This window comes from Gossypium hirsutum, chromosome A06 (genome assembly GCF_007990345.1).
Source record: "Gossypium hirsutum isolate 1008001.06 chromosome A06, Gossypium_hirsutum_v2.1, whole genome shotgun sequence".
Classification (NCBI taxonomy): domain Eukaryota; kingdom Viridiplantae; phylum Streptophyta; class Magnoliopsida; order Malvales; family Malvaceae; genus Gossypium; species Gossypium hirsutum.
The window spans coordinates 79,720,152-79,792,240 of NC_053429.1; the positions used below are offsets into that span (position 1 = coordinate 79,720,152).

The following is a 72,089-nucleotide window of genomic DNA, read 5'->3' on the forward strand; positions in this document are numbered from 1 at the left end:
ACATACCGGAATAAAATGAGCCGATTTAGTCAGTTTGTCAACTATTACCCAGATGGCATCTTTCTTCTCTGAAGTTAACGACAACCCGGATACAAAATCTATAGTAATCTGATCCCATTTCCATTCAAGAACTATGATAGGCTGGAGTAGTCCCGAAGGTACTTGGTGCTTAGCTTTCACTTGTTGACAAATTAAGCACTTTGATACAAACTCAGAGATATCACTTTTTATTCCACTCCACCAATACCTTTTCTTCAAGTCATTATACATTTTCGTACTGCCCGGGTGAACCGCCAAACACCCATTATGTGCGTCATGCAAAATCTTTTGAATCAACTCATCATTTTTTGGTACACAAATTCGGTTTTTAAACATCAAGCAACCATCAGAACCAATTCTGAAATCTGACCTCGTATCAACCTCACATTGTTTTCTTTTGGCTTACAAATCTTCATCGCTTTTTTGAGCTTCACAAATCTCTTGTAAAAACATCAGTCTTGCTCTTAACTCTGCTAAAATCGAACCATCATCTGATACCTTTAACTGAGTATTCATAGCTCTCAAAGCAACTAGCAACTTTCTGCTCAAAGCATCGGCAACCACATTCGCTTTTCCCGGATGATAGTCAATAACAAGCTCGTAATCTTTCAATAACTCCAACCATCTTCGCTGTCTCAAATTCAAGTCTTTTTGTGACATCAAGTACTTAAGACTTTTGTGGTTGGTATATACTCGGCACTTTTCGCCATACAGATAATGTCACCAAATCTCAAAGCAAACACTATAGGAGCCAATTCCAAATCATGAGTCGGATAATTCCTTTCGTGAGATTTTAACTGCCTCAAAGCATAAGCCACCACTTTTCCTTCTTGTATAAGTACACATCCTAAGCCATTTCAAGAAGCATCACTATACACCACAAATTCTTTACCTAATTCGGGTTGTACCAACACTGGTGCTTCAGTTAATAACTTTTTCAATTCTTCAAAACTCTGTTGGCATTCTTCCGTCCACTGAAATTTAACATCCTTTCAGAGTAGTCTATTCATAGGAGCAGCAATTATAGAAAATCCATTTACAAACCGCTGATAATACCCAGCTAGCCCCAAGAAACTTCTAACTTAGGTTACATTTTTCGGTGGTTTCCAATCAACAATGGCCGAAATTTTACTAGGATCAACCCGTATACCATCACCTAAAACAATGTGACCCAAAAATCTAACTTCTCAAAGCCAAAATTCACTTTTGCTAAACTTGGCATATAACTGCTTATTTCTCAAAGTTTGCAAAACTATCTTCAAGTTCTCGACATGCACTGTCTCATCTTTCAAATAAATTAAGATGTCATCTATAAATACCACAACAAATTTATCCAAGTATGGTCGAAATATGCAATTCATCAAATCCATAAACACAGCAGGAGCATTTGTTAACCCGAATGGCATAACTAAAAATTCATAATGACTGTACCTTGTTCTAAAATTAGTTTTAGGCACATCCGACTCTTTTACTCGCAACTGGTAGTACCCAGATCTCAAGTCAATCTTTGAAAACCATGCCGCTCCTTTCAGCTGATCAAACAAATCTTTTACTCGCAGCTGATCTCAAGTCAAAGTGAGTATATTGCTATACATGCCACACTCAAAATATACAAGCCATTTTACCAATTTAGGTCTTTGGATAGTGTGAATGAGCCTTCGACCTATCCCGATTCTCAAGCCGGCTTTTCAAAACTACAATGAATGAAAAGGAAAGAGTAAGCATAAATGCTTAGTAAGTTCACATGCAAATAACAAGTAACATGATCATGCAATCCAACATAAACATCATTAAGACACTCATATCATAAGAATACTTACTATCTTACCACAATTTTGTCTTACCAAGTTCTCAACCAAGGATTAAACTCATACCTATTCATCTTCACTTCTTCAACACATTCATCATCAAATCACTTTCGTTTTAAGTATTCTCCATATTCTCTTAGGATCCTCCCGTTGAACACATCGGAATATAATTTCAGATACGCGGATAGTGTGCACGTAAGTGCTATACTCATAACTAAACAAGTTCAATAGCTTTTGAAATCTATATAGCCAAGCTACCATGTAACCCGCCCATAAACAAACTCGGACTCAACTCAACGAGCTCGGGCGTTCGCATCCATAAGTGAACTCGGGCCCAACTCAACGAGCTCAGATGCCTAGTTACATCTCACGAACTCGAACTCAACTCAACGAGTTCGGAACTCAACCATCCTAGTGACATGTCACTTGTAACCTAATATATTCCCAAGGTTCAAACCGGATTCTTCTCAGTTTTACATTTTGATCACCTTCTTCAAAATGTAAAAACCGATACTTGCTAACATCTCATACTTATCAAGTTGTTCACATAATTTACATATTACCAAATAATAATTCACAAAGCACAATATTTCATGATAATAAATATCATATCATACAAATATCATTAAATCACTTAAAATAAAATTATGTTACCTTATTTACACATGAACTTACCTCGATACAAAATATTAGCAATCGAGCCTATTCCTCGTAAACTTTATTTTTCCCTCGATCACGACTTGAATCTTGTTTCTCTTGATCTATAATACCAAATTAATTTATTTAATACATACATTCATCAAAACAGCCCCTAGTACATACTTTGGAAAAATTACCATTTCGCCCCTAAACTTTTGCATATTTACACTTTTGCCCCTAGGCTCGGGAATTAAACTTCATCTCTTATTCTTATGTTTTATGACATTTTGATCATTTTTCCCTTCTATGGCAACATCAAATTCACACTCTAACACGTACTTATGAATATTAGGTACTTTTACCAATTAAGCCCTTTTACTCATTTTTACTTAAAACCGAGTAGCACAAGTTGTCTAGCATAATTTAAAACCTCATATTCTATCATAAAACACCAAAATACACAAATTTCACCTATGGGTATTTTTCCAAATATGAACCCTAGGTTGAATTATTACTAGCATAGGCTAAATCGAGCTACCGAGATTTTAAAAACATAAAAATCATTAAAAACGGGCATAGAAATCACTTACAATCAAGGCTTAAAAGTGTTGAAACCCTAGATATGGTGGAGATAAAAATTTGGCAGCAACTTATGGAGATGATGATCATTTTTGTGTTATTTTTCCCATTTTATTTCATTTAATATCCAAATGACCAAAATGCCCTTCCTTACTAAACTTTCAAAAATTCCATCCATGTCCAATTTTTGTCCATAAACTTAGAAATTGGTCAAATTTCTATTTAAGACCTCCTCATTAATATTCCAAATCAATTTCATACTAAAAACTTCTAGAATGCAAGTTTTGCAAATTATTCGATTTAGTCCCTAATTTCAACTTAAGCACTTTATGCATAGAATTTCGTCACGAAATTTTCACACAATCATTCAATCATATCGTAAACCTAAAAATAATTATAAAATAATTATTTCTATCTCAGATTTGTGGTAATGAAACCACTATTCTGATTAGACCCTAATTCAGGATATTACAAATAATACCTATGATTTTGATAATGTCTCGTAACCCTAATCCGATGTCGGTTACGGGTTAGGGGTGTTACATACTCTCAATCTAGACTCTTGATTTCTATCAGCTAATGGTTTCTATTTTTAAGAAAACAAACCAGCTGTCCTCCTCGATCTCAAACTTATCGATGATTTCCTTTTCCCGTTCCAGATTATTCCATGGCTGAACTCTCAATCTACCTCTTTGACCCACCTCTGAACCTATTCCAGTGACTCCACGGCATACCCAGGCACCACTCCTACCAAGTAAAACTGATCCCCTCTTTTTAAACTTTCTTTGGCTGTATTGTGAGCCACCAAATTTGTCGATCTAGATGTATGTTTGAAGGATAGTTTGTTAAAACTCAACCAATGATGATTAATATCACTTATGTAAGCTCCAATCTTTTATTTATCTACCGCACTTGACTGATTCTTCTTTATAACTAACAGTGCATCTCCCTTAACCACCGCCAACTGTAAATCCAAATCCAACCCCAAACACAATACCTAAGCACAAGCGAGAGCTTCAATAGTGAACGGTAATGCAATATTTTAGTTCAAAACAAACGTTAAAACTAGAACCTCTCCCATGGCATCCGTTATCACCAACCCCAACCCAGAACGCTTCAAATGATTATCAAAAGTAGCGTCAAAATTGATCTTAAAGTTTTATCCTCCGAAGGACTCCATCGCACCACCATTTATCCCATTCTAGGTTTCTTAACCCCTAACCCATCCAGCTCCTTTATATAACTTAGAATTAATTCAACAATGATTGTTGCAGGTGTTCTTTTTCCCTCATACAACCCCTTATTCCTTTCAGTCCAAATTACTCACAAAGCAAAAAATAATAGAAGACACTGGATGACAAAATTATTCTTAAAAAAACCCAGTAAGCCATACCCAACTATCTAAGTTCTTCATTTGCAATAGCCAAACAACATTTAAATTCTACCAAAATTCTGTTGATATAGGATACTACTGAAAGACATGTTCCAAACTCTTCATGACACCCCTACATCTAAGAAAGATTACACTAGCCACTGTTCTCTTGTAATACAAATTACTTAGAGTAGACAAAAAGTTTAAGGAAATTTTCTAAATCTTAATTAACTGTTTAAAGGGTAGATCTAGGTTCCATATTTTTTTTACAAAAAACCTTAGATTCATCTTGGCTGTAATTAACTATTCCAAGAGATTTTTTGAAAACGGTCCTACCCATCTCCACTACATGCCACAATCGAGTTTTCCCAAAACCCATCCAACTAACACACCAAATTGTGAATAGTGTTACAAACGCAAATAAACTGTCATATAATGAAATTCGTGGACAAGCCACTAGAGTTGCAAATAAACTGCCATGTAGTCATAATTGTGAACAGTGTCACATTAACGCAGATAAACTGACTCATACTCCCACCTTTCACATATCCCGCCCCATGCATGTAATATAACCAAAACACTCAAAATCATATAGGCATGTTTAACATGCAAGTCACATATGTACTCAATGTACCAAATTTTCACATGTTATTTTCATATGAATATCATATATGTCAAATAATCACATAACATGAGAATGAGATGTATATATTTTTCATATTATTAACAAACATCAATAACACACAACATGTTTTTCAGAAGTATACAGTTTAGGAAAGATACTTACTTGATAAAAAATCCATAAGAATGGCTTATCTCACTTTATAGGTACAACGAGTATCCTCATTTAATCATAATTTAAACAATCATGATTTTAATAATATAAGTATTGATTTATTTGTTTAGGGTTATAACCCATGCCTAATTTGTATATCCGATGTGAAACACTCCTTATGAACGCTCTCATTTAGATCTAGCCTCAAAAGACTTATATAATAAAATGAAATGATGATTAAAAGTTAGGATTTATTATGAACGTCATAAAAATATAACTTAAGTCTCACCACTTTACTTACCCCACGATCTAACACTCAGACCAACGATTTCATCTTAAATGCTAGGGATTTCCTAGATTGTTGTTAGGTCCTTCAATAAACATAAGGATCAGGCGTTAATACATGAGAAAAAATAAATCTCAAAGACCACTGCACCATTCGGTTAAGAATGGAAGTAAAGGGAAGAGGATAATTTCAATATTACCAGTATACTTACACTACTTGGTTAACATAATGAGATTAATGATTCGTCTTAATGAAGAAAAGAGTCGAAGGATCTACCAAAAAATTAGTAGGCTAATGAATCTAAAAAGAAAGAAACATTGCAATAAACGATTTAAGTTTGATCAATAGAGAAAAAAGATTAAGAAGAAAAACAAAAATGAGAAATTTTAACCACCGATGGTGGAGCTACAACGGCGATGGCGGTGGCCCGACGAAAGGTGTAGGGGGAAAATAGCAAAAGGGTTCAGTCATTAACATAGGGTGGAGAATAGAAGAAAAGTGAAACTGCGGTGGCGCGTGATGGTTGTCATGGCAGTAGTGCTTGGAGAATTGTCAAAAGGAGTTGTTCTAAGTTATAAAATAACCAATGACCCAAAATAAAAGGAGTGTCCAAAGTCCACAAATAGAAACCACATAGTTTAAAAATCCATTATTAAAAATCCATAAAATAGACCATCCAAGAGGCTCCACCGAGTGCTAAATCCAAGTCCTATGTCTAAGTATTACCTGAAAGGTTATAACACTAAAGGGGTGAGCTATTAAAGCCTAGTGTGGGTCTTTTAAAAAAATAAATGTAAATAAATATATAATCATCAATCATGTAAATATTTCACTTTATGCACATGATCATGGTGATGTTGTTTTATAAAACATTTATGCAAATTTATTTAAAACATCCTACCCATCACCGTTACACACCACAATCGAGTTCCCCATAACTCATCCATCCAAACATTCCAATCTATGAACATTATCACAGAAGGGCAGATGAACTACCAATTAATAATATTATGGACAAGCCACCACTTTTCTAGATAAACTACCACTTTATAATATTGTGGACAAGCCACCACCTTTGCATATAAACTGCCATTTCTTGCTCATTTCACATATCCCACCCCATGCACGTGACATGTGTAAACTGAAAAATATATAGGATTTTTCTTATATAATTTATCACCTTTTTACTTAAATTTGTTGTTAAAACCAAGTAATTGTTTAATAAATTAATGAAATATATAAAAATATGAAATTGCGACATAGAAATTATTAAAATGTGATTTTATGCTTTATTATAAAGTTTTCATGCAGAAAATGGCTTCTTTTATATTAATTTGAGCATATTATATTTTCAAGCTATTAAGTGGGTCATGCATGATTAAATTAAATAATAAAATATAAAGTTATATTTAATAATTTGTTTTAATACATTTCATTAATAAATTGGGTTTTAATTAATTAAGTAAATTGATTAATTAATTGATTAATTAAAGTGGTTAAATTATATTCTTTGGTCCTCTAAATTATCTACAATTTTTGGACAGGTCTGAGAGCTTTGTTTTGATTACAAAACCATCCAAATGGAGGACCAAGTCAACCTAAAATTTGGCTACATGTGGATGTTCATAAATCAAATTTTGGTTTAATTACACAAGGCCCTTGAAGAGTTGAAGAAATCGGAGATTTGCAATTGACTGAGTCTTGATCCTGATGATGTTGTGGCACTTAAATCAAGCAAAAATCAGCCAAACTTCCACAAATCATGGCCGGCCACTCGTGGATGAAGTTTCAACTGGTGGACACTCCTATTTTTAGCAAACTAGCTCCATTGCCTCACTTATAAATAAGACCCCCTTTCTCACTTTTCTAATCATCCTTCACTTATTCATCATTCTCTCCTCTCTCACCTCTCTTAGATTTTTTTCTCCCTCACACCTATCATCATCTTTGCATAAGGATTTTTAGCAAATTAACCTCTTAAAGAGCCTTTGGTCAGCTACCTCGGAGAGCCATCAGCAAAGGAGAAAAGCGAAGGAACGAAGGAGCCCTCGTCAGTCAGAATCTTGGGTGACAGCTACTTTGATTTAGGTTTAATCTTTCTTTTCTTTAATTTAATTCAAGAATGTTTGCTATGTGTTCACTGTTCTTGTTTACAACAATGATAGCTTATTTTTATTTAAGTTAGGATGATTGCTTTGATTAAATAATAATTATTTGATTCATGCTTATAATGTTTGTGTCTCAATCGATCATGTTTTCAATTAAAATCAAGTCTGTATTTCGTTCATACGTGATTGAAATGCACCTAAATTAGCTAAGAGATCCTAACAAGACGATGGCTAATGGACGCATAATTGAAATGTGCATGCTCAATTTAGATCCTCACCCGATTAAATTGCAGGTTGCATAACAACCCTAATCAGGCTCTATTATCTGCATAATTTTTAGATTTGTGTGATTAAACTGTTTCAAACCTAACACGTCCCTGTTACCTCGCACGAATACTAAGAAACCCTTAGTAAATAAGGATTAGCAAAATGCTTATTTACTAAGTAAAGGATTCCGAAAGGACCTAATGTGGTTTCTAAACTCATGAAAGATTAACTTGCCATGGAATGTTTTTCCGAATATTGATAAGCATGTTGATAATAATTTGAGTTTAATTAAAGTAATTGTCCTAGCTTATTTATGTTATATTTGTTGCTTATTGTGTGAATGCTGCTAAAATCTATTTCATTCATATAGTTGCATGTTAGGATAAATCACATTAGGGATCATTGCATCTAGATTAATTTTACATAGTTTTAATCAATACTTCCAAATCAAATTGTGTTTCTATTTACCAAGTTGTTAATAATATTTTTATAATTGAGTGACTTAGCACGAATACAATCACTGTGGAGACGATAACTCGATACTTACTTATTACTTGATAATGACTGTGTACACTTGCACAAACCCGAGCGTTACAATATGGCCACAAAAATTATTTTTTCACTTTAAAAATTAATTTTTCACTTTGGCATGTGAGACATGCTCATTATATCACTTATCACTTAAAAACACATGGGCATGCTTAACATGCTAATCACATATTTACACAATATATATCAATATTTAACATTTTATAAATCATGCGAAACTCACATATGTCATAACATCACATAACATGAGAATGAGATTTTCATACATTTTATATCAATAATAATAATCAAGATCACACATCATACAAATCACAAAAAAAAAGATTTAGTTTCACTTACATGGGTATTGCAATTCGATGGGTTTTTATTCCTTTTTTCGAATACATAGAGTAGTCTTGATAAGCACCATTTAAAAATACTAATAAATTTTTCACAACATCAAACATATTTTCATATTTTTGGTGATACCAATTTGATAATACCAATTCTCAATTAGTGCAAGGCACAATTAGAATGGATCTTAAAAGTACCTTCAATAACATCAGCTGCATCACGATCCTATTTGCACCTCGCCGCGTAACCCAAGGCAGGTTGTCTAGCATTGGTGCAATTCACACCCTAACCAACTGTTCTCTACCTAACATTACCATCTCTATTATTACCACGCCCCTTTTGATTTTGATTCAGTTGGAGCTACGATCCTTGCTTCTGACCCTTTACACATGAACAATCTTTAATTTGGTGCTCTATGGATCTACATTTTAAAATAAGCTCTCATTTTCCTCCAACACTCTCCCTCATGGGATTTCACGCAGTGAGCATATTCATGAATTTGGTTTCTATTTTGCGTTTCAGTTAGATGCGGGTTAGCACTTTCTGAATCCAAGTCCCTCTTCACTAAAGTCTTAGTCTTTTCCCTTCTTTCACGTTCAGCCCCGTTTACCTCTTCAAGAATTTCACCTTCTCAACTAAGGTCTCAAAAGCTCTCTCCTGTAGCATAGTAACTTGGACCTTTAGATCATATCATAACCCATTTTCAAACCTCACACACTTATCCTACTCCGAAGTTACCATCCCTTGTGCATATCAACTCAACATCAAGAACTCAGCATCATACTCAAATACAGTTTTGTCCCCTTGTTTCAATTCGATAAACTCTAGTCTTTTGGCTTTAACATACATCGATCCCACATACTTCTTTTGGAAGGCAGTTTTGAAATAATCCCAAGTTATCCTATCAGCCTGAGTACCCTCCATAATGGATTGCCACCAATAATAGGCCTCATCTCTTAGAAGGGACACTGTACCCTTAAGTTTTTGTTCTGGGATACAGTCCAAATCATCCAAGATTCTCTCGGTATATGACATCCAATATTCACCTACCGTAAGGGTCATCCCAGCAACTCCCCTAAACACCTCGGCTCCACTAGATCGAAGCCTCTTAGTAATAGACTTGCGGCCTCCAATACTAGATTGGCCTCCAGTAACTCGTTGTAAAACCCTCAACAGTGCTTAAGATATTGCACCATCAACAGGTTCAAGATTTGCCTCCTTATCAACAAACTCCTCAAGCTCATGACTTAGGTTATCCATAACAAGTTCATCCTCGTTAACACCAAGGTCCTGTGTAGGTACTCGAGTAGTAAATAACTCTTCTTGAGCCGCACGATGACATGCACCATGAGTTCAAAAAATTTTATATCAATAATAATAATCAAGATCACATATCATACAAATCACAAAAACAACGGTTTAGGTTCACTTACTTGGATATTCCAATTCGATGGGTCTTTATTCCACGTTTCGAAAACATAGAGTATTCTTGATAAGCACCATTTAATAATACTAATAAAATTTTAACAACATAAAACATATTTTCATTTTTTTTATAAATAATGTAGAACTCACACTAGGCTTTGAAAGGTCACCCCTTTAGTGTTATAACCTTGTAGGTAATACTCGAACATAAGGCTTAGATTCAACATTCGGTGGAACCTCTCAGATGGTTTTAGTTCATGGATTTTTAGTAATGGATTTTTAAACTATGTGGTTTATGTTTGTGGACTTTGGACACTTCTTTTACTTTGGATTGTTAGTTATTTTATAACTTAAAACTGTTATTCATGCATGAAAAATTTATGCAATTTCAAGTTTTTTAAAATATGGAGTTATTTAAACTATTTACGATTTTACATGGTTTAAAACAAAATTATAATTTGTAAATTTCTAAGTAGTTTTATAGAAGTTTGTTGAGAAAGATTTTTACCCAAAACCTTTTTAATAAATAAATATAATATAAAATATTTATATTCAAATAACTTAAAATGACATTATAATATAATGTCGCACTTTACTTTCAAAAGATTATATTTTTAATAAGTACATTTTTCAAAAAAAAAAACCATTAAACATTCAAAATTTTAAGTTTTTACAAAACACCTCAACCTTAGTCAATTTCAAAAAGTAAATAATTTCAAGCATTGTTAATGTAACTTCCGAGATTCGACCATAAGATCTAGGTCAGGTTTGGGGTGTTACAGTTTCCCTCTCCAAACCAATAAATCCTCATATGCTTCCTTTGTTAAAGGAATTTGACTAATTCTGGCAGCAACGTCATCCGTAAAAGTACTCCTAACAACATCAATTTTCCGTGTTGTAGAATTGTTATCAATTAAATATGCAATCAATGCTATGGCTGAATTGTTAACATTATTTCCCACCCTATAATTGTCAGCCCCCGATACTCACGCATCTCCGAACACTAAAATACATTCACCAGTTCCAACTCTCTAATAAAGGCATCTTGTAACAGACACTTTGTGTAACACCCCGAACCCGAGACCGTCACCGGAGTCGAGCACGAGGTGTTAACAGACTTTTTTAAAATTTTCCAGACACTGCCAATCTGCGTACTAGTCGCTTTAAAAATCATATCTTGAGTTTCACAACTCGAAAATCAGTTTTGTGATTTTTCCCTGAAACTAGACTCATATGCTCATCTACATATTTTTTTCTAGAATTTTTGGTCGGGCCAATTAGTACAGTTTATTAGTCAAAGTCTCCCATGTTACAGGGATCGACTACCCTGACCTTTGCGCATTACGACTTGAATATCTCCTTGTACAGGGCTCCAATACTGATGCCGTTTGTTTCTATAGAAACTAGACTCAGAGAGGAATCTATACATATATGGTATGACTCCTAATTATCTCTGGTTAATTTACAATAAATCTCCAAAGTCGGAACAGGGAATCCAGAAACCGTTCTGGCCCTGTCTCACGAGAACCTCAATAACTCTTAACATACTGTCCATATGATCGTTACGTTACTTCCCTATGAAAATAGATTCATCAAGGTTCGTTTACATAATTTATTCATTATTTAATTCCAATCCTACTATTTTTAGTGATTTTCCAAATCTACATCACTGCTGCTGCCAACATCTGCCTTTAAGGTAGACTTTACCTATTTAATAGTTTCCATGATTCAACTAGCCCCTTTAGCATGAATAGCACAAATTATGGTAGTGATTAACCATTCCATACCAAATGATTATAACATTATGCTCAAATATATGTAAGCCATTTTCGCATGGCCATATACATTAACCAAAATATTCTTCCGCCACTAGTCTATTTTATACATGCCATAAGACAATCCAAAACATAGCAGTACCAAACCGTTGATAGTGTGACTAGTTGCTGACGATCCCCGAGCCTGTAGCTTCGCAATGAGATCTATAAAACAGAGGAAACAGAGTAAACGGAGTAAGCATTACAATGCTTAGTAAGTTTTAAGCAGTGGCAATAGATAACAATCAAATTATAACATAGTTGTTCGTATTTTTATTTCACTCTTCCTTCGGGCATACCATCCCTTTTCCGAATACGCACGTCTCATCATATACAATAGGCAGATAAACTTTCACATAAAAGTGAGCTCATGTGACATAGATATATCGTATGATTTCCCATCACCTCTCACACTGATCCGATATCACATAATCATCATAGGAGTAGTCTCATAGATTGCTCTCACATGCATCACATAACTACCTTATGATTTAGTGCAATCAAGCTCACATATAGACTTGGAGTACATACCTATTTAACCTTTCGCATTGAATATATTTATAAGCAACTCTTATTACGAAGTCTTACCCGGACATAATCTCCACACGAAGTTATCGAGTCTTACCCGGACAAAATTCCCACACGTAGTCATCGGGTCTTTAGAGCCCGGATATAATACGAGCACGAAGCTTACGGACATTAATCAGTGATAATATTCTCGCATAAAGCCTGCGTGGTTTTAACCCGGATATAGTACTGACACAAATGCCCTTCGGGACTTATCACATTTATACACTTTCACATTCATCACATCGGCCATTAGGCCTTACCTCACATACACATGCTCACATTCATCACATTGGCCACTCGGCCTTATCACACATACACCTGTTCACTTTCATCACATTGGCCATTCAGCCTTATCACACATATACATGTTCACTTTCATCACATTGGCCATTCGGCCTTATCACACATACACATGTTCACTTTCATCACATTGGCCATTCGGCCTTATCACACATACACATGTTCACTTTCATCACATTGGCCATTCGGCCTTATCACACATACACATGTTCACTTTCATCACATTGGCCATTCGGCCTTATCACACATACACATGTTCACATTCATCACATTGGCCATTCGGCCCTATCACACATATACATGTTCACTTTCATCACATTGGCCATTCGGCCTTATCACACATATACATGTTCACTTTCATCACATTGGCCATTCGGCCTTATCACACATACACATGTTCACATTCATCACATTGGCCATTCGGCCCTATCACACATATACATGTTCACTTTCATCACATTGGCCATTCGGCCTTATCACACATATACACTTTCACATTTATTCAATTAGACTTCACATACCACATATACTATCATGTACAGACTTGGGCTTGACCGAATCTACATCCATCACTTTCCAATGAATAATTCAATTTTACGCCATACTATCATTTCATATTCGAATACTCATAAGCTTACAATATCACGATTTAGAATTCAAGTATGGGTTTAATCAATAGCTTATGAGTAACTAAAACAAGTTTTATCCATGTTTACAACAAAATCACATATTCACTACGAGCTGTTTTCCTGAGCAATGGTCACTAAATTGTTTATAAATGGAGCTACAAAACTCCAAATCACTTGCCGTTAATTTTTCCTGAATATAGACTCGTATATCTTCCATCCATGAAATTTCCGGAATTTTAGGTTGGGCCAATCAACACCAGATTTTTCTTAAGGTTTCCCATGTTTCACTGTTTGACTAATCTGACCACTCTTCACTACGAATCAAATTTCTCATTATCAGAAGTTCGTTTGTTTACACGGTTTCTTTTATAAGAAACTAGACTCATTAATCTTTAATTTCATGTCTCATTCAGCTTCTAATTCAAATCCATGAATTTATGGTGATTTTCTGAATTCATGTTACTGCTGCTGTCCTGAGCAGGTTTATCACAATTTTACTCTTCTGACATATCCTTTCAGCACTTCATAATATCATCTCAATAACTTACCTATACTTCATAATAACCATTAGGCTATATGCATAAAGATTTACAATAGAGTTATGATTCTTTTAATATGTGCTTAACATATCATACTCAATCACATTATAGGCTTTAATACTTAAAACTTACCTCGATTGCTAGTGTACGTCAATTCCGACTATTCGACCAATTTCCCTTTTTCCACGATCCGACTTTGTTTCCTTGAGTTCTTGAGCTAATGAACCAAATTTAAACTTATCACATCACTATTGTGTAAAACCACATTCGATTATATTATAATTCGGTTAGCAAGAAATACACTTATTCCTTATAACATTTAGCTTCGAGATCACCACCTCAATCATCTCAAGTACCAAACATGCATTAATACTCTCTTTAGTACAATTTCCTTACTTTAACTAAATACTAAACATATCCTTTTGCTTATCTATACACATCCGCATTTTAACTCATACCAATCATAACAAATAGCATAATATTTGTTAACATATAAAATTATGGTTGACATTACATCATTTACTTCCACTAACCATTTAAGCATAACCTAAGCGCATACATTACATTGACAAACCAAACCAAAATATCCAATACATAGTCAAACATATAATTGTTTTTTCACTCCTTTTCGAACTAATTTATAAAATGCATTCTCAAAGCCATAGCATATCATACATGAAACTTACCAAAGATGAATTAATCATAAGCTATTTATAGTACCTTAACCAAACACAACAACTAACTTCACACATATTTTATCTATGCAAATACCAAAGCCGAATCAACTAAATATACTTATGAATATATATATATCATCATCGAAATCACCTAAGCTTAGACATCATTTCTTAATTCCAAGCAAGTTGCCGAATGCAACCTTACTAAATTTTCATGGATTCAAGTCATGGATTCAATATACCATTACCATGAAATCAACAACCAAAAATTCATAGACAATTTAAGAAAATCACATTACAAATCTCAAATTCAAGCAAAGACCATGGCCGATTATACTTCATCATTAACATATCTCATTTTCGAATCATATAATCAACATTTGTTCAAGACATCAAACCTCTTTAATTTCGGCTATTACTAATATAAACATTCACAAATCATATTCTTAGGAAGACCGATTTCTTTCCATAACACATTCATCATCAATACTTAGATGAAACAATCAAAATCCCTTCCTTTATACCCTAGCCGAATGCTCCAATCATCCATCAAAATTACAAATTTTAGCATGGGCTAAGTAAGAGCCATGATTATTTACCTAAAACAAGTTAAAATTTCACAATTTGACATAATATACTAACCTTTTTAATGACTCAAGTGACCAAAAATTCTTCCCCTCCTTTGTTTCTTCTATTCGGCCATGTTGAACAACAAAGAAAGGATTTTGTTTTTCCTCCCCTTTCACAAGTCACGGCAATGGGGAGTAAGGGGGAGACAACTTTGGTTTCTCCTCCCACTCACCTCATGTTTTATCATTCTTAATTCATTCTTTTATTTTCTAAACTCATAGTGCTAATAAAAGAATTCATATTATCCTCAATGACCCATCCATGGCCGGCCACTACCCATTCATAAGGGATATTTGACATGCAAACCCTTTATTCATATGACATGCACTAATTAGCCTTATAGATTAACTATCACATTTTGAAAGTGTCACACATAAGTCCCATCGACTAAATTCACATGCAATTTACTAAATCAAAGCTTAAAACTTTTACACATTCATATTCACATATAATAGTCATAAAATATGACGGCTAATTATTATTATGACTTGATTTTGTGGTCCCGAAACCACTTTTCGACTAGGGTCAAATTAGGGGTGTCACAACTCTCCCCCCCTTAAGAAATTTTCGTCCCCGAAAATTTCTACCGATGCATAGTTTAGGATAACGTCTTCTTCTTGAATTATATCCACAAAGACATTAGCTCATTGATAGCAATTGTAATTCATTATTGATTTCACATCGGTCTATAAAGTCATTTTCTTAGCTTAAAACAAATACATAAACATTTCTACAAGTATGCACATATATCTCATTTTTTTTTATTTCATAAGCAATAATCACTTAATTTAATTCATATATGCATTTCAAACACACATTAAGCACATATTAACATGTATAATTCACATCATCAACCCACATATTTGTAACCCACAATTTCATCCATGTATAAGCTGTAACCCAACCGAAAGTACACATATACTCAATATTCGACTTAACTCATTTCCAAAAGAAAAGTCAACTTCCACGTACCTGAACATTTAGTTCATTTAGCACATTCAATCATAGTTAACGTTACCCGTATACAGTCGAATAGGCATAAAGCCTAATAAAATACACTGGCATGTGATTTATTCTAGCGCATAACTCGTATATCCAAAATTATCAACATTCATCAAAAATTCTTTCAACTTTCGAATGTCGAAACTTAACCAAAATAATTTCTTGAACAAGATTAACAAAATAGTGTCCATTCAGCAATAGCACATATAGCTCTTACAATGCCATATCCTAGATATGGTCTTACATATTCTCACATATCGAGCCGATGCCATGTCCCAGACATGGTCTTACACACTATCTCAAATCAATGCCTTCGTCCCAAACGAGGTCTTACATGAATTCCACTTCACACACTTAGTGTCCACTAACCGATCTCGCACTCATAGTGCTTGGTTAAAGGAATTCGCACACACACAGTGCCTCTAATCATTCACATACATAGTGCTCTTATTCATTCGTTAATACACATTGATATGACTTAACCAAGTCTATAAACATCATGTATGTACACTTTTAAACATATCATCTCATTTAAATTTGAATTCGTATAGTAATGAATACTTAAACTTTGCTCAAATTACCGGCACGAAGCCTACTAGGCACGAAGGCCCGAATACATGTCACCAGCATGATTGCTCTTCGGGACCTAGCCCGGATATAACACCAGCACGAATGCTCTTCGAAACTTAGTCCGGATACCTCACTAGCACGAATGCTCTTCGGAATTTAGCCCGGATATAACCACAAGCTCAATTGCCTTCGGGTCTTAACCCGGGTATAGCAACTCGCACGAATGCCTTCGGGTCTTAGCCCGGATATATCAATTCGCACAAATGCCTTCGGTTCTTAACCCGGATATATCAATTCGCACAAATGCCTTCGGGTCTTAACCCGGATATATCAATTCGCACAAATGCCTTCGGGTCTTAACCCGGATATATCAATTCGCACAAATGCCTTCGGGTCTTAACCCGGATATATCAATTCGCACAAATGCCTTCGGGTCTTAACCCGGATATATCAATTCGGACACATAGTGCTTAATAATCAACCACGCACACTTAGTGCCATGTACTTTAAACTTGCACACTTAGTGCCATGCATTTCAAGCCCGCACACTTAGTGCCAATCTCACAACCGTGAATACTGATTGCTGAAAACCAACCACTCTATACGCTTCACTGCCTTTTTACATTCGACAATTTCGTCTCTACATACATATACACATATAGCAATACACATTAGTATATCATTTACATTACTTGAATACAAACACGACATGCTTATCGACCATTCAACTTCCAGTTCCATAGTCACATACAAAAATCACATTTATAGTCATAGCACTCTTTCAAAACTGCATCACTTAGACCCTTATCATTCAATCCAAATCGAAATTCAAATACGAGTACATGATACGTACCTGATCAAATTAATAATTTAGGCATATTTAAATGAAGTTATATCACAAATTCTCATAGTCAGAAGCTTGCTACAGCTCGATCGGGATCAAGATTCATTACAATACAGCAAACACATTTTAGTAGCCAAAAATCATCACACTATCATTTTATCACTTTATGCCATGTATAAATAGACTCACGCGTGCTACGTTAGTCCTAGAATCGACTAAACCGTAGCTCTGATACCAATCAAATGTAACACCCCGAACCCGAGACCGTCACCGGAGTCGAGCACGAGGTGTTAACAGACTTTTTTAAAATTTTCCAGACACTGCCAATCTGCGTACTAGTCGCTTTAAAAATCATATCTTGAGTTTCACAACTCGAAAATCAGTTTCGTGATTTTTCCCTGAAACTAGACTCATATGCCCATCTACATATTTTTTTCTAGAATTTTTGGTCGGGCCAATTAGTACAGTTTATTAGTCAAAGTCTCCCATGTTACAGGGATCGACTACCCTGACCTTTGCGCATTACGACTTGAATATCTCCTTGTACAGGGCTCCAATACTGATGCCGTTTGTTTCTATAGAAACTAGACTCAGAGAGGAATCTATAAATATATGGTATGACTCCTAATTATCTCTGGTTAATTTACAATAAATCTCCAAAGTCGGAACAGGGAATCCAGAAACCGTTCTGGCCCTGTCTCACGAGAACCTCAATAACTCTTAACATACTGTCCATATGATCGTTACGTTACTTCCCTATGAAAATAGATTCATCAAGGTTCGTTTACATAATTTATTCATTATTTAATTCCAATCCTACTATTTTTAGTGATTTTCCAAATCTACATCACTGCTGCTGCCAACATCTGCCTTTAAGGTAGACTTTACCTATTTAATAGTTTCCATGATTCAACTAGCCCCTTTAGCATGAATAGCACAAATTATGGTAGTGATTAACCATTCCATACCAAATGATTATAACATTATGCTCAAATATATGTAAGCCATTTTCGCATGGCCATATACATTAACCAAAATATTCTTCCGCCACTAGTCTATTTTATACATGCCATAAGACAATCCAAAACATAGCAGTACCAAACCGTGGATAGTGATAGTGTGACTAGTTGCTGACGATCCCCGAGCCTGTAGCTTCGCAATGAGATCTATAAAACAGAGGAAACAGAGTAAACGGAGTAAGCATTACAATGCTTAGTAAGTTTTAAGCAGTGGCAATAGATAACAATCAAATTATAACATAGTTGTTCGTATTTTTATTTCACTCTTCCTTCGGGCATACCATCCCTTTTCCGAATACGCACGTCTCATCATATACAATAGGCAGATAAACTTTCACATAAAAGTGAGCTCATGTGACATAGATATATCGTATGATTTCCCATCACCTCTCACACTGATCCGATATCACATAATCATAGGAGTAGTCTCATAGATTGCTCTCACATGCATCACATAACTACCTTATGATTTAGTGCAATCAAGCTCACATATAGACTTGGAGTACATACCTGTTTAACCTTTCGCATTGAATATATTTATAAGAAACTCTTATTACGAAGTCTTACCCGGACATAATCTCCACACGAAGTTATCGAGTCTTACCCGGACAAAATTCCCACACGTAGTCATCGGGTCTTTAGAGCCCGGATATAATACGAGCACGAAGCTTACGGACATTAATCAGTGATAATATTCTCGCATAAAGCCTGCGGGGTTTTAACCCAGATATAGTACTGACACAAATGCCCTTCGGGACTTATCACATTTATACACTTTCACATTCATCACATCGGCCATTAGGCCTTACCTCACATACACATGCTCACATTCATCACATTGGCCACTCGGCCTTATCACACATACACCTGTTCACTTTCATCACATTGGCCATTCGGCCTTATCACACATATACATGTTCACTTTCATCACATTGGCCATTCGGCCTTATCACACATACACATGTTCACTTTCATCACATTGGCCATTCGGCCTTATCACACATATACATGTTCACATTCATCACATTGGCCATTCGGCCCTATCACACATATACATGTTCACTTTCATCACATTGGCCATTCGGCCTTATCACACATATACATGTTCACTTTCATCACATTGGCCATTCGGCCTTATCACACATACACATGTTCACTTTCATCACATTGGCCATTCGGCCTTATCACACATATACACTTTCACATTTATTCAATTAGACTTCACATACCACATATACTATCATGTACAGACTTGGGCTTGACCGAATCTACATCCATCACTTTCCAATGAATAATTCAATTTTACGCCATACTATCATTTCATATTCGAATACTCCTAAGCTTACAATATCACGATTTAGAATTCAAGTATGGGTTTAATCAATAGCTTATGAGTAACTAAAACAAGTTTTATCCATGTTTACAACAAAATCACATATTCACTACGAGCTGTTTTCCTGAGCAATGGTCACTAAATTGTTTATAAATGGAGCTACAAAACTCCAAATCACTTGCCGTTAATTTTTCCTGAATATAGACTCGTATATCTTCCATCCATGAAATTTCCGGAATTTTAGGTTGGGCCAATCAACACCAGATATTTCTTAAGGTTTCCCCTGTTTCACTATTTGACTAATCTGACCACTCTTCACTACGAATCAAATTTCTCATTATCAGAAGTTCGTTTGTTTACACGGTTTCTTTTATAAGAAACTAGACTCATTAAGCTTTAATTTCATGTCTCATTCAGCTTCTAATTCAAATCCATGAATTTATGGTGATTTTCTGAATTCATGTTACTGCTGCTGTCCTGAGCAGGTTTATCACAATTTTACTCTTCTGACATATCCTTTCAGCACTTCATAATATCATCTCAATAACTTACCTATACTTCATAATAACCATTAGGCTATATGCATAAAGATTTACAATAGAGTTATGATTCTTTTAATATGTGCTTAACATATCATACTCAATCACATTATAGGCTTTAATACTTAAAACTTACCTCGATTGCTAGTGTACGTCAATTCCGACTATTCGACCAATTTCCCTTTTTCCACGATCCGACTTTGTTTCCTTGAGTTCTTGAGCTAATGAACCAAATTTAAACTTATCACATCACTATTGTGTAAAACCACATTCGATTATATTATAATTCGGTTAGCAAGAAATACACTTATTCCTTATAACATTTAGCTTCGAGATCACCACCTCAATCATCTCAAGTACCAAACATGCATTAATACTCTCTTTAGTACAATTTCCTTACTTTAACTAAATACTAAACATATCCTTTTGCTTATCTATACACATCCGCATTTTAACTCATACCAATCATAACAAATAGCATAATATTTGTTAACATATAAAATTATGGTTGACTTTACATCATTTACTTCCACTAACCATTTAAGCATAACCTAAGCGCATACATTACATTGACAAACCAAACCAAAATATCCAATACATAGTCAAACATATAATTGTTTTTTCACTCCTTTTCGAACTAATTTATAAAATGCATTCTCAAAGCCATAGTATATCATACATGAAACTTACCAAAGATGAATTAATCATAAGCTATTTATAGTACCTTAACCAAACACAACAACTAACTTCACACATATTTTATCTATGCAAATACCAAAGCCGAATCAACTAAATATACTTATGAATATATATATCATCATCGAAATCACCTAAGCTTAGACATCATTTCTTAATTCCAAGCAAGTTGCCGAATGCAACCTTACTAAATTTTCATGGATTCAAGTCATGGATTCAATATACCATTACCATGAAATCAACAACCAAAAATTCATAGACAATTTAAGAAAATCACATTACAAATCTCAAATTCAAGCAAAGACCATGGCCGATTATACTTCATCATTAACATATCTCATTTTCGAATCATATAATCAACATTTGTTCAAGACATCAAACCTCTTTAATTTCGGCTATTACTAATATAAACATTCACAAATCATATTCTTAGGAAGACCGATTTCTTTCCATAACACATTCATCATCAATACTTAGATGAAACAATCAAAATCCCTTCCTTTATACCCTAGCCGAATGCTCCAATCATCCATCAAAATTACAAATTTTAGCATGGGCTAAGTAAGAGCCATGATTATTTACCTAAAACAAGTTAAAATTTCACAATTTGACATAATATACTAACCTTTTTAATGACTCAAGTGACCAAAAATTCTTCCCCTCCTTTGTTTCTTCTATTCGGCCATGTTGAACAACAAAGAAAGGATTTTGTTTTTCCTCCCCTTTCACAAGTCACGGCATTGGGGAGTAAGGGGGAGACAACTTTGGTTTCTCCTCCCACTCACCTCATGTTTTATCATTCTTAATTCATTCTTTTATTTTCTAAACTCATAGTGCTAATAAAAGAATTCATATTATCCTCAATGACCCATCCATGGCCGGCCACTACCCATTCATAAAGGATATTTGACATGCAAACCCTTTATTCATATGACATGCACTAATTGAGCCTTATAGATTAACTATCACATTTTGAAAGTGTCACACATAAGTCCCATCGACTAAATTCACATGCAATTTACTAAATCAAAGCTTAAAACTTTTACACATTCATATTCACATATAATAGTCATAAAATATGACGGCTAATTATTATTATGACTTGATTTTGTGGTCCCGAAACCACTTTTCGACTAGGGTCAAATTAGGGGTGTCACACTTTGTCACCCACATATTCTTCCAGGTATATGAAGATATATTCCTTAACCTAGCATTTAAAAAGTCTGAATCCGGGTAACACTTAGAGTTAGAATTAAATGACCCAAATCTTTATTTAAATAAAATACAGTGGTAAAATAAAATAAAAGTAAAATCCATATAGAACTACACTTCTTTTATTTTATTTTGGAATAAGGTTTTTTAAACCTTATTAAACTCCATCTATTTTTTATTGATTAGAATAAGGTGTTTCAATCTTACTAGAATATGGCTTTACAAGCCTATAAATAGACATAATCTATTCCTCTTGTATTCATTCGAATTTGACATAGTGAATTTTCTTCTCCTCTGCCCGTGATTTTTTTCCCGAAAGGGTTTCTACGTAAAATCTATGTGTTCTTTATTTTATTTTATTTTATTTTGTTTTGTTTTATTTTATTTTTACACTTAGATTTTAAAACATGGGATAACAATGAATTTGGATAATTGATAAGACACCAACCCTATTTAGCTAATAATGCGAGATTAAATTTCGTTAAGCACCTAAAGCTCAACCCTTCATTTTCTTTTAATTCGCACAATGGCTTCTAATCACACCAATGAATTCCCTTCCTCTAGTAGCCTTTCTACCACTAGAATCTCACCATAATGCTCTCCAACTCCCTACAAAGAGAATAAAAAACAAGCCGTAGAGTACGTTAGGATAGCTTGCAAGATAGTTTTAATAAAAATCTCTTTAACTGCCCTATGATAACTACCTCATACTCCAACTATCAATTTTTTTCTTGAGACTATCCTTCAAAATCTAGAATGACAACTTATTCCTTTACCCTACCATACTTGGCAGACCCAAATACTTCTCTAGATTTATCGACAATCTAATCCCCATGATTTGCGACACCCCCTCCCTTTCCCTTTGTGGCGTATTCAAACTATAAAACATTGTTGACTTTTCATAGTTGATATTTTGTCTAGAATAGAACTCATACTCCCTTAGAATGTCTTTCAGAATCTGAGCCCCCCTTCAGTTACTTCTCCAAACAAGATACAATTATTAGCAAACATCAAATGGATATTTGAAGACCTCTCCTACTCACCTTAACCCCTTTTATCAAACCCTCTACCATTGTCATTCTGATAAGGTTCGATAACCCCTCATTACGTTTAAAAAAAAAAGGAACGAACTCAATGGATCCTCATGCCTTGGACCCCTGGAAGGTATAAAAGTGCCACCAACCTTTCTATTAACAATCACTGAATACAAAATGAAAGTAATGCACCTCATTATAAGCTCCATCCAAGAATTACCAAAACCTATGTGCTTCATCATCTCATTTTAGAAAGCCCATTCAACCCGATCATATAGTTTACTCATATCCAATTTCAGTGCCATAAACCCCTTACGCACAATTCCCTTCTGCCTAAAAGAATGCAAAATTTTATATGCCAAAAGCAGATTATCAAAAATCAACCTACCCGGCACAAAGGATCTCTTCACCTCATCTACACAGTAGTTCAAAACTTTCAAAAATCTATTAGCAATGACCTTTGAAATCACCTTATAAAGTACTGTACATAAACTAATCGACCTAAAATTCACTAAGCTCATCGGATAAGATATTTTTGGAATTAAAACAATATTAGTAATGTTTAGGGGATCTAAAGTCATACCTTTATTCAAGACACCCAAACAATAATAATTGACATCACTCCCAATGATATGCCAAAATTTCTAAAAACACAAAACCGAAATGCCATCTGCCCCAGACGCTTTTGTTGGCCTTATCCCTTTCAATGACAAATAGACCTCTTCCTCTGAACACTTTGTTGTCAATATCTGATTAATCTCATCTGAAATACACCTATTCACCCCGAAATCACATGACTCATATCTTTTATCCCTTTTTATCGAAAAGAGATTTTGAAAATAATTCATTACAATCTTTTCCATCACCTCCACATCAATAGGCACCCTACCATTATCATCTTGTAGGTTATGATTATAATTTGTTCACCTCTATTAAGAGGCTTAATTATGGAAGAAAGTTGTATTTTTATCCCTCAACTTCAACCAATTCACCCGTGCTCTCTGCTCTCAATACACTTCATCCTTATCTATTTCTAAATTGAAATGAATTTTAGTATCAATGAGTTCAGCAATATTTTCATCATCCCTATACTTAGCCTCTAATTCTTACAAATTCTTTGTTAAGTTTTTCTTAAGACCCTCCCTTTGAGCTCTACGAGATCCTATCCATTTCTGTAACCCAATTCGTAAAGCAACCAACTTTGTAATGACATTGCCCGAGGATGAGCCCTAAATCTGTTTCACCTTATCTTCAAAAGAGTCCTCCATGGTCTACCACGCCTTAAAACAAAATATTTTCTTACCCAATCTTACACCTCCTTGATCTAAATCAATCATGAGCAAACAATGATCCAAAAATGAGTGTGGTAAATGCCTTATCATAGCACTTGAAAACATTTTCATCCATTCAACATTCACCGCACCCTTGTCAAGTCTTTCTCTAATGTTTGTTTCAGGTAAACTCCCCATCTCCATAGTAAACCAAGTCCCCAATAACCCAACATCCATTAAACGACACCCATCTAACACTTTTCAAAATTTCTCCATACACATTTCCTCCCTTGGCACCCTTTCCACTTTTTCAAAGGAATACATTATCTCATTAAAATCCCCCCACACAAGCCATGACAAATCTTGACAATGACCTAAACACCTCAACAAATCCTAAGATTCTTCTCTACTACGTGCAAAAGGAGCCCTATAAACCAAGTAAATCTCTATTTTTAACTTTCCCCATCCTCTTGAACGTCAACATCAACATAGTTCTTTGAGAAATTCTTTAAACTTACCCCTAAATCTGCCTTCAATACCAAACATAGACCTCTTGTGTGTCGTCTATCGACACATCAATACCATTCAAACAACCACACCTTCTTTGCACCCTCTCCATACACAAAGTACTCAATTTTGTCTCTATAAAAAAGGCCACTTAAGGATTATAGACATTCAACATATACTGAAGTCTTTTTGTAGCACATGAATTTCCAAAACCATAAATATCCCAACATATTATTTTTATTGAGACCAGTCGGCTTGCCCATTTGCAACCGCCAATAAAATTTGAGCTCGAACTACATGAATCTCCTCATTTGCCCCAAATGGATCCTCAACAGAAGAACTACTTTGACCCACAATCTCCCTTTGGGGTCTTTTCTTCTCATCCCCACTTTCAATCGGACTCGCCTTTAAATTATGCTCCATATCCGAATGACTTAATATTTTAGAAGAAATCTCACCCAATTTAGACCAATGCCTCAAAACTCCTTTGAGATTAAACCCAAGATAAAATCCAACCTCATCCTAGAACCCACCCCACTGTCTCCTTTCTCCCTCAGCCACACACCATTCACTAAAACAACTTTTCTAAACTGTGTTATAGGGCTAGAACTTTATCCTTGTGTTCTGTGTGACCTTAGGCAATTCTTTCGATGCAAACATGCCTAAGTAAGCCTAACCACCTTCACAAAGAATTACTTCAACGTACCAATTTATATAGCGGAAGTAACTTTAGAAAAAAAAGCATAAAAGAATAGAAAGCCTGTAACACCCCGAACCCGAGACCGTCGCCGGAGTCGAACACGAGGTGTTAACAGACTTCAAACCACTTATTAAAAATTTCCCAGACAAGCTGCCAATCTGCGTACTAGTCACTTTAAAAATCATATCTTCAGTTCTGAAACTTGAAATCCAGTTCCGTAAATTTTCCCCGGAACTAGACTCATATATCTATATGGTACAATTTTTGTAGAATTTTTGGTCTAGCCAATTGGTACAGTTTATTAGTTAAAGTCGTCCCTGTTCCTGGGTTCGACTACTCTGACCCTTGTGCATTACGACTTAGATATCTCCCTTTACAGAGCTCCAATACTTATGCCGTTGGTTTCTAATGAAACTAGACTCAAAAGGGAATTTATACATATAAAGCATGACTTCTAATTGTCTCTGATTAATTTAGGGTGAATTTCTAAATTCGGGACAGGGGATCCAGAAATCACTCTGGCCCTGTTTCACAAGAGTTTAATTATCTCCTAACATATAGCTCATATGGTCGTTTTGTTTCTTCTATATGAAAATAGACTCATCAAGCTTCGATTACATAATTTATTCATTAATTAATTCCATTCCTACTATTTTTAGTGATTTTTCAATCTCACGTCACTGCTGCTGCCAGCATCTGTTACTAAAGCAACTATGCCTATTTCGTGATTTCTCCTTGATCTAACTAGTAATTCATCATACATATCACAAATTATGATCATGACTAGCCATGCCAAAGGCTAATCATTGTCAAACATCTCCCTACTACACTATTTCCATATCATGAATTTTAACACCAAAAATAATCAACCATGACATATGGCATAAAAATCGAATTACCAAGACTTACGACCTAACGTTATAGAGCCAAATCCAACCGAACATTTATGCCATTTTCGCATGGCTAAAAGTTTACATACCAAATTTCAACAAAACATATTAGCCTATACATGCCGAAATGTTCTCCTAGACCGACTAAAAAGAAGATACCAAAAGTTGCTAGCCGGTGTGATGACTTCGATGACAGTCCCGAGCACGCAAAAAGACGAGTCCAAGAAACCTAAAATAGGTGACAAGGAAACACCGAGTGAGTATATAACTCAGTAAGTCATAAGCAATGCACTACCATCCATTAATAACATTTCACAAGAGGAAACAAAATGGAACGAGGCTAGTTACTCCATCCATACCGAACTATGCCATAGTTCCTTAGACCTATCGGTTCAATCTCATACCAAGTCATGCATTCACATTCCATATACTAATCAATAGGATATTTGAGGCATTTTCATACATCATTTTATTTTCGTTACAATTATACAACTAAATGACCTTTCACCTATTCCACGATAAATCTTATGTACGTGACTTCAATTATAATTGTCACACAGGTTCAAACTTACCAAGCTCAACTCCAAATATAAATATAGCGCCTATTAGCCATGAACTCAAGGTACTTACCCGATCCGTTGTCCGTGATCAACTCAATAATGTCGCACACTTAGTGTCCATAGTGATTCAAAATATATATTAAGTCCGCACACTCAGTGCTATATAATCAACTCGCACACTCAGTGCTATATAATCAACTCGCACACTTAGTGCTATATAATCAAACTCGCACACTTAGTGCTGTACAATTTAAACCCGCACACTTAGTGCCAATCTCATGATCATAAATGTTTATACCTGCACACTTAGTGCCGAAATCAACAACTCAATACATCTCACCTCTTTTCTTTTCATTCAACACTTTCATCACCACATGCATACATGTATATAAATTTATCATTCCATTCGGCATAATTACATAGACATTATGTCTATTTAGATCAATACAAAATATATGCTTGGTGACTTACCTTATGTTGGGGAAAACGATTCCAACTCGGCTACTCGATGTTCTTTCCTTTGCCCTTGCTTGCCTCTCCACCTTTAACTTCTTGAGCTAAATCGATAAATTAACTAGTTTAACCGTCTTGCTAAATATTTATATCAAAATATTAATGATTTCATAGCATAGGAGACACATGGCCAATTCTTATCTTTCTACCCCATGCTTTTGAACTATTTGGTTAACAACCATATACTATCACCCTATTGTCGATAATCCAATCAAGGATAGTATCACAATTGTGTACACCCATATAGCCGAATGTGCAAGATTAAGTTCAACATCACCTATATACTTAATTAGATGGCTGAATATACCAAATTAAACTTAACATTAAATGTCACAAGAACCCTAATCTAATTTGCAAATTGCTTGGCCAAAGACTCACAAGTGCCTTATCTATAACCTATTCGGCCATACTACTTAAACTTAGCCTTTCATACACTTATATCTAATGTCATAGGGATGCCAAATCCTTAAGTGTTCCAACATCTAACTTACTCAATTCAACACATCAAACAACATTTATACCGATTTTGCTAGCACACAAGCCTTTGGCCGAATGTCATTAACCTCTAGTCACCTAAATTTTTATTCTTTAAAACTCATCCAACACTACATTCGGCACCTCCAACCTATAATTTAGATATTCTCAAGTTCATTCACAAGTACATTTATATGACACATATAGCATTAACATTTTTCAACATGAATCTATAACATGACCGAATACTCATGCACATACATACATAAAGAGAACTCAAATAACACCCAAAAATCTCCTTTCCAAAGTGCATATATACCCATACATACGGCAACTTCCATTCTATCTCCCAACAATGAATTCATGAATTTAGCTATGGGTTAACTAGACTATACACTTATCAACTTAATCTCAACATCAATTAGAATAAAATCACAATGCATACCTTTCCTTTGAACTAGCCATGGCCGAATGCCTTGGTTTCTTTTTTTCAATCTTTCCTTTCTCAATTTCGGTAATGAAGGAGATGAAAGATGAGCCTTCCTTCCTCTTTGTTTTCTTTACTTTATTTCACTAATATTATTTTTTTCTCACATAATGCCATTTCTTATTTTAATAACTAATTAAACATATATATTTGCCCATCAACACCCATCTTGGCCGGCCACTATAAAGAAAATTGGGCAATTTGACATGCAAGTCCACCCTTGTGTTGACATGCACTAATAAACCATTTAAAATTAGTCTATCATATTTCACCATGTCTCATATTGATCCCTATTTAATAATTTCTCATGCAATTGGCAAAATTAGGGAATGAAACGTCCACATATGCATGTACACACATAATAAGCATAGAATATAACAATTAATTATTTTTACGACTCGGTTTTGTGGTCCCGAAACCACTTTCCGACTAGGGTCACATTAGGGCTGTCACAAAGCCACATAAAACAATGCACAAGATTTGTTTAAGTAGATAATCTCAAAGAATTCTATTACTCGTAAGAATTCAAGATACAATGGATGATTTACAAGTGAAGAGAGGCTCTCTATTTATAGTTGAGCTCCCCCAAAACCGACAATCTAGATCAAGTTACATCGACGGACGGGATTAGCCTATCACTTAAATCTAGGGATTTACAAAATTATATAATCAATTTACATAATCAAATCCAATCTAATCTTATAAGATATGATTCCCCTCAATCTTCTAAGATTAATTTCCCTCTTTACTAAGGTAGCCTATGTTGTCATATATTCATCATTGGGCCACTCAGGCTTTAATTTGATAGGATTCTCCAATAATTCTTTGAATTAGGCTAGTTCTCGTGGGCTAAATGATCCCCATCTAGTCTATAGACCTCCATGAGACACATCTTGTGCGATACTCACGGGCTTTGCACTTTGGCCTGTGACAACTGCACCCTCAAAGATAAATCCCACCCCAAAATTGAATCTTCCTCTCCTCTATTAAATCTAACCAGGCAGAAAGAATCATTATGTCCTAAGTAGCCACAGAAAAAACAAAAAAGTGTCAATTTTTCATACTTAAAACTCACATAGGTACACTTTCCAGAGGAGACCAAAATCATTTTCTTCCATTTTAACGGTCGCCTAACATCCAATTGCGCCCGAATCTGCATGAAATTTCTTAATCCTTTCCCAGATTGCTTAAAATCATATTCTTGAAACTTCCCAATAAAATCCTCTAATTTCTTTGCTACACACTATGAGAAAAACCTCAGGGGTAAATCATGCACTTGCACCCAAAAAGATGACAGTACCAAGGGCACTTGCACTGGATCATCTCCCTCTTCCAGTCGATGCATCACCAAAAGGTGATTATTAAAAGTTCATGAAGCCCCATTCATCACTCGATCAATGTCCATCTTATGAAAAAACTTAAACAAATACCTCTTTTCTCCCAGATCTGAGAGATGAACTCCCCCTAACAAATGCCAATGATTTGCCATCGTACTCCTCACTGTTGAGAAATGAACAACACTCACCGTGAGGAAACACCCAGCCAAACAAAAATCATCCACTATTTTTTTAGGCTCAAATTCATTGGGTAACAACAAAACCTCGTCCACTCCATCATTTAATGTTAACCCTGCTAGATCCGTTTCCATAGCAAACCCCCGCCTACCCCAAAACCAAAAAACAAATAGTCAAAAACAATCAAACCCACCCACTACACTGCCGACCAACAACACAAAAATGCAAAAACCACACACATGCTAAAGCAACAGACTAGAGACGTACAAGAACTGCAAACCTACCTTCAGAGTATATTTTAATTTATTTTTTGTGTAATTTAAAATTAATCAAAAATATAATTTATTAAATTCTATTTAATTCGACTGGCCAAACCTCCTTTATATAATAAACACTTAAATAAAAATTCTTAAAAGAAATATAAATTCCTAAGGAAAAAATGGCACTAATAATTTAATCTATAGTTGAACTTTGTTTAATAAATAAATAAGAAATTAAAAAATTTTAGAACTATTTAAATATTTGGTATTTGCAAGTCTTATCTAATCGAAATTCTAATAAAATAAATGAATAAATATATAATATCTTAAATAAATATCTAAGTAATATAAAACTTTAATTTGATTCATTTCCAAAAGTGCTTAAAAATAATAAAATCCCATCAAAGAATGGGTTGTAAGTTGGTTGATATTCCGAACCATCCTAAGTTTGTATCATTCCACCTTTTTCAAAAAAGGTGCATCCTCAAATCCAAGCATCATGTGTGAAAGAGTATGGTGCTCCAACCATTGGATCCACAAAATCCTAAAATAATGAAATGCCACTAAAAACATTCGAGTCATGGTTAGTTAAACCATTATCTCTTTTCTTTTTGGTATGGTTGACTTGTTTCTTTGCATGCTTTTTATTCTTCTTTTTTAGCAAAATTATCAAATTTTATCTCATTTGTGTTTTCTCTCACAAAGTGTGGGCTCAAAATATGATTTTTTTTTTCTCTCTACACTTCTTTACACCCAGTCTTTTTACATGTGGTAATCGCACTACCTAAAACTACCTTGCAATTCAAAAATTCACCGCTGACACAAATCTGTTTTTCACAAGGTAAATTCGTTTAAATGATTTTGAGATGTAGAAAAGATTGGAAAATTAGACCAAAGCTCAATCAAAAATCTTTCTTTGTTATACACCTTATTCAGACAAGCATACACTAGATAACTTTTTTCCTTGATTTTAGGTTTTGTGCTCCATGTCTTACTTTTAATCTGCAATTCTTTTCAAGAATTTTTTTTGTCTTCACACTAAGAAACATTATAAAAGATATATATGTTAGAAAAAATAAAGGATAGAATTATGCGTGTCTTTACGTCCAACATTTTGAAAAGAAACCTGCAAATCTGATAGCAACTAATGCGATATCAAATGATGTGGAAACCCTGTTGTGATCCTTGAATAATTTGTAAAAAAAAATAAAGAAGATAAATCATTTGTATTGATAACATAAAGTTGTAAAAAGAAAGAAGAGATGTAGTAAACAGCGAAAGGAATGAAATTTTGTTGAATTGAATGAGAGACCAAATCTAAAAAAAATAATCAAATTTAGATAATAGAAAACAAATAAAATAATTAAACATAAATGTAAAGGACAGAAATCCCTTGTGGAACTTTAGATTTGCTCTCATAAACGTCAATGATTGGACGAATTTTCTCCTACGAAATCCAACTCTTAGAAGCATTGAAAATCCTGCAATTCTGGAAGACTTGAAAAGTAACAAATTTGAAAGGAAAAAAAGTTGAATCACTTGAACTCCCAAAACACTCTTTATATCTCACAAAGAAAAGAAATAAAATTTCACCAATTTATTGAATTTTGTCTAATTTAACCGGCTAAACCTTCTTTATATAGCTGCAGATTTCTTAGTAAAGCTGGCAAATGGCGAACCAATTGGTTTCAGATGGCTCCAAAGTCCACCAGATGTATTACAGCAGATTCTTCAATTGGATAGTTCAGGGTCTTCCCAAGCTGGACTACAGGGACCCTAGTTTCCTTTAAATATTGTTTATCTTCAATATATATAAATTCCTGAGAAAATTATCTATAGTCAAACTCTATTTAATAAATAAAGAAATAATTAAAAACTCTTAAAACTATTTAAATATTTGGATTTACAAATTTTATGTAACTCAAACTTTAATTAAATGAATAAATATATTAATCTTTAGACTTTTAAGCAATATAAAATGTTAATTTAACTTATGTTCGTAATGCTCAAAAATATTTGGATCCCATTCAAAACTACTTCACTAATTACTTCTTCTTCCAAAGCCTTGTAAGTTTGTACCATCATCATAGTGGGTGTTTTAGATTCTTCTGCAACCAAACCTTTCTATTCATATTTTTGGGTTACAATTTTTATTTGTGAAATTTTATAAGTTTTTCTATATTTTTTTATATTTTTAAACATTTTAAAGTTTTTTTAATAATTTTTATGTATATATATTTTTAATTTTTCATAATTTTTAATATTTTGAAACTTTTTTTTTACAATTTTTAATAAAATATTTGATTTTTTGTTTTTTTAAACTTTTTTTTTGAAAATTTTTACAATTTTACAATATTTTTAATAATTTCTTTAGAATTTTTTATAATTTTTTAGAAAATTTAATTTTCTTATTTAATATAATAATTTTTAATTTTTTTGAATTTGATTTAAAATTTTTCTACTTACCTGGCAGTGCCACACCAAGATCAAAATGGCTCATTAAGCATTCGTTAACAGCCACATCAACATATTAATTGTTGATTAAGCCATACTATGCCATTTACAAAAAAAAAATGCAAAACTTGTTTTCTTCTACAAAAGTTTTCATACTTTGGAAAAATCTATAAATTCTTTAATATTTTCTAATTTAAATTTTTATAAGAAATTTCTTATAATTGTTTATTAATATTATATACTTTTTTATTTTTAAAAATTATAAATTTGTATGAATTTTGGGAAATATTTTCCATATTTTTTGAAAATTTTGAAGATTATTTTGAATTGTTTGTAAACATTTTCAAAGTTTTGATAAATTTTAATATTTTTACAATTTTAAACAATATTTAATTGTTAAATAATTTTGATTTTTTTTATTTTTTTATAAATTCTACATTATATTTTAATTTCTAAAGTATTATATAATTTTTGGGAAATTTTTAAAAATCAATCAACCACAATTTGATGTTTTCTCAATTTTGTAAAGTACTGGAGAGAGATATCAATTCATTTAAGTTCCAAATTGACAAAGTATTTATACCAAAAAGAAAAAATAACGTTATTTTAGGCCCATTTGGGTCGAATTGTTTGGACCTATTTTGACTAGACTTCCAATTGGGTACATGCATAAGTCACCACCAATTGTTAGTGAATTTTAAGAATTGAAGTTATTTCTTTTTATATTGTAATAAATGTTGATGAACAAGTTTTCTAATCCAATGCTTCTTTTATTTAGGTTGTAAGATTACTGCAACTTCGCCTTGGGCAACGATGCGTAGAAATCTTAACCCGGTTGAATAAAAAAAAAGACATGCAAAAGTCTACATGTCAGAACAGAAACCAGGTCACCAGGAAAAACCAATCCAACATGTCAAATGCCAAGAGCAAGAATCATAGTGTACCCCATATGTCTAACAACTATTGGTTAAGACCACATCCAACTTATCCAAAGTGGAAAATCGCAGATAAGGTGCGTCGCAAACCACAACCAATCTACATCGCAGAAGTTAACACCATCAAATCAAACACCCCCCACATCAAAACCTACACTTGGCTCATTCAGATTGAAAAAACACTCTGGTTGTGGAGATGGCACAGGCAATGGCATCAATGGCTGGTTTACGTGGCTCTTCACAGGCTGTCCTGGACGGCAGCCTTCAACTCAGTGGCCAAACCCGCTTCAACATTCCTAGCAACAACCGAGTGGCTGTGGGTAGGTCTGGTTTCACTGTCAGAGCTCATCAGACACCGGCCGAGCCTGAGACTGGACGCAGAGCCATGTTGGGTCTTGTTGCTGCTGGTTTGGCCACTGGCTCCTTTGTTCAAGCTGTGCTTGCCGATGCCAGAAGCATCAAGGTTGGCCCACCTCCCCCTCCCTCTGGTGGACTGCGTAAGTCATCCATTCTTTTCAATTTATACAAATTTAATCAACATTGTTTTGTAGGCCATGGTCCATAAAGAACTTGAGAACTGGAATTTTAGCTGGAAAAATGGAATCATTATATATTTTATAAATGTTCAAATTTTGTAATTTGATGATGAAATCGGCATGTCGGCAGCTGGAACTCTGAACTCTGATGAGCCAAGAGACCTTGTTCTGCCATACAAAGACAGGTTCTTCCTCCAACCAGTTACTCCAGCTCAGGCAGCACAGAGAGCAAAGGAATCAGCCAAGGACATTCTGGGTGTCAAGAACTTGATTGACAAAAAAGCCTGGCCTTATGTCATGAATGATCTCCGTCTCAAGGCCGAGTATCTCCGCTATGACCTCAACACCGTCATTGCTGCCAAGTCCAAAGATGAGAAGAAAACTCTAAAGGACCTCACCAAGAAGCTCTTCAGTACCATCGATGATGTATGTTTTTGAAGTTTTGCTTTAGGTTTACCTGCATAATTGCTAGCATCATTTAACATGGTAAATTATCATGAATTTATGATATATTTTTTCCTTTTGGTTTTTCTTACAGCTTGACCATGCAGCCAAGATCAAAAGCACCCCTGAAGCAGAGAAATCTTACGCTCAGACCATATCTAGTCTGAATGATGTTCTTGCCAAACTGGGCTAAGAGAATGCTTAATTGTATTTTGATGTAAGATAGCTTTGTTCATCGTTTGTAGACACACTTTCATTTCTATGCTATCTGAAGGAACCTTTACCACTTAACGAAATTGAAACTTGTTTAAACTAATAACCAATCAATTTAAGCTTTGTTGGTAAACAAGGCACACTTTTTGCCTAGCTTCCTTGCAGTCGGAATGTTTAGACTGAACTGTTTCCCCTTAGATTCCATTAAAGTTCACAAAAGTTGGTAAGAAAATGACACTCCAAGCTTAATTTGTAAACAAGTTATCATTACTTAACTCATCAGTTCATAGGCACAGAAGAAGAACCACCAAATATCACTCACAGTTCAAGTGTTGCAGTTCAAGTAGAGAGAACAAGCGCATCCCAAAATCATACAATTCATTTTGATCCCAAAACAGAGCTAATATAAAATACCAACTGCAAAACAAAGATGATTATCAAAGTTTCAGTTCCAAAATTCAATTCATCATGTAACTTTGAGGTTCGATACCAAAAGCTAAAGCTGCAGAAAACCACTGACTAGAAAACAGATCAATATTACCTCCGCCACTAACATGAAAGTAGTTGGCTGCAAGAGGTAAAAAAAAACCACTTGCTTTTAGATACTCGTTCAGACTAGATTAACTAAAATGAAAGATAAAATAGCTATGGTAAAACCATGGCACTACTCTGCAGGCATTTTCATCTTATAACGACAGAAATTATTCGTCTTAGCAAGCTTCACGAGTTCCTTTGCATCTTCAATGTTGGAGGCTTTGACCAATTCATCCACCACTCGCTGTAACAATGCAGCATCAACCAATTTCTTCCTACCAAAAATCTCCTTGCACAGCTCAATGGCAAAACTCAAATCACCCTTCTCACAAAGGAATGGAACTAACATCGTAAAAGTCAGCTTATCTGGTGCACATTCATTTTTCCCTATCTGATTATACCACTCTTTAGCTTCTTCCAATTTTCCCTCATTAACAAATCCTCTAATCATATAATTGAAGGTAAACACATCAAGCTTAAGTCCTTTACTCCTCATTTCTTCAACCAAGTTAACTGCCTCTTTCATTTTCTTTTCAGTTGAAAATCCAAGCAACTTAGCATTATAACTCCTAATATCAGGCTCCACATTTTTCTCCACCATTTTACCCCATATCTTCTCCCCATCATCAAACCTTCCATTCTTAAAAATCTCTTATAAAAGCGTGTTAAAAGTAATCACATCCGGCTGCACACCCTTCTTCTCCATCTCATCAAGCATCAATCTAGCAGAATCTAAAGAACCCATCTCACAGAAAGCCTTTATAACCGTATTATAAGAAACCAAATCTGGCTCAACTGACAACTTTTCCGGCAGCTCCTTGAAAAACCCATTAACCTTATCAAACTTTTTGGCATTCACGCAAGCTCCCATAAGAGCATTGAAAGACAGCAATCCTCTATTCGGCATTTCATCAAACACCTTGTAAGCTTGCTCAAACATGCCCGATTTACCGTACAAATGGATTAATCTAGCAGCAAAGCCTTCTTTGGAAATATCTTGGTATTTCTTTTGATCTTCCAGGACTTCTTCGATCCATTGGAAGCGCCCAGCTGAAGCAAGGCGACGAACAATATCTTCATAGATGCCGCTTCGTCGCGGAAGCGGCTGTACTCGCAAGATTTCTTGAATTTTTCAACGAGACGCTTGAGGTCCCGCTCTTTGTAGAGATCCTCCGAGAATTTCCGAACGGAGTGGGGCTGTGGGTTTGGGGTTGTGGAGAAGGTGCGGCGGAGGACGCGAGTTAGAGATGACATTTTTAGGGGTTTAAGGACGCGTGTAGCTGTACGAGTGTAGAATGAGGGTTTTAGCGTAAGAAGCTTCGGTTTTATTGTTGGTTTTCCTTCTAGTTTTTTTTTTTTTAAAAAAAAACACTTAGTCAAGCAGCCATTTTATCTAAAAAGGCCTTTAAAAAATTTAATTACGGAAATAGGCCGTTTATTGGTTTATTTACCGGATTAGGCTATTTTTCACAAAAATGCGTCCACATAAGTGCGTTTTTAGGGTACGTGTCAGCAAAACGCTCCCTTAGAGAAGCATTTTGCCCGTTTTTTAAGGTTATGATTTTTTATTATTTAATTAATTTAGGGTTAGGGTTTTTTAGAATTTAGAGTTAGGTTTTTTAAGTTATGGTTTTTTAGGGTTTTAGGATTTAGGGATTTTAGGAAAAAATTAATTGAATTGGGATATAAATTAACTATTAATTTAAATACTAAATATTAAATTAGAGTTTAGGGTATTAAGGTTAATTGATTAAATTAGGGATTGATTTAGGGTTTAGGGTTAATTGATACATAATAGTTTAAACATATTATTTTAATATTTTATTTCTTATAATATTTTAGTAAAAAACCCTTAAATAACTCTTAACGTGTAAACAATAAGTTGTAATTCGATTACTTCAGCGTTTAGGTTTTTTTCCCTTATCAATGGCTTAGATCATTTTATTTTTGATCCACCGGCTAAGTTTCTTTTACTTTGTAACAAGCTCATTTCTGTTTTTTTTTTAATTATTAATTTTCAATATACATACACAAAAAAAAATTCTCAAAGATAACATGATTGCAGCATATATACATACTGGCGCTATGCTAAGTTCAAGGTTTCGAGAAAAAATAATTGAATTAGGATTTAGGATTTTAGGGTTAATTCATTAAATTAACTATTAATTTTAAATACTAAATATTAAATTAGAGTTTAGGGTATTAGGGTTAATTCATTAAATTAGGGTTTAGGTTTTTCAAATAAATTTATGTTTAGGGTATCAGAAAAACATATAAGCAATATAATTTTTTTGTCTTAGGGTTTAAGGTTTAGGGTTTCTACAAGAATAATTCTGATTATACGTTTCTGAACAAATAGTGTCGAAAAAAGCTTTAAGTGCACTGTTAGCAAAATTTCTGGAAAAAGCTCCCACATGGACGCTCTTTTGCTACAGTAGTTCGTAGAAAAATAATTCTGAGTAGACGTTTCTGAACAAATAGTGTCGAAAACGCATCAAGCAGGATGCACTGTCAACAAAATTTCTGGAAAAAGCTTCCACGTGGACGCTCTTTTACTACAGTAGTTCGTAGAAAAATAATTCTGAGTAAACGTTTCTGAACAAATAGTGTCGAAAACGCTTCAAGCAGGATACATTGTCAGCAAAATTTTAGAAAAAAGCTCCCACATGGACACTCTTTTGCTACAGTAGTTCGTAGAAAAATGAGGCTATAAATGAGCCAAATTTTATTCTCAGGTTGCATAACTTACAACAAAAAAAATTAGAGAGGTTAAGAAGAAAAGAAATTGAAGATGAGTGAACGTATTAGTGCTATTATTTACTATGATGGTGAGGTCTGTAACACCGAGAACGGTGTTGTTTTTCTATCAGAGAACACAACGAGACTGGTTTTTAACCAGAACATAGATTTGACAGAACTTCGTAAAAGAATTAGGCGTAAAATCTTCAGAACGACACCAATGAAAGTTTTTGTCTATTAAGTATCGATTTTGTGGTTCAGTTGATCCTGTGACATATGACTCATTCGACATCAAAGACGCTCGTAGCTTGGAGGCAATAGTGCAGACTCATCTCGCTAGTGGATCACTTTATCTTGAGTTATATGTACAATTTTCATCGTCAAATGATTCATTTGCAGCTTCAATATTTACTGCTGGTCGAGAGGAATACACAACCCCGTTCGACACTCCGTTAGTAGGTGGCAAAACACGGAAGCGTCTGTGTTTAGTAGCAGCATGGAATATCCAACCCCTGTACGACACTCCGTTAGTGGATGGGACATGCACCTCAGTGGGTCGATGTTTGATGCTGGAAATATGTACTAGGGAATGACATCAACTTCTAGTGGTTGGCAATCCACATCTGTTTGGAGACATTGTGAAACATCCATAAGGAGGGATGATATACTCCCTACGATGTCCACCGACGAGGGGACCACCTTCTACGTTGTACATGATGATGGGTCAGATAATGAGTCTGATGTGGATCCACCTCGAGAGGCCGGTCTCGATGGTGCAGAAGTTGCATTATTTTCTGAACCAGAGCTTGTTCCAACCATACCTGAAGATGTTGAAGGGGGTTCAGATAATGAAGAAGAAGATCTGCGATTTAGGGCGTACTCGCCTCCAACCTACATGCATAATGTCGATCTATCTCAAGATGATGTGTCGGAGCTTCCAGATCTACCACACAGAAGGCGTGACCATCCAAGTTCCTTATTAGATTCAGGTGAATTGGAAGTTGGTAAGGATTTTTCCAATAAAGATAGTTTTCTTGGTACATTAAAACAACATAGCATCACGAACGGAGTTAACTATAACGTGGTTAAATCCAAATTCAATAAGTTTGAGGCCAAGTGTGCAGTGCAAGACGGTACATGTTCATGGAAAATCATGGTCTCGTTGAGGAAAAAGACAGGCTTGTGGGAGATAAAAAAGTACAAAAATCCACATACATGTGTTGCCGGTATAGTATCACTAACTGTTTAGAGTTTTTCAATAGTACTGTTATTACGTACTGTTGCATTTTTTAACGTATTTCGTTGACAGGTGTTTCAGAAGATCATCCCAAGATGAATTCAGATATGTTAGCTACCTTAATACCACTGACGGTGAAGGCCGATCCTAGAACTTTAGTGCCGGTCTTAATTGCCAATATTCGTAGCCAGTTAAAGTACGCCTTTTTATCGCAAGGCTTGGATAGCTAAGCAGAAGGTGTTGGAAAATATTCATGGTGGGTGGCACTTCATATAATGAAGTGTGGCAGTGGTGTCAGGTGCTAGAGAGATATGTCTTAGGTTGCGTAACAGACCTTGAAACGGAACCTGCGTACTACAACAACCGATTGCTCGGTGGATACCAAGTATTTAAGCATCTATTTTAGAGCTTTAAGCAATGTCGAAACGCATTTCTATATTGTAAGCCATTGGTACAAATTGATGGTACCTTTATGTACGGTTGATATACCCATTGACTATTGCTAACTGTGACACAGAATGGCAGTAGAAGAATCCTTCCAATTATGTTTGCAATAACACTGGGGAAGTCAGCTGATGACTGGAAGTTCTTTCTTTCTAGGTTAAGGAGGCATGTCTGCCTCCAACCTAATATCTGCATCATATCAGATCGGGGCACCAGAATACTAGCCGTAATTGAGCGACAGGGAAGCCTGTGGCATCGCACACACTATCGGTATTGCCTAAGGCACGTTGCATCCAACTACTACGGGCAATTTCGATTTACAAATGAAAAACGGCAAGTGACCAATATGGGTATTTAATATCTATTAATGTAATTTCGTTTGAAATATTGAATTTATTTTAAATGGAAAAGTGGTATGTCATTTTCGCTATCAACTTATATTGGCAGAGTATGAGATAAGTAATGACCATTTTCATGAGATGTTAGCGGTTTTGCATTCAGTTAACGAAGAAGGCGCAGACTACCTCTGCAACATACCTTTCGAACAGTAGACACAAGCATACGATGACAGTCTATGATATAGTCATATGACCTTAAACCTAGCTGAATGCATAAATTCTGTTCTAAAAGGAACACATCATTTGTCGATAACATCAGTTGTTTGAGAGACATATTTTTGTTTAGTGGCACTATTTCTGAAGAGAGCAGCGAGTTATAAAGGCCAAATGCAAAGAGGTCGTGTATGGTGCGCAAAGGTATTGCAAGAAATTAACAAGGCAAAGGCATGGGCGAACACCATGCACACAGTCTATCACGATCAAGACAATCTATGGTTTCGTGCGACGGAGTTTGATAGACCGCACGAATGTATTATTGGCGGGCAATATCATATACACTTGAGAAATAAGACTTGCGACTGTGGGAGGTTTAACGCACTTCGTTATCCTTGCGCTCATATAATTGCAGCTTGCCAGAATCTCCGTCTAGACCTCATGAGCTATGTCGACAGAGTGTACAAACTAGAAACCATTTACAACGTGTGGAGACACGTATTCCCACCTATCCCAGATGAACGTAAGTGGCCGCCTGTATCGCTTGCTCCGTTTAAGTTATTACTGAATAGGGAATTGCATCACAAACCAAAGAGTCGACTTTGTTCAACTAGAATACGTACCAATATAGATATCTGAGAAATAACCAATCATCAGAAGTTGTGCAGATGGTGTAGAAACTCAGGGCCATACAAGTAAATCATGTCTAAATCAAAATAGTTGATAGTTGTCGTAAAAAACTATGTTGTATTATTTATATTTTATTAAATAAAACTATGTTGTATTACAATTATCTTATTCAAAAGAAATTTTATTTTTATTAAATGAAACAATATAAAATTTTTTGTACAAATATATTAAAAAAAATCAATATCTGTGACGGTCGGAATCAATGCCACATAGGGGTTGTCGACGGGTCCGTGTTGGATTCCTCATTCGATCAACTTCCGGTGGGGTTGTGGTTCTTCTGGTAGTGGATTTGGTTGTGGGTGTTGGGAGGGTGACCCACCTTGATAGAATAATGACTATGGCGGTGTTTGCATCATCCATGGCAGAGGTGCTTGAATCCCGTAAAGTGATAGAGATTGGTAGAAAGAAGAGCTCCCCGATGGTGCCTCGTGCGATCCCTCATGTGACGGTGACCTATAGATCCGAGGTTGACTCAGAATAATCGGGAACGGAGATGAACCAGCCATGGATTCCAACCTGTCATAGGACTAGGAAAAGGAAACATATAAGGGATAGGATAACCACCTGGCATAATCTAAAAAGGCTGTGATGTGGGTGTCATCGATTGAACTGTTAGGCCTGGTGATTGTGTAGGTGTTGTTGATGGGCTTGCGTCGTCGTCCCTTCTTCTTGGATTTTCACTTTCGCAATCCCCGATAATGACACCAACAACTTGACCACTTCAACGGTGCAAACGTTTAGAGCAAAATCGTGCAAATAATATACATATATAATTAAGTGCGGTATATGTAAGCAAACAAGTCAGATTATAATATAGTTTAGTGTTACAATGGAACACTAATAAATATTCTGAGGATTGTACCCAAGGGATTGCAGATTGGAGAAATTATTATTAAATTAATTACAAAAAATAATTACTAATCTAATCAAGTTACAAATTAGTAGTGTGAATCCAATTTAAAGTATTAATTAAACTCATTAAATTAATTAACCTAATTGAATTTCTTATTTCTAGTGTCAATGATGCGAGCTCTGGGCCTATTATCGTTTAAATCCCTAATTATCAATTAAATCACTAATTACCTTCAACTGAGTTATTTATTGCCCTTAGCTAAGGATTGCCATCTAAGTCACTCTTTCGGTCTCTTCCTACACATACTGAATACCCTTTCAGTCTCACCATTTGACACAAGTTATACTCGACAGAATATCCTCTCGGTCACACCTGTCTCGATATTTTACTAAGGGTGTCACTCCCTAATCTAAGTCACCTGTCTCGATTTTGTGAGCTTCTCATTAATGGCTCTCTAGAGTTTCCCAATAATAACTCGCTTGAACCTTTTCGATATTGGCTCACATGAGTTTCCCGATTACGGTTATTATGAGCTTCTCGTTACATGGCTCATATGAGCTTCTTGTTATATGGCTCAAAAGAGCTTCCCGTTTATATGCTCGTATAAGCATCCTGAATATGAATTAATGGATTTCAGATTTGTACACTTTGTGTGTACTACCTGGATATCCATCGATATTTTAAATGATTTAACGGGCAAAATCCTTTACGAAAAAAATGAATTAAAATGAACCGTTACCTGTATATACACGAAATGCAAGGAAATTTGATATTGATGAGTTCATAAGCAATTCTTGATATTCATGTCAAATGATTGACTAACATGTTTGGTGAAGTGGCGTGTTTAGGCTATTAGCCTAATTGCATGAATGCATTTTGTATGTTTATTTTAATGAAAATGAATGGTAAGTTAATTTCTTGTTATACTAACTTACTAAGCATTAAATGCTTACTCTGTTTTATTTTCTCTGTTTTATAGTAAATCAAAAGCTTGTAAAGGTTGGAAGCCGGTCGGAGCAACATCACACTATCCTTCGGTTCGTTTTAGTATAAAAAGAAATATTTCTTTTGGGTATGATGGCATGTATAAGCTAAGTTTGGCCAAATGATGGCATGAATGTGTTTGGTTGTGATTTTCCAATGGTTTTGCTTATGTTGAATATATTTTGATGTAAATATATATGTGTGTGATTTTATTATGCTTGATATGTGTTTGGTGTGGTTGAATAATATGTAGTTTATAAGCATGCAGTTGAAAAGATTGAAATAGTATGTTTGGTATAAGTAAGAAAATATGTGTTTTGATCATTATGGTAAATGTGAATGCTAAGGTGTATGTGATAAAATGACTTGTCTAAGACTTGATTTTGGCTTGATTTGAATGATTGATATTGCCTTGTGAATGTATCAAAGTGTTGATGTAAGTGGAAGACAACTTGGGTGAGAAATATGGCTTGGAAAATAGCCTATTTTTGTCCACACGGGTAGAGACACAGGCATATGTCTCAACCGTGTGTGACACACGGCCTAGTACATGGGCGTGTGGATTGGCCATGTGTCTCCTGCATCTTAAAAATTTAGAAATAGAATGCTCAAAATTATTCATACGGCCTAGCACACGGGCATGTGGCTTGGCTATGTGATCCAAGTCAGAGAATTACACAGGCACGAACACTGGCTGGGATACGACCATGTGCCCTACTTCGAATGCCCACACGGGCGTGGCTTCCCTGCACCTAGTGAAAATTTTGAAATTTCACGAAAAATTCTCTGAGCACCCAGTTTAGTCCCGACTTATTTCTAATGCATATTTTGGGCCTCGAGGGCTTATGTAAGGGTCAAAATGGTTGAGTATGATTGATTTCTGGTATGGATGTTAAATGATATGAAATAACTGTATTTGATCTGTAAATTTTAGTAATGCTCCGTAACTCTGTTCTGGCGATGGATATGGGTTAGGGGTGTTACACGGATCATCCCGGTTCTAAAAAAGGCTTCTATTTTAATTTGTTTTAATTTTAATTTTCTTTATTTTTCATTTGTTCGTTTTCTATTTGATTTTGAGTCTATAATTATGTATTTTATTTACAATGGTTACTGAGCTTGGAGAGGTTATTATTTTGAAAAGCCTTAGGAGTGATTTGAAGTGATTATACATAAATTGAGGAGTCCAATATGACCCGAAAAGATGAATTTTGAACCTTCTAATGCGTGTCACGATACAGGTTCCTTTGTGTTGCGACATAGAACTTCGACACAAGTTGTGTTGCGACATACGGGGGTTGTATCGTGACATGATATCGGGTTTTGCAACTTTTTTCAGCCCGTTCTCTGCGTAGCCGTCATCTCTTTTAAATACCTCACTTCTTGTTAGCCCCAATCACTTTTCTTAAGCATATTTTGGAAACCTAAAAAACCTATTACAACTGCCACACCTCTCTTCATCTTTCGTCAAATTTTTAAGACTTCAACTTCGATTCTTCTATCTATCTTCTCTTTCTTTGTTATTTCTTTATCTCTTTTTGTTCTTTTCCTCTTTTTTGAAAGTTTGAAGCATCCCATTAGGATCGACGAACGTCCCGATACGTGCAAGATCATTACGTAACAAGGTTAATTGTTCTAGTCTTGTTCTATGTTATAAGTGGTGTTTGAGTAATTAGCTCTTTAGATCTTTTAATTAAAATTGTTCAATGGTACCACGAAAAGCACAATGCACCAACGAGGCATCGATGGAAAGCTATGCCGGCCGCTTCCACAGCGAATCAATGGTGCAATATTACTTAGAAATGGATGAACGTATGTTTATCCAAGAACGGGGGTTCGATCCCTCGTTAACCAAGTGTGAAGCTACTTGGGAGTTGGTTATTTGCCCAAGCCCGCACTTATTTGTAAATAACTAACCCTACCCATATTATTTTTATTTATTTAAAATTTAAAATTTAAAATTTATATAATTTTTAATTTAATATTTAATAATTATATATATTTTTATTTATTTAAAATTTTATATATATTCATCTTAAGCTTTTTTAATGTTTACATTATAGTACTATTATATATAAAAATAAAAAAAATATACAACATTGTAAACTTTAAGAAAATGGATCAGGACTCGAGCCTCGAATGCTTAAGAGCTTGGTCAATTTTTTAAATGGACCTAAAATTTTTATTGTCAAAACTCATTTTTTAGGCTTAATATTTTTATTTAAACCTTCCTAAATTTCGAATAATCTTTTGGACTTGGAGCAAATAACTCGACCCATGAACGATTCTAGTTAGAAACCATCCTTTCTAAAAAGTAATACGGTAGGAAGGGTTCAAACGGTTAACTGAACTGAACTAGTATTAACTAAATTAACCAAACTTTTTAATCTTTTAACAGTTAACCGAACCGATTTTTTTAAAAAAAATTAACCGAACTAAAATAGTTCGGTTAATTCGGTCGGTTAACCAAATTAACCAAAATTTATATGTTTTTTTTTTGTTAAAACAAGTATAAAACATATATAAAAAAATGATAATGTTCATTTGACCGAAATATTCAAATTAACTGAATTAAACTACATATAATTTGTATAATCAATTATTAAGTTCAGTTAATTTGGTTAATTCAGTTAATTACCCGATTTCGAACTGAATTAACTGATAATCGAACTTTCAAAAAATCATTAACCAACCTCCGACCGAATTATATTGGTTAAGCCACCGATTAATCGAATTAGATCGATTAGATCGATTTGTTTAGTTTTAATCGAAATTTTAACACCTCTAACCGTAAAATTCAATTAAATCAATTAGCAACAAGTTTTTATCATCCACAATCTTAAAATTTATGATTACACAAAATTCATTTCATCAACATTCAAATAAATGAATCTTCAAAAAAGAAAAAAAAACAAATGGAACAATTTCTAAGTTTCAAACCACAAGCTACCAGTTGTAAAAAAATATCCTGACAGTCAAGATACCTTCCAAGCTTCCTTCTATATATGGAGGATTATGTCATGGCTGTTGTGTTGGCAATTGCTTGCTACATTTAAGTCACAATGTTAGCTAAGAGGGCCCATACCTAATTCCTTGTTCCAAAGGCAGCTCTTGCTTATTTCTTAAATAAAAACCAGTTGTTTTCCTCATAGTAACATAGGGATGGATGACATAAAACTTGAGCCCCAATCTATGAATGACTTTAATACAAAATCTAAACAAACTCAAAAAGAAAACAACATTTTCTATTTTATGTCAAGTGCTGTTAACTAATACCATGAACAAAATGATGGAAATACCCTTTAGAATAGCTAAACAAATTCTATAATTCTTGGCTTCGAAATTTAAGAAAACAACTTTTAAGTTTGTTGAGTATGAAGAAGCTAGGTGAAAGAGACGATCATTCCATTAACAGGTTTATGAACTCCCAAAATTTGTCACTTGATTGCAAAATCTTATCTTCCATTTCCCATCTTTACATTCATCTCCACATATACCATCTACAATACAAACTCATTTTCCCCATCTTGTTTTGGAAAGAAAAAAAAAAAGAAAAAAGAAAAACAAAATCTCTCTTGAAAATGAAGCAATGGAACAAATCATCTCTGAACTTGAAATCCCATCTTCTTCCTTCCAAGAATTTCCGCCAGAACTCCTGCATTTTAAGACCCATTTTCAGATGATTTAACAACACAATTCTAAGAAAAAGAAATAGAAAACTTGAAAGATCTAGACTATTTCTAATACCATCCTCTGCCCAAAACAGAGGAAATTAGCATAACCAAAGAAACCAATAATTGTAAACAAATCCAAGATCCAACTCAATTAGTAGGAGAAGAAAGATTACCTTGACGCTTGCAAACAGGAGGATCTTCAAAGAGGGAAAGGGAAAGTTGTTTATGGGCAACCCCGATATCAAACAGAATAAGGCCAGAAGAAGGATCATTAACAGTGATACCTTTAACATTAAACCACACAAACAGCTCTTCCTGAGAGAGGCCTTCAAGTCCCACAAGTCCACCATAGCTAAGATTAGCTGTGATCACACGGTCAAAGTGTACCCTCCCATCAAACTTGGCCATGCATGGGGTTTCCAGGTGCACTTCAAGGCGACCATCATCAGGGTCAAATTTATAGGATTTAACATTGTCTGGGAAAAGACCAACAGGCAAGCCTTGACTCTGAAGGAGATCATGTAAGGAAGAGGCGACTAAGAGAGGGAGAAGAAGCAGAGTACCGAATAAAGATATGGATGTCAGAATTTTCGGAGATGGAGACATTGTTGGGATGATTTTCCAAGATTGGGACACAAACTTGGGAGATCTGAGGTTTTTCTTCCTTCCAAGGGTTTAAAACTTTAAATTTAAGGTCGATTTTTAGGGCTAGCAGAGTACTGTGTCGAATTCTATGATAGAAAATGAGAAATGGGGGCCAGGAAGGACTGCCCAATTTCTAGCCTGGCAATTTTTAATTTATATATTGACCTTATACTTTGTTCCTGTTATGTGAAATTGACCTTTCACTCCTTGTATTTTTTACATATTTGAAATTTAGTCTTTCTTTTCTTTAATCTTATGAATTCAGTCCTTTTACTAATTTGATTTAATAATTGAAGGCCAAATAAGTAAATAAAAACTATTTGAATATGGGTTTGTAAGGTTTCAAATTCTAAATATGGGTTTGTAAGGATTTTCAACATTTTTTAAAGTGAAAATTGATATATGTTTTTTAATTATAGGGCTTCAACACTATTTTAAATTGGCCACATATGCATTTCTTTCAAAAGAAAAAGGGTCATATAATTCAATTTAACGAAAATCCTTTATCGGTATTATTAAATCGAAAGATTAAATTTTAAATGTGTAAAAGATGAAATTATAGGAAAACTAGAGGATGATTTTGGAAATCTAAATTTTGAAGAAGGTTAGTGAAAGGAATCTGATAGGTAACAAGGGTTGATTACTCGTTAGGACGGCCAATAATGATATAAGAGACAGACAGTAGTTACATACCCCAACGCCATGCTTGAAAATTACGAGGTTTGAGATTGACAGCTTTCTTTGTAATACATACATTATATCACCTAACAGGTTTGGAAACAATAAAAAAAAAACATGTAATTAATTAGTTGCCACATTTATTAAACAAAATCATTAGGGATAAACAAGAACAACTTTTCCTTCTCTTTATGACTTTTGCCGCTTCTTTAATGATTATTCATTGCCATTGGACTGTCTCGTGATGCCTTTTTTTTCACCTGACCCCATCTATGTTTTGTTTGTTGTTCCCGGCGTTGTTTTAAATTCAAACTCTACAAATTTCTTGTTCTGCATATTTTATATATTTGAGTTTCAATATGACCCCCAACATATAATGGCAGAAAGGCCAACGTATTTGCTCAACCCAAGTTGTCTTATAAAATTGAAAATATTAATATTGTACGAGCTTGCACTTATATTTGAATATTAGATCCGAATCATCTTATTGTTATATTATTCCAATGGAATGAGTCTCCATGACCAGTCGTCAAACATTTAGATAGCATAGGACATATGTAAAATAAGTGGATTAGAGGCACAAACCCTATTCTTACTCTGCCTAAACTGTTTTTTGATAACCAGGATTTTGAAGAGGTTGTGGCTTGACTTGCACCACAACCACAACATTGGTTTATTACTTGGTTATTTTACTATAAAAACATATAGTTGTCAAATATTTAAATAGGATTTAAAGTGACTATCTTTTACAAATTAAGTGAATAGGCGACAAAATAGTTCTCAAGAATACAAAGATTATGCGAATCAAGATAAAGGTTTGGTGGATATTTCGAAGCTAAAGATAATTTTCATAGAATGCTTATCAACTATTTAGTTACCTATTTAATTGAATCGTTTTGGCAACTTATGTGCTTGAGAGAAAATAATGTTAAACTCCTATGTTCATGTTAGGGACTCTTTTTGTGAGTGATTGTTTTGAATGACTAAGTTTGTGTTTTGGTGATTAGAATAATGAATTGAGAGAATTACACTTTGATATATAAAGGGAAGGTTGACTATTAGGTTTAGGCTTAAATCATTATTCTTTGTATGAAGCTTATCAAAATAACTTGATTCTTTGAGTAACGCCCTACGAACATAGGATAAGTTTGAATCGCACTAATAATCTTGCTGTGAAAGTTTTGTCTTTGTTGTTCCAACTATTGTGACCACTATTATTACCATAACATATTTCCATACTTTACCTTCATTTGATGTTAAAGCAAACACCAAATTCAATTGGTTACAATATTATGTTTGACAAGTTATTATGAAGGCAATGAAAAAAGGTGGATCAACAGCACAACCACCACCACTACATGGGTCAAGTTACTCAGATTAGAAGTGTAACGGTCCCCACCTTTTTTGATATATGGTATGTAACACCTCACACCCGTGCCCTACGCCGGGACGAAATATGAGGCATTACCTAACTTGAACTCATGCATACAAACGTTTTCATATCACCAAAACATGGTCAAATTAAAACCTTTTTCAATTTTTATTAGAAACTCCTTAATAAGAGTCTACGAGGCTCAAAACATCCATTGGAACCCATTTAGAATCAGTCTGGGTTCTGCACACGCCCATGTGAGAGGGACAACACACCCGTGTGACCATTTAGGCATGGTCGTGCTGATGGGCCGTGTGGCTCACACAACCTAAGCACATTGGGACATGCCCGTGTCCTTTACCCGAGTGGATTTATTTTCTAATTCAAACCTACAGGGGTTTTCACACGGCCTGACACACGCCTGTGTCCATGAATCGTGTCCTTCACACGGCCATGACACGCCCGTGTCTTAGCCCGTGTACAAAAACTTGGAGATTCTATTTCTGACGTCAGCAATCCTTAAGGGCCACACGGCCAAGGCACATGCCCGTGTGCTAGGCCGTGCCCTTCACACGCTGAGACACACGGTCGTGTCTCTGCCCGTACATTTACTACCATGCATACTGGCTTGAATTTTTTACGTGCAGGGGACACACGACTGAACAACACACCTATAGGGTTGACCGTGTGTCACAAATGGCTTAGACACACGCCCGTGTATCTACCCGTGTGGACAAAATAAGGCTACTTACCAAGCCTCTTTGCCACCCTTATATGCCCTTATCTACACAAGATCAACCAAGATCAATACGAACATAACATGCATAACCAAAACAGCCACAACCATTAGAAATTTGCAACATTGCATTGAATAATAATTGGTGTTAGCCAACATTCATGGTTTATACAAAATTTTTATCATATGAGCCAACACATTATGGCTAACTAACAAAATAATAAAGAAAAGACTAAAGTCCCTATACATGCCAGAAAACAAAACAATTAAACTAGCTATACCAATGTCTTAAGTGATAGTGTGATCGAAGCTTTAAGATGTCACTAGATCCATGATGCTAGCTTGGCAGCACTATAAGGAAAGAAAAGAAATGAGGGTAAGCGTGGGAACTTAGTAAGTACATATATGCAAATAAAGTGTAATTAAAAGAAAATCATATTCGTCAAACGGTAACTTGTCATGCTTAAAAGATATAAATCCTTTAACATCTCTATCTTACTCTTCCTTTGATTCATGTATACTTAGTGTGTCTTGTCCCTTACTCAGGTACTATCCATAAGTTCAGTATACATGCCTCATCAAGTTTTCACCAATTAAATCTTCAATGTTACCCATTGAACTCTCGGAATATATATGGATACGCGGGGAATTTGCATCTAATTACCATATAAGAAATTAGGGCTACCTCGTGCTATGAAATGCTCATATTTGAGCTACTCACGGGCCTTTTTATCAGGTTAGGACCCGAACCCCATAGCTATCATGTAACGTTCGCTCATTGAGCCACTCACGGGTCTGTACACAAAGCCAGTACCCGGACCCATGTTACTTATAACATTCATTTCATGAACTCAGAATCAACTCATGAGTTCAGACCACATAATTTTTATAACAATCCCCTTTGTATCCTATGTTATGTCTAAGGTCCAACGGGATTTCATAACTAGCCGGATAGCATCGTACTTGCTCACAATGTACTTTACTCACATAACATGTCATTTATACATTCATGGCAACAAATAGAATTTAGATACATAACAAAAATGAACCAATTACACATGTATATTATCAAAATATTCCAAAGTAAGCTTCAATAACACATTATTCACATATGTACTTACCTCGATACAAAATGATGAAGACGAGCTTAATCCTCGTAAACTTTGTTCTTACCCCGATCAAGACCCGAATCATGGTTCTCTTGATCTAAATTAATAAAATTCATTTATTTCATCAACACATCAATTTAGACACTCAAAATATCATAATTGGGCAAAATGACTATTTTGCCCTTAGACTTTCACAAAATGACCATTTTACTTCTATGCTCGAAAGTTGATTTTTTTATCGAATTTTTCCCTATTATAAGCCTAGCCAAACCCTTTTTACTCTTATAGCAATCCAAAATTTCCTCTGTTTCACACATTTATCATCTATTTTACAACTTATGCAAAATAGTCCCTATTAGGGTTTTCATGAGAAATCCCTTCACAAAAGTTGTTTATTACTCATCTAAAACTGATATTCTTCCACAAAAATTCAGAAAACAACCTAAATGCTCTCATGGAAAACCCCTAGACTTTCAACCATTTTGCAAAATAGCCCTCTCATTAGAAAGCTCATGACACAAGGGTCTCAAAAATGTAAAAATCATTAAGAAAACTCATTAAAATCACTTGTAGAGAGACTAAGTGGCTGAAAATTTTAAAGCTTAAAAACCCTCTAATGGCTGCATTTTTCGGTGATGAAGAAGAAGAAAAGATGATGTCTTTTTCTCTTTATTTTATTCTTATTCTAGTCAAAATTGGTCACCAACCCACCTAATTTTGACCATTTCTCTTTATTTTGTCTCCTATGGCTTGCTAGCCTAAGCATTAGGGGTCCAATTGCTCTTTAAAGGCCCTCAATTTAGGTTCTTTAGCTAATTGTCACATTTATCTAACAAAATAGGACTTTTGCAATTAATGCGATTTAGTCTTTTTTCGTAATTAAGCAAGCAATCGCTAAAATTAATTCATCAAAATTTTCATGCACTTATCTAATCTTGTTACAATACATAAAATAATATTTAAAATAATTTCCTCGACCTTAGGTTAGTGGTTTCGAAACCACTTTTTCGACTAGCCCCAAAATTAGCCTGTTACATGTACAAATGTGAGGTGTTATCGGGGCATTTTTGTGACAAAAAATCTTTGATTTATTTGAGAAATTAAACTTTAAAATATTTTTATAAAATCATAGAAAATAGATAAATTCAATTTTTAGAACTTTAAAATCAGGTTGAAAAAATTGAGAATCGATTTGTAGGTGTTTGAAGGTATTCGAGACTAAATAAAGCCTCGAAAGGCCCAAAATGACTACAATAGTATAATGGGCAAACTGAGGGAGAAGTATAGGTACCTTTGGAGAAGTGCAAGTAGTTCTCCTAGGAGATGTACTGGTACCTTTGGAGAAGTACCAATACAAGCCCCTGGAACTATAGAAATTTGGAGAAGTACCCGATCCGATCAGTGGGTCTGAGCTACAATGTGCCTCATTCGTTGCTAGAGTAACTGCAATTTATAACTTTCAATTCAACAATCAATATACATTCAATTACAAGTAAATCATGCTTATTATACAATATATAAGAATTTCTAAGTCTTATATAAGCTTAGGAAAGGTTGTTTGCTAAACCGAGATCGATATGGACCAAAATGTAAAGAATACAAAATTTTTAGGGTTTTCTTGTCGCGATGTGACTCTCTGTTAAGGCTCTTCATGACCTCAAAGCAACAATGCCGCTATGAGAATCCTCTTCTCTTCCTCATCGCTATGCCAAGGGTTCACCATCGTGATGTAGCAATCTGTTTCTATCAATATTAGCCTGCTGAAGGTAAAAAGACCTAAAATTTTATGTATACATTTGCAGGAAACCAACTCATAACCTATCAATAATTCAAGTAATAAAATACTAAAATTATTAGTCATTTTAACCAACTTCAATCCTACATACCCTAAACTAACCAAACATCATTTCAAGTCATTAGCAAAAGATTATATTATATACAACATAAACCTTTGAGACATTTAGCCAAAATTCCTTAGGTACATGCCCAAAGACCAATTTGAATGACTTTTTAAAATTTTTTTTGGGTTGGAAACAATAGTCTGGATGCTGACTTCAAGTCCAAGGCTTCGAGAAACACTTGAACCCGCGTATAGAGAAAACAAATCATACCCTGAGCAATAGGGATGAATGGTATATTTTTTTATTAAAGATATATGTATAATGCATTAACAATGTAAATTAAGCTAAAACATACTTATATGCCCATAATAAATCAACCAATTCATGTTCCCAAGTGACATGGAATTTTCAAGCATCAATTTGCATATGTAACATACCTATTTCAAGTCCAAAACAACCTTACCAACATTTCATCATATATAACTTGAATTAACTTATTTAATCATTAATCACTCAATTTATACCAATTTCATATCATTCCATGATCAAACATTTATTTATGCATTTATACAATATGCCAATATCATCATATTATTCATATACCAAGATATTCATCTCCATTGGTTTGGTTTTTATACCATTCAGGTCGTTTTTGGAGTCTAAGGACTTATTCGAATTCATTTCGGCCCCTAGGGCTCATTTTCAATTAAATCTCAATATGATCATATATTTTCTTTATTTCAATTCACATAGTTATAGGTTTGGCTCAATGGTATCAAATATTATCATATCCAGATTATTTACTGATGCGTTGTGAACCAACTAAATATCTTACTAAGGCAAGTGCACCTATTGATTAATAGTGTAGCTATGGTGAGCAAAGATATTGTTCCCATGAAGACTAAAAGTAATACTAATTATCGTCTTTCTATTATTTAACTGATAAATTTGAGTGATTGATCAAAAACTAAAATTAACTAAATTAATTAACTAACGAACCCGACAAAGAATAAATCAGGAAATAAATGATTAACAACCAAGAAGCAAAACAATACCCAAGAAAGAATTAACCTAGATTTCATATATCATTATCAATCTAAATTACACAATTTCTTTACTTAATAACTTGATTCGAAGAAATACCTAAATTATACTAATATCTCTTTCGAGAGTAATAGCAACTGACTTTAGGCTGATTAATTGAAATTTCTTTGTAATTAAAAACCTTATTATCTCATTAACTCGATCTATGGATTCCCCTATTAGACTTGACTCTAACTCGACAGATTTATGTCGTCCTATTTCTAGGATTGCATGCAACTCCACTCAACTACGCAAGACCTACTCTTAAACAGGGTTTATTCCTCCTCTGATTTAAGCACATAAAACATGGATAAATAATCTAAAAACATCAAACCAAGAATTAAACACACATAATTGAGAACAAGAAACTAAGGGTCTGTTTGATAGGGGGAAAATATTTTCCGGAATTGGTTTTCCACATTTTCCGGTGTTTGTTTGTTGGAAAATATTTTCCCTATGTAAAATCAATTACAAACACGGGAAATAGTAGCCTTTAGTTTTGGAAAATGTCTTACCGTTTCTGATTCGGTAAGACATTTTCAGGAAAATTTTCCTTTCCCTTTCCCTTCCCCTTCCCCTTCCCCTATCCTTGACACCTGATCTTCTGCTTGCCATCAGCCAACACCGATTCTTAACACCAGACACCGGCGTTCATCAAGTCTGCCCTGAATCAGGAACCCCAGAAGGTGGAAATGGCTTTTTGTGCGTATTCCTTCAGATGAGGTTAAATGAAGAAAATGAAAGATGCTTACTCTACCTGGATGCTTTTACGAGAAAGCCGCTTATAGCAACAGCAGAAAGGCAACTGCTGGAACGCCATATACCTGCCATTCTTGATAAGGTGTGAATTGAATTTTTGGTTGTTCTTTGTGCTTTGAACACCTTGAATTTGCATCTTCTTAGTAGCTATGGTTTCTCTAATTTGTGCAGGGATTTATGATGCTGATGGATAGACACCGTATCGAGAACCTTCAGAGGATGTACTCACTGTTTTCAAGGGTCAATGCAAATCACTCAGGCAGGCCATAAGCTCATATATTCGGAGAACTGGGCAGAGCATTGTCATGGATAAAGAGAAAGACAAGGACATGGTGTCTTCCTTGTTAGAATTCAAGGCTTCACTTGACTCCATATTAGAAGAAAGCTTTTCCAAGAATGAGGCATTTTGCAACACCATTAAGGATTCTTTTGAGCATCTAATTAATCTTCGTCAGGTTAGCATGTTTGTCCTTTGTATTTGGAGATTATTTTATTTTTAAACTGCATGTTCATTTACCTTTAAACCAGTAAAGTAAATTCCTAATTTAGATCATCATATTTTGAACTTGACTGATGGTCGAACTTTATTGTGTTTAATAGAATCGACCTGCTGAGCTTATTGCTAAGTTTCTGGATGAAAAGCTTCGTGATGGTAATAAGGGTACTTCTGAAAAGGAATTAGAGGGTACACTTGATAAAGTTTTGGTTTTATTCAGGTTCATCCAGGTAGAGTTTCCCACAAAAATGATTAAATTTACTTTTTTCCCCAAGTAACAGTTTTCCTTTTGTGCATTTCTTTCTTTCTTGCCTCACTAGTTAATACTAGAGTTGTGAATGGCATTTTTGTTGATAATTAAGGGCAAGGATGTTTTTGAAGCATTCTATAAGAAAGATCTTGCTAAAAGGCTGCTGTTAGGGAAGAGTGCTTCTATTGATGCAGAGAAATCCATGATTTCTAAGGTCAGTATGTTCTTCGCATTAAATAGTGTGTCTTCAGAAGATTGTATTAAATTGTTAATTTGTTATGTTCTTGCGATGCTGCAGCTGAAGACAGAGTGTGGCAGCTAGTTTACAAACAAACTTGAAGGAATGTTTAAGGTTTACCTCTATATCCTTTTTTGTATAAGTTTGTAAAAGAAATGCATTCCATAGGTTACCATTGGAATTTCTAATCATCAATCTGGTGAACTGCATCCTTTAGGGTTTTGTAAACATGGGCAGTCCATAACTTTTATATCCACTAAGAGTCTAAGAATATGTTACCTGTTAGTGGTGGTATTGTCTCCAGTAGTGTTACCCCTCATGGCATGAGTTGGATAATTATGTGTAATTCCTGTAAGCAGAATGTGTTGAACTAATGACCATGTAATAAGTTTGTTGTGCCTGAGGGTAGATCATATAAATATATAAGAAAATAATTGAATCATGTCAGAGTAGAAGAGAAAAGTACTCAGCAAGTTAAATTATCTTCTATTTCTTGGAGTACCTACTTGTGTACTGGTTGATGTAAGATCAAACAATTTACATAATATATGGAGTTTGTGTGATACTGGAATTTATTTTTGTGACTAGATTCTTAGGTCTAAAATATGTTCACATGCAAACAACATTTACTCTTAAATTTTGTGCACTTTAGTGGACTACCCAGAAATCTAAAATATGTTCACATGCAAACAACATTCCACTTGTTGAGTAGATATTATGTTATGAACTAAAGACATAATTATGTTATTATTGTCTGCTAGCTCTCTGGAAAATATTATGTTATGAACTAATTTTAATGGGTTCTTTAGTTGTCCTAATTCTTGGCAGAGCACTCAAGTCTGTGTAGCTGCTGTAAACATGGACAAATATCAATATGCAGGCTTTAGGTGGGTGAGCCATTAGTACATTTATGCCCATAAAGAACCTGCATTACATTACATTACATTAAAGGTTTCAATAAGTTCATTAAACAAATTTACAAATGAAAGATTGTAAATTTAGTGAAGAATGTATCTGTTTCGATCTTGGTTTAAAGTTTTTATGACATAGAATTGCATGCAATGCTGATATTTTCCTTTGGAGCAAATTGAGTTCTTTTTGGCTTTCTACAATAAATAGACTATGTTTCTAGCATTACTGTTTTATTTTTCAAAGAGTTGTATATTGCCTTTGGGTCCATAATTTGATTCCTTTTTTTAAGTGTTCTTACTAATATAAGTTTTCTATTTCTGTTTGTTTGAAGTTCATGAGCATGTTTTGTATAAACATGAACAACTGTTGCAATGTATGGAGGTTGTTCATGTCTTTTTTAAATGATGATCCTGATGAATCATGTTTGTGAACATATTATCTTGTCAAGGTTATAAATAGTAATTTCAAATTCCCAATAGATTTGGTTAATCTTGCTTTTTAATTTGATGTGCCCGTTTTTAGAACATTGCTTTGTTATCTGATATATCTTTTATGGAAGGTTTCTTGATTCTTACACATTGCTTCCTTTGGAGTGGAAGGAGCTGTCATTCTAATAATCGTCAAATACTAATACAGATTATTGTAGTTCTTCTATAAGAATGATTATGGTTGGAAAAATTTCTGAGACTGTCATGTTTGGACTTTTGTCAACTCCTAATTCAGTCTCGTTTTGTTAGTTCATTGGTAGTTAATTTAGGGTTGAAGATATTGATACTTTTATGTGCTGTAATATTATGCACTTGGACAATGTTGTTACTATGTGGTGTACTACTAATTATGTATTTGGATAATATTATTTCTAGTACTCATTATGGTTTCGAAGTAATTTATAATTATTCAATATTCTTACTAGTACTCATTGTGGATAATATATTTTTTAATTTATAACGATCAATATTGTAGCTTATTATTGAGTATTATTATAAATAAATCATTGCAATATATGTAAAAACAATTTAAAATATAAAAATTTATTAATATATATTAATATATGTAAAAAATAACTTTTCCGGAAAATATTTTCAGGAAATCTGTCAAACAGCAGAAAATATTTTACACAGATTCAATCAAACACCAGAAAATATTTTCCAGTAAGTCATTTTACAGAAAAGTAAAACATTTTTCAGAAATAATTTTACGGAAAACATTTTACTGCCAATCAAACAGACCCTAAGTATTTATTGCGTAAAATAAAAAAAATAAAATGATAGAATTCATCATTGTAGAATTCATCATTGGGTTTATCTCCTTAGGAATTTAGAAAATTAGTTCATGCTTGAAAATAAAAACAAACAAAATACAATATAACCACAAGAAATAAAGAAACTCATGATAATCGCATAAGAAATCAAATGCAAATCTTCAATCTTGACGGAAACCTACTTTAGAATTGACTTCAATGGTGTTTTTCAAGTTGTTTTTTGAATATTCTATGATAGCTCCCTCCTATTGATAGGTGCTACAAGTAACATGTTTTAATCCCATTCTTAATGTGTTTTTAGGTGATTATTCGATATTAATGGTTAATTTTATGCTCCTAATCCTTTAAATTCATGTTATTATAATTAGGAGAGCATTTGGGAGCAAAAGGAGTGAAAGACGAGTGAAAATAAAAAAATCAAAGCAAGTTTCAAGAGCCACATGACCATGTGCCACCATGTGGATATTGTGAATTGCACTCCAAACCTATGGAAAAACACATTTTTTAGGTTTTTCGGGCATTTTAAGGCCTATATATGACAAAAATAAGAAGATGGGAATGAGCTGTCATTGAATATTCAAGAAAAAAACTTCAAAAACACCATTGAAGTCGATTTTGAAGTAAATTTTCGTCAAGATTGAAGACTCTCAGTTTATTTCTTAGGAGATTATAATGAGTTTCTTTATTTCTTTCTAATATAGTATCTTTGGGATATTTTTATTTTCAAGCATGAACTAATTTTCTAAATACCTTGGGGAGATGAACCCTATGATGAATTCTATTGTTTTATTTTTATTTTACACAATAAAGACTTAGATCTTGTTCTTAATTATCTGTCATTAATTCTTGGTTTAATATTTTTAGGCTATTGATCCATAGTTGATGTGCTTAAATCAGAGAAGGAATAGACCCTATTTAAGAGTAGATCTAGTGTAATTGAGTGGAGTTCCATGCAATCCTAGAAATAGAATGACATAAATCTACCATATTAGAGTCAAATCTAATAGAGGAATCCATAGATCGAGTTAATGTGATAATAAGGGTTTTAATTAGAAAGAAATTTCAATTAATCAACTGGAGTCAGTTGCTATTATTTTTTAAGAGAGATATTAGCATAATTTAAGGATTTCTATGGATTAAGACACTAAGTGAAGAAATTGCGTAATTTAGATTGATAATGATAGATGAAATCTAGGTGAATTCTTTCCTGTGTATTGTTTTGCTTCTTGGTTATTAACTATTTATTTTCCTGAATGTTTCTTTGTCGTGTTCATTAGCAATTAGTTTAGTTAATTTTAGTTTTTGATCAACCATTCGAATTGTAACATCCCTAACTCGTCCGTTGCCGGATTAGGGTTATGAAACATTACAATACAATTCAGAACATTTAAATTCAAATAAAAACAATTAAAAATAATTTATAACGTTTAATAACTCATATAAGTCAAAGTAGAAATACATTTATGAACATTAAATAGAGTCTATGGGGCCCTAAAATAAATTTGAAAAGAATTAAGGGTCATTTTGAAACAAAACAGAAGAATTAGTAAAACTTTAAAAACAGGGGTCACACAGTCGTGTGGCTAGGTTGTGTGACTAGCCCAGACTGTGTGAATAGTCAAAGTATGGACACATGTTGTGTCCTAGCTCGTGCGTCCACCCATATGAATATTCAAAATAGGGCCACATGGCCGTGCCGCATATTGTGTGCCAAACTGTAACACCTCTTACCCGTATTCGACGCCGGGACAGGGTTCGAGGCTTTATCGAACTTAAACATACACAATTTCATGACATCGGGCCATAAAATTTAATTTAAATTAAAAAAATTCAATCACATGCATAGTGTCCCTTACACGAGCTATCGAGGCTCTAAACATGCATTAAAGGCAGTTTGGGACTAAACCGAGAACTTTGGAGAGCTTTGGGAAAACTTAGAAAATTTTTCAAGAAACAGGGTCACACGCCTGTGTGGACATAGGGACGTGCCTGTGTGGACACAGGAACACGCTCGTGTGTTTTCAACATGCCCGTGTCCTCTGGCTGTGTAACTCTCTGTTTATGATGTTAGCAAAACAAATTGAACCACATAGCCAGGCCACACGCCCGTATGCTAGGCCGTGTCCTCCACATGGCTGAGACACATGGCTGTGTCTCTGCCCGTGTGGCTAGCACTTAGGCTATTTTCCAAGCCTTTTGGTTACCATTAATACCTCACATACTTAAATACATTATAGACACATATAATGTAGCATCAAGTAAATGATTAAACACCATCCACTAAGACTCAATTGTAATATTCATATGTCACCATACATGTGTTTTGCTTACTCATTTTATACCAAGTCTAAACACACCAATTCACAATCAATTGAACATGTCATTTTGATTATCACTTATACACTTATACCATGCTTGCCTAAGTCATTCCACACCAATCTCATGTTCAAGCGTTATTGACTTATTGCCATATCACACTTTTATTCTCTAATTATAACCACTTCGTTTGGTCATAAGACATTCATCAAACACACATACCGTAATACTAACCATTCATATCAAACAAATATAATCACATGACCGCATCTCAAGGCATTAATACTTAGCTTGGATAAATAGGCTTACAAGCCATGACCATCATAAACCACATCTCATGGCTATATACAATGTACTAATATAGGCCAACATCTTGGCCAAATCATAAGAACACATATCAATAACTAAGTCCCTATACATGCCACTTACTTGAAGACGTTTAAGATTCATCAATACCCCGAAAGTGATGGCTTGATAGTGTGATGCTGCCTCCGACAATCTCTTACCCAAAGCTAACCTGACAACATTAAAAGAAATGGAAATGAGAGGGGTAATATTTATAGCTTAGTAAGACCTTATGAAAATAATAAGCAATTTATCAACTTGTTTCTCCGGGTAGTACAACCCTATTTGCATTTTTACTTATGTCCCAGTCAAGCTATTTTCTCGAGTCATAGTTACTAAATTATTTATATCTGGAGCTACGAAACTCCAAACTAAGATCTGATAATTTTACCTGAAACTAGACTTACATATCTTCTTACCATAAAATTTTTAGAATTTTTGGTCTAGCCAATAAGTACAGTTTATTCCTTAAATTTAACCCTTTTTCATTGTCTGATAGTTCGACATCTCTTCACTAAAAATTAATTATCTCATAAGACGAGATTTGGATGATGTTCCTATCTATTTCTCTTGAAAATAAACTCATTAATAATTCTAAGCATATAAATTATAACCCATAACTATTTTTGTACAATTTTCAATGATTTCCTCAAATCAGAATAGGGTATTTTGAAATCATTCTAACTCTGTCTTACAACAATTTAAATATTTCATAATATGAAACTCTTTTGCTTACATTGTTTCTTCTATGTAAAACTAAACTTATTAAGATTTAATTTCATATTTTATTCAGCCTCTAACTCAATTTCCACAATTTTTGGTAGATTTTCAAAGTCATACAACGGCTGTTGTCCAACACTATTTTGGTGCAATATGATGATAACTATCATAAGTTACCTTTCGACTAATCATGAACTCACCATTTCATGCATTCCATGTTCAAATGCACAATATAATTTAGCATGATATTGCAACAAAATTTATAATCATAATTCATACATCTTAGCTCATCGATGTCTCAACATTTCAAAGTCTCAATAGCCAAAAGCTTAGTGTACATAATTGTAATCATCGTAATATATCATATAACCATACCTCTTTAACATGCCCTCCTTAGGACTTTCATCATGTGTATTGCATTACCCGTTGAACACTCAGAATACTATTGGATACATGGGAACTTTGCACCTAAGTGCCATGTAAGAAGCCAGATCTACCTTATACTATGTAATGCTCGCATTTTGAGCTACTCACGGGCCTATTCATCAGTTAGTACCTGGACCCCATAACACTATCATGTAACACCTGCTCATTGAGCTACTCACGGGTTTGTACACAAAGTCAGCACCCGGACCCATATAGTGTTGACATGAATTGCTCGCTCAATGAGTTACTCATGGGTTTGGTCACGAAGTCAGTACCCGGACCCACATTACATATAACATTTATCTCATGAACTCAGACACAACTCATGAGTTCAGACCACATAGTTCCTCATGATATACTTGTTGTATCCAATACTATTCCTGAGGTTCAACAGGATTTCATATCTAACTCGATGTCGTCATAGTTGCTCATAATGTAGGTTACTTTTATATCACATTATTTATACTTTCGTGGTAACAAGTAAGATTATGATACATGATAACAAGAAAACATTTAAACATATATATATCACCTATTTCCTATATCACTTGTCATATATCATTGTTTTCTTGCATTTCGTGTAACATTCTTCTATGTCATATTTCCACATCATGTACACCATTCAATCAACTTTTCCAATGTATTCAATCATACAATTTATGCAATAATAGTAAAGAATTACAATTCAAACATAATATTGCATTATTATTATCATATGAACTTACCTAGAATCCGAGAACGGCTAATTATTTCATTTTGGTCCATAATCTCATACTTTCCTGATTTAAGCCCGAATCTCGATTTTTTTGATCTAAAATAATAAAATCCACTACATTAATCATCACATTAATCAATACATTCCATATTTATACTTTGGCCAAATAACCATTTTGCCCTTAAACTTTCACAAAATTATGATTTTACCCCTAGGCTCGTAAATCGATTTTTATTGAATTTTCTCACTAACCAAGCCTAGCCGAATTCTTTTTATACTAGAAGCAACCTACAATTCCAATTATTTCACACATTTACAACCTATTTTATAAACTTCATAAAAAGGTCCTTTTAGGTGTTTTCATGAAAATCCTTTCATAAAAGATGTTTATTACACAAACAAGACTCATTTTCTTCCATAAAAATTCAGCAAACAACATAAATGCTCTCATGGGAAAACCCTAAACTTTCAACCATTTTACAAAATAATCCCCCCACTAGCTAGATTAAGCTACAAGGGTTCCAAAAATACAAAAATGAACAAAAACAACCACAAATTTCACTTACAAGCAAAGGATTTAAGTTGCTGAAAATTTGAGCTTCAAAACCCCCATGTTTGCTGCCATTTTCGGTAGTTGAAGAAGAAGAAATAAAAAAGATGACAACCTGTTTTTCCTTATTTTATTTTATTACAAAAAAGTCATCTAATGCCACCAACCTTTGACTTTTCAAATTTTTTTGTACCTATGGTCGGCCATCACTCCCCAAAAGGGCCTATTTGCACTTTAAAGACCTCCAATTTTGGTTCCCTAGATATTTAACATATTTGGTTAGTAAAACAAAACTTTTGCCCTTTATGCAATTTAGTCTTTTTTCGCAATTAAGCTCACAAACACTAAAATTAATTCATCAAAATTTTCATGCACTCATATAATCATGCTATAACACATAAAATAATATTAAAATAATTTATTGACCTCAGATTTGTTGTCCCGAAACCACTGTTTCGATTAGGCCCAAAATCAGGCTGTTACACAAACCGTGTTACAAACTGACTTGAGACACACGACCGAGTCGTAGGCTGTGTGAAACCTGCACCTAAAACAACAATGACATACGGTCGTGTGGAGGGGTCGTATGGAAGGGCTTTGTGTGGCACACGGCCGTGTGACAGCTCGTGTCCCAGGTTGTGTGCTCCTAATTGTAACTTTAAAATCAACTCTATCGAAACATGCTTACTTGGACATCAAGCAACCCAATTTCCATAATTTATACCTACTCAAAACATAATTACACAAGCTCAAAACATGTCAAAACATCCATCCTAGGTGCCTAACCAATGTGCCCTCATTGACACCACAATTCAATAGTCAAATCAATATCACATTTCAAATGAAAGTACTTGCATTCAAAGTATTACCTTTAACAATTCATACCAAAACACCATTCCTTTCAATCTATAATTGAAATTTCCATATTCACCCACACTTTCATTATACCAAATAGACCAAACAAGCTCCAAACATAAATATATACTAAACCAAAAACATATTCACATGTACCAAAATCTATCAAAAGACAAACATCATTCAAGTTTAACAAACTTCACAAATAACGAACACAATTACAATTCACCTATTACATGATGTATAACCTAAGGTGAACATTCAAAAGCTACCAAAAGGTTTCTAGATAGTGTGATTATTTGAGTCAATCTAATCACCTATTTCCTCAAAAATGTATCTACAAGGAAATAAGAGAAAATGCACAAGTAAGCTTAATTGAGCTTAGTAAATTCAACTGTTAAAATAATAAACTTACCAAATAAACATATCTATTACATAATATAGATAATAAATCAAAATCCTATCAATCACAATCAAATCACGGGTAAGCTTTATGCTTAAATGCAAACGATACAATCCAATCAAGTACATTATATCATTGAAAACATGCTCGATGAACATTATAACAGATTCAGATACACGGTTAACCATCCAGAACATATCAAATCACTCATATGAGCTAACCATCCAAGAACGCACCTAGGCACCAAGTGCCAAGCCCGTAGGCTACACCTCTCCAAAACACACCTTCACACTGAGTGCCAAGCCCGAAGGCTTTACATTTGCCCCCGGAAACACACCTGAATCACTATAATATAACACGATAGTCTGCAACAAATGCTGAACTTCAATATATTTAGTAAACAAGAATAAATAAATAAAAATCATCTTAACACCAATCAATCCTGTACAACACATAATATAACCTATTGGCATGCCAATTGTATCCTATCCTACGTTCATCAACTCAATTATTTATTGAATAGCAACGCTTAATATATTTACTTTCTCAAATCAATCCACTTAATACAATTCAACGCTTTCAAGACATTTAACAATTTCAATTCATAAATAAAAAAATATTTAAATTATACAAAATTAAACCGTGCGAACTTACCAAGGCTAACTACAAAAACAATAAAAGTTAGGGCTTATTCCGCAACTTTCCCTTTTCCTCGGTTATCTACTTGTTCTTGATATATAATATAGTTTATTTCACTTATTAGCCTTAATTTCATATACATTTGATTTTAATACATATAACTTCTTATTTACCATTTTGCACATTTGACCCAAATTTTTACATTTTACACAATTTGGTCCCTAAGATCAAAATATGATTATTTCCCATAATTGGACATCATATCTATTAAACAAAATTTATAACTATCCCAATTAGTCCTCATATGATAAAAAATTCACAAGAAAATCATGTTTAATTTAGTTTATTCAAACAAATCCCTAAACTTACAACCATGAAAAATCTCTTAACAAAATCTTTCTATTTAACATTTAAACATAGTAATCCATCATTAAACTTCAAAAATCTACAATATTCATTAATGGTATCTACCAAAACTTTAATATTTTTATAAATTAACCCTCGGGTTAACTAGATTAAGCTAAAACGATTACAAAAACATAAAAATTACTAAAAGAGATTTAAAATCACTTACATGCACTACTCCAAGCTTTGCCGAAACTCAAACCTGAAAATGGTGGTTTTCACCCTCCTAAATTCGGCTATGTCATAAAGATGATAATGATTTGCATTATTATTATTATTTGTTTATGATAGCTTTAATTATTATTTTACCATTTTACCCTTTTTAATATAACAAAATGACTAATCAAACTTAGTCCATAATTGCCCATCAAATTGTTATATGGTTTAATTAACACATAGGTCCATCAACTCACATTTTAGTAACCATTTATGTAACACCTCTTACCCGTATCCGACGCCAGAATAGGGTACGAGGCATTACCGAACTCAAACACAAGCAAACATACATTTTCGAGTCATGAATTTTCGTACAAATTAAAAATTTTTGCAATTAATCATAAAGTCCCTATTATAAGCCTACGAAGCCCAAAACATGCATTGGAGGTGGTTCAGGACTAAACTGAGGACTTTAGAAATTTTAATGACATTTAGTAAATATTTTCACTAAACAGGGGTCACACGCCCGGGTGGCTTGGGACATGCCCGTGTGGGCAGGTCATGTGGTCACACACTCCCGTGTCCCAAACCCGTGTAACTCTCTATTTGTCACCCAAGTCACATGCCCGTGTGCTATGCCGTGTGGTTGATTTAATAATTTTGATTTTTCATAAAATAGGTGCAGACTTCACACACCTAGTACATACGCCCGTGCCTGAGGCAGTGTCATCCACACGGCTGAGACACACACCCGTGAGCTCAATTCTAAGCATTCTATTTCTCAAAATTAAGGTGTAGGGGACACATGGCCTAAACATATACTCGTGGGGCAAGCCATGTATCACACACGGTCTAGACACACGCCCGTGTGTCTACCTGTGTGGACAAAAATAAGGTTATTTACCAAGCCATTTTGTCACCTTTTGCTATACACACCTACACAACAACATATAACACCAATCCAAGCATATGCATACAACCAAGTCAGCCACAACCGAGACATCAACACCTCATTCACATACTAACGTTTATCAATTCAAATTATGCAATTTCTCACATTAATGAAAAGTATCATCATAAACATATATACTTATACCAATATTAGCCAATTTCAAATGGCCATTTACAAGATGAATTACCAACTAACATAGGCCAACACATTAGGCCAATTCAATTATCACCCATACAAAATGACCAAGTCCCTATACATGCCATAACTCAAAATGTTGAATTCATTGGTACACAAAATAATAAGTTGATAGTGTGAGTGGATCTTCGACAGTCTCCTATCCCTGAGCTAGCTTGGTGACACTATAAAATAAGGAAAAAGAAATAGGAGTAAGCTATAAAGCTTAGTAAGTTCCTATAAAATAATAAGCATTATGAACACACATTTAACATACAATTAACATGAGGTAAATTAACATAAATGTTATTATTAATCTCATAGTCAAACTTACTCAATCATAACCTTACCGAGGGTTCATCACATAACGAGCTCATATTGTATGAGTTTTACGTACATACCTAAGTCATCTCGAACTTGGATTTTTACACAATTCACCTTTGACATACTCGTTAAATTACCCATTGAACCAGTTGGAATAGTAAAGTATACTCGAGAATCTCATTCACACATTACCATATCAATGCCATATCTCAGATATAGTCTTACATGTAATCTCATATCGATGCCAATAGCCCAGCTATGTTCTTACACGAAATCTCATATCGATGCCATATCCCAGATGTGGTCTTACACGTTATCTTGGTAATCCTAATGTCATGGCATTTGTATCCTATCTATTCCAAAGGTTCAATCGGGATTTGACACCTGTTGAAACTTTGTCGAATAGGTCTAAGGGTCAATCACAATTCATAAGATAATAAAGCATTTAAAAATTAATTAAAACAATGCATTATTTACATATGAACTTACCTCGGTACAAAAATAGTAGAAATGGGACCTAATTGTCAAACACTTTGTTTTTCCCCTGATCTAGGTCCGAACCTCATTTCTCTTGATCTATAATAGAAAATTTATCTCATTTATTATTCACATTACTCAATTCAATTCAATAACCGTATTATAGAAAAATTACATTTTTTCCCCTAAACTTTGACTTTTTACACTTTGGTCCCTAGGCTTGTAAAATGATTTTTATCAAATTTCTTCATTACCCAAGCCTAGCCAAATCTTTATTGTACTCATACCAGCCCAAATTTTTCATTCAATCACACTTTTACTAATTTTATAACTTTTAAAAATAGGTCCTTTAGGCATTTTCATCGAAAATCACTTAGTAAAAGTCGTTTATCAAAAATCAAACTTACATAATCTATCATTAAACATCAAAATACACACATGTCTAACATGGGTCAAACCCTAGACCTTAATTATTTCTCAAATTAGGGGTAGAAATAGGTAGATCGAGTGATAACGACTTCAAAAATGTAAATAGCATTAAAAACGGGACAAGAACGGACTTACAATCGAGCTTAAAAGATGAAAAAACCCTAGCTATGGTTCCCCTTTGAAATTTTTGGCCATGGGTAGAACAAGAGCAAAAATTGGCTTTTAATTTGATTATAAAATTCTTTTATTAACTAAATAACCAAAATGCCCTTGTCTTAAAACACTAAAATTCTCTTACTTCATGTCTATTTTTGTCTCCCAACTTAAGAAATGGTCTAATTACCATCTAAGGACCTTCAATTTAAATTTCATAACAATTGGACACCTCTAGAATGTAGAACTCAACTTTTGTACTTTTTACAATTTAATCCTTTTTGCTAAATTGCGTGCTCAAACGTCAAAATTTTCGAACGAAATTTTCATGAAATCATTCCCTAAAATTGTAGACCATAAAAATATAATAAAAATAATTTTTTTTCTATGTTGGAATTGTGGTCCCAAAACCACTGTTCCAACTAGACCTAAAATTGGGCTGTTACAATTTAATACTTTTAACTATTAGAACCAACTTTTCAAGCTTTTACGATTAAGTCCTTTTCCTTTAATGAACTCATCAAACATTAAAATTTCTTAACCAAAATTTAATACGACATTAATGATCTTGTAAATATTAAATAATTAATATTTACAGACTGAAATATAAAAAATGTGGTCCCGAAACCATTGGAAATCAGGCTATTACACAAATTTATCTGTTAAATAATAAAAAGGTAGTAATTACTAGTACTTTTAGTCTTCATGGGAATGATATCTTTGCTTACTATAGATATACTATTAATTAATAGGTGCACTTGCCTTAGTCAGATTTTTAGTTAGTTTACGATTGCAGCAAGTTTTCGGCGCTGTTGTTGGGGACTAAAATATTTGGAAAACTTTATTTCTATTAATTTAGAAATTTTTAATTTAATTTAATATTTTTGTTTTTAATTTAATTTTTACATTCTAATTTTTTGTATGTTTGATTATGACAGGTTCTTTTGGTTTATGACTAGAGGAAACCCATAGGAACTATTAATTTTTAACAATGAGATTGAAAAGACTGCTCGCAAAAAATGAAGAGAAGTTAGAGAAGCAAAGCATGACCAATAGGTTTTAATAGACAATATAGAGGTAAAGGATATTACTGTGGAGATGGATGATAATCAAAATAATCAGTAGCCTCTTGAATCCCTTGCTCCTCATACTATGTTTTATTATACTAAGCCTACTCTAATTGGGGCTGAATTTAGTATTGTCAGACTGACTATTGCTGAAAATAATTTTGAGCTGAAACCTAACACAATTCAAATGGTACAATAGTATGTTCAGTTTGATGGGTTACAAGATGAAGATCTGAATGCTCATTTGGCTAACTTTCTAGAGGTTTGCAACACTTTCAAGATCAATGTCGTTACTAATGATGCCATATGCTTATGATTGTTCCCATTTTGGTTGAGGAGCAAGGCAATTGATTGAGAAGTTTCTGTTGAAGTACTTCCCATTAGCTAAAATAACTAAATTGAGGAACATCTCTTATTTTGTTCAAATTGATTTGGACATATTATATGATGCATGAGAGAGATTTAAGGATCTTTTGGGCCCCTTATCATGGGTTACCTTTGTGGTTAGAAGTTCAAAACTTTTACAACGGTTTAAATCCCTCCACTAGGCAACTAATTGATGTAATAGTTGGCGGAACATTGAATAATAAGACACTTGAGGCAGCTTAAAAGTTTATTGAGGAGATGTCACTGAATACCTATCAGTGGCAAGTCATAAGAAAGAAACCAATTAAAGCAACTAGTGTTTTTAATACTGATGTAGTTTCTATGTTAGCAAATCAAGTTGAAGCTCTTTGTAAGAAAATCAATGGTTTGAATTTTTCTAAGAAGGTGAATCTAGTAGTGCAATGTGATGCTAATGGAGCGGGGATGATTATGTAACACCATTCGCCCGTATTCAATGTCGGAATAGGGTTATGGAGCATTACCGAACTTATATACTAATTAGACATTCATTTTGAAAACATTTTCACATTTCAAGCAATCATCAATCAATCTCAAACATATTGTCCCTAATACGAGCCTACGAGGCCCTAAACATGCATTCGGGGTGGTTCGGGACTAAACCGATAACTTTAGAAGTTATTAGAACACTTAGAAAATTTTCTCAAAAATAGGGGACATACGACTGTGGACATTGGAAATGGAAGCACATGACTGTGTCCCAGCCTGTGTCCGACCCTATGTAACGCTCTGACTTGGGTCACACGGCCAACACATGCTCGTATGGGCTAGTCCGTGTGCCCTAAAAATAGCCATACACGTCCATGTACCAAGCCGTGTGCTAGGCCGTGCCAAACTTGTAGGGTATACTGACTTATGCCACACAGCCAAGTCAAACTCCCGTGTGTGAGGCCGTGTGGAGCATAATGACTTGATTCTAATTTCAACACCAATGGACACACAGCCGTGTAATGTAACCGTGCGTCACACACAGCTGAGACACATGCCCATGTGGACAAAAATAAGCTATTTACCAGGCCATTTTTCCACCCAAACTTGTGTATACTTATATCAATCCAATTAGCACCAAAGCATAGAATAATATGACATTTTAACCATCCAACTCAAGCTTAATTCATGCATAATCTATAGACCTTTCTCAATACACACAAGACATAAAATATACAATACCATTTAGACCAAAATTACATATACAATTAAATTAAATAAACACTTCCAAATATGCATCATTTAGCCTAATTTCACAAGCAAACCAACATCCACAAGTCAACCATTTGATACTCATAATGTCTATTACCATTTAAGCATCACACAACCATCATTCAACATATTTCACAAGACATAAACACATATATATACATGATTCAAACATACCAAAATAACCAAGAATGGGCCATCACTCATGGCTATATATACAAACCAAAACATATACATTTACAAGCCAATTCAAATGGCTAAATTCATTACCAACACATAACCAAAATAACCAAAGTCCCTATACATGCCATATACTTAAAACGTAAGCTCAAAAGTACAAACTGATAGTTGGATAGTGTGACGATGTCTTTGACGATCGCTGAATCTGAGCTAGCTTTAAAGTCACTATAAAACATAGAAAATTAAACAAAGTAAGCTATATAGCTTAGTAAGCTTGTATGAAATATACTCAAACTTAACATAGATATACAAATCATCAAATTGAACATATCAACATATAGTTCATTTAACTAACAAACCTTTCACATTTTTCAATCATAATCTTATATATAAACTTCGTAACTTCTTCGATTTAAGCTTATACGGTTCATGTACATACCTGTACCATCTCGTATCAATGTAACACCCCAAACTCGTCCTAGACGTTATGGCCGGATTTGGCGATGTCATATGGATGAGATTCGAAAACGATTTTTTTGAGTTAAAACCGTTCCAGGTAATTAGCTTTTATCTTAATTCGAAGTAAAACGCAAGTTCTTCATTATTTCTAAAATCGTATCTTTTTAGTGGAAGCTTTGGAAAACACTTATTTTAGGAAAACCATTCGATCTTAGTGAAAACTGAGTTTTTCCATGCCTAGCAGTAATAAAATCGTAGAACAATTTAAGAAGTCAAAATTTAAAGCCTAACAATCCAAGGTCCACAAGTT

At 34.3% G+C, this 72,089-nt stretch overlaps 3 protein-coding genes, 1 non-coding gene and 1 pseudogene across 9 annotated transcripts; 3 read left to right on the forward strand and 2 right to left on the reverse strand.

The window, feature by feature from the left end:
- Window positions 1–33,917: 33,917 nt before the first annotated feature.
- LOC107929839 (oxygen-evolving enhancer protein 3, chloroplastic) lies at window positions 33,918–35,429 on the forward strand. Its single transcript, XM_016861357.2, has 3 exons — window positions 33,918–34,650; window positions 34,820–35,115; window positions 35,228–35,429. The coding sequence occupies exons 1-3, from the start codon at window positions 34,350–34,352 to the stop codon at window positions 35,324–35,326; spliced, it is 696 nt and encodes a 231-aa protein (XP_016716846.1). The 5' UTR covers window positions 33,918–34,349; the 3' UTR covers window positions 35,327–35,429.
- Window positions 34,334–37,219, reverse strand: LOC107929838 (pentatricopeptide repeat-containing protein At1g55890, mitochondrial-like; annotated as a pseudogene).
- A 9,579-nt stretch (window positions 37,220–46,798) lies between these two features.
- Window positions 46,799–47,832, reverse strand: LOC107929822 (uncharacterized protein At5g01610). Its single transcript, XM_016861337.2, has 2 exons — window positions 47,226–47,832; window positions 46,799–47,033 (listed from the first exon to the last, which is right to left on the reverse strand). The coding sequence occupies exons 1-2, from the start codon at window positions 47,656–47,658 to the stop codon at window positions 46,978–46,980; spliced, it is 489 nt and encodes a 162-aa protein (XP_016716826.1). The 5' UTR covers window positions 47,659–47,832; the 3' UTR covers window positions 46,799–46,977.
- Window positions 47,833–55,565: 7,733 nt separating this feature from the next.
- Window positions 55,566–58,034, forward strand: LOC107929824 (cullin-4). 6 transcript variants are annotated; one of them, XR_005928508.1, is made up of 6 exons: window positions 55,566–55,730; window positions 55,876–56,001; window positions 56,134–56,235; window positions 56,320–56,373; window positions 57,069–57,146; window positions 57,731–58,034. XR_005928508.1 is itself a non-coding variant. In XM_016861340.2 (5 exons), exons 1-4 carry the CDS (start codon window positions 55,581–55,583, stop codon window positions 56,341–56,343), a joined length of 402 nt encoding a protein of 133 aa, XP_016716829.1. In that variant the 5' UTR covers window positions 55,566–55,580; the 3' UTR covers window positions 56,344–56,373; window positions 57,731–58,030. The 6 variants fall into 6 exon arrangements, 4 of the variants coding, with proteins under 4 accessions (XP_016716829.1, XP_040971261.1, XP_040971260.1 ...); XR_001692913.2 differs by having other exon boundaries at window positions 57,088–57,146; window positions 57,731–58,033; XM_016861340.2 differs by lacking the exon at window positions 57,069–57,146 and having other exon boundaries at window positions 57,731–58,030.
- LOC121231301 (small nucleolar RNA snoR103) lies at window positions 57,092–57,197 on the forward strand. The gene has a single exon (XR_005929363.1). It is a non-coding gene; the product is annotated as a small nucleolar RNA snoR103 (small nucleolar RNA).
- Window positions 58,035–72,089: the final 14,055 nt, after the last annotated feature.

Coding starts and splice junctions, on each gene's coding strand:
- LOC107929839 (XM_016861357.2), top strand. CDS start 34,350: ATGGCACAGGCAATGGCATCAATGGCTGGTTTACGTGGCTCTTCACAG. Junction 34,651..34,819: donor CCCTCCCTCTGGTGGACTGC/GTAAGTCATCCA, acceptor GCATGTCGGCAG/CTGGAACTCTGAACTCTGAT. Junction 35,116..35,227: donor TCTTCAGTACCATCGATGAT/GTATGTTTTTGA, acceptor TTTTTCTTACAG/CTTGACCATGCAGCCAAGAT.
- LOC107929822 (XM_016861337.2), bottom strand. CDS start 47,658: ATGTCTCCATCTCCGAAAATTCTGACATCCATATCTTTATTCGGTACT. Junction 47,034..47,225: donor TCCTGTTTGCAAGCGTCAAG/GTAATCTTTCTT, acceptor CTTAAAATGCAG/GAGTTCTGGCGGAAATTCTT.
- LOC107929824 (XM_016861340.2), top strand. CDS start 55,581: ATGGATAAAGAGAAAGACAAGGACATGGTGTCTTCCTTGTTAGAATTC. Junction 55,731..55,875: donor ATCTAATTAATCTTCGTCAG/GTTAGCATGTTT, acceptor TGTGTTTAATAG/AATCGACCTGCTGAGCTTAT. Junction 56,236..56,319: donor AGAAATCCATGATTTCTAAG/GTCAGTATGTTC, acceptor GCGATGCTGCAG/CTGAAGACAGAGTGTGGCAG.